Consider the following 56,562-nt stretch of genomic DNA (forward strand, 5'->3'; position numbering starts at 1 on the left):
TGTAGTGGCTTATAGTTTATATTTACAAAGGCTAGCAATTTTACTAGGCTAATTTTATGTCCTGCTGCTTTATTATCTTATGGTTTGCAGTGCTTTTCCACTGATTCTTTTGGTTTTTCTAGATATGCAATTATATTGTCAACAAAGAGTTTGCCTCTTCCTTTCCAGTTCTTACGAGCATGTTTTCTCCTGCTTGACTGCATTAGCTAACATTCCAATGCAATGTTAAATAACTGGAGAAGTAACAGGCATTCTTGCCTTCCTCCTGATTTGAAGGAAATGCCTCCCTGAAAGTGTTTGACACAATTGAATAAGAAGCTGGCTTTTGGACTGATACACACACACACACACACACACACACACACACACACACACACATATTTTACTGGGTTTAAAAAAAGTGTTTCCATGCTAATTTGTGTGTGTGAGTGTGCGCCAGACATTTGTATTTGAAAAATCACTTGTAGAAATGATTTGATGACATAGCTTGATCCAGGCCAAGAGTAGCCCCTGATACTAGCCTCACTGTCTTGATTTCTGTCTTCTCTGATCTTGGTCATTCATTTCTTCCACCTTGTTGATTCTTTGATGATTTTTAAAACTGCATTTTATACTTTCTCTAGCTTTATCTTTAGCAAGAGGGTTGGTCTGAATCCCCACCTCCTCTGTTACCAAAAGCAGCTCTATTTGATGACAATAAATGGGAGATAAAACTTAAAAGCAATAAAGAGGAAAAAGAGGAACTTCCCTGGCAGTCCAGAAGTTATGGCTCCTCGCTCCCTCTGCAGGTTCTGACCCTGGTCGGGGAACTCAGATTCCACACACCGCATGGCACTGTCATCAAAAAAACCGAATATGGGTGATGTCATACATTTCAGCTTATTTGTGACCCTAAAATAATGTCACAATCTACCTAATGGGCCATATCCCAGAGTTTGAAAAAAATAGAGGTAAAACAGAGGAAGCAGTTTTTGAAGTCACCCTTTTCCAATGTGTGAAAAGTTTCCAGGTGCGTCTGAACTATCATTTAGAAAAGGTACTTCTCCACAAACAGGAGCATAAACTTTTTCTGACTAAAAATGTAACAAGATAGTAAAATTTATTTCCGTAACACGCCCCCCAAAGTAGCGTAACGTCATAGTCACACCTTACATTTAGGTATCATGTTAAGCTCTCCTCGGTATTCCTTACGGCCCACAAGGTGTACTTCTCTTCTCAGGAAACGCTAAGCTTTGCCTTAATACTTACTTGGTGACTAAGCACATTTTTCCAGAGCAGTCACTCTCCTCACATACACAAGGGAAAAAATAAACGAAAGAAATAAACAAAAAAACCCAAAAGCACGACGCGCTTCCACCGTTCGGACACAGAAAACGCTTGATGCTCCTTCATCGTCCTGCCAAACCTCAGATCTCTTGACTGAACCACACGTTTGTTGGGGGGCCCACTCTGTTCTCAACTTTCTCAACTGGATTCCTCACATGTACATTCAGGTCATTCAAAAGCATGCCTCATAGGTTCAACAATGGTACTTAAGAGTTTGAACCAACTGCTTTTGCTAAAGTGTAGGGGTCGGACGCAACTGAGCGACTTCGCTTTCACTTTCACGCGTTAGAGAAGGAAATGGCAACCCACTCCAGTGTTCTTGCCTGGAGAGTCCCGGGGATGGGGGAGCCTGGTGGGCTGCCGTCTCTGGGGTCGCACAGAGTCGGACACGACTGAAGCGACTTAGCAGCTGCAGCAGCAGACGGTTTTGAATATCTGGGAAGTGGGTTGACTAATGTATTTGGAACAGGACCTGCCATTTAATAGGAAATGGCAGGGCTGAGACAACCCCTGAAGATGACAACCGTAGGGGTGACGGGGCGATGGACTCATTTCACACCAGGCCCGAGGTGCTGTATGATGGGTTTCCAAGGTTCGAAAATACGTGTCCATCATGAGAAATCTTTTCCGGAAACGCAACAGACCAAGGTGATGTACACAGGCGTTCCCACCTACTGCAAACAGCTACTCCCTCTCCTTACAAGGACACCAGTCACCGGATTAGGGCCCAAGCTAACCCAAAAGGACCTCACGCTAACCTGTAAAGATCCTATTCCCAAAGAAGGCCTCATCTACAGGTCCCAGGTGGACACTAAGTTTGGAGGGACACTATTCAACCCAGTACGGGGGGTTTTAAATAAAAAGGATCATAAGCAGCTGGAAAGAAAGCAAAAGTGAAGTCGCTCACTTGTGTCTGATTGTTTGCGACCCCACTGACTGTAGCCCACCAGGCTCCTCTGTCCATGGGAATTTTCCAGGCAAGAGTACTGGAATGGGTTGCCATTCCCTTCTCCAGGGGATCTTCCCGACCCAGGAATCGAACACGGGGTTTCCTGCATTGCAGGCAGACACTTTACCCTCTGAGCCACCAGGGTAAGGCTGGGGGAACATTTAAAAACACAGATTCTTAGTTCTGACCTGCCTGGGACTCTGAGTCAAGTCAACTGAAATGAGGAAGAGGCCCAGAGTCTGCATTTAGCATCTTGGTAACTCTGCAGGCACTAGCAGGTCAGATAACCAGGAAGTGGGGTGAGTGGGAAGGGGGGAATTAAAGGCCAGGCAAGGTGACCTGCGTCTGAGCACAGAGCCTGGCTCTCAGCTACACCAAAGGACCCAAGATGTGAGATGCGAAGGAAGATACAAGAAAGCCCAGGGCTGTGGGGTTCTCCCTGTGTTTGTCTCTGGTCTGGGGAAGAGCTCTGCAAGCTTTTTTATTTGTAATCATTAGTGAGGATGGATTAAATTGACAACGTTCAGTGCAAGACTCGTTTCATGTTTTGTTTTGCATTGTTTTGTCTAAACCAAATGAGCTGTGACTCTGAGCCTCTCCACCATGGCTGGTGAGACAGTCAGTCTTAGTCACTATGGGCCAACCCAGCTCCATCCCTGAGAGCCAGAACCTCAGCAAAAGAAACCTTCACTCTTCAGTCCCTCAGGACTGCCTCTGAGATGCTCACCATCCGGCCCCATGAGATCCACTCCCAGCATCACTCCCCGGCCCCAGTGTGGCCGGAGGAAAGCTGGCTGCACTTTCCAAAGCCTGAGCCGAGCCTTCGGATCCCCAGAACCCACAGGTCACCCCCATCGGAGGCCTGCCACCTCCCAGGGCTGCGTGAGAACAGGACACACGGCTCTGCGTTTGGTCCCCGGGAAGCCAACTGGGTCACTCTCCCCAAATGTCCCTTCCCCCTTGACCCACTGCAGGTCCCTCCTCCTGTTGGACCATCAGAACCCCAGTGAGCCCAGCTTGCTGAGCCCCTCATGGGGTGAGGAAGGCCAGCCCTACAGGACACAGAGGCTGGCTGCCATCAGGGGAGCGCAGAGGAGGAGAAAGGACAGAAACACAGTGACTTTCTCCAAGAGCTTATCCCGCCATGCAGGCTCTTGTAGGTCTGAACTGCATCCTGTGTTTGTATTTGAACATATACACGTTCTCTGTGCTGAATGACCTAAGGTGATTCAGATGCTTTAAATTAAAAAGAAACTGTTTCCCTTCTCTAAGCAACAAGGTGGGGGTCCAGGGTTTGGCACTATCACACCCACAGCCGAGTTGCTTCACCCCCTGAACCTCAATCTCTTTTATAAAGGAGGGATGACATGTCCCTTGCCTTCCTCACTTCCACAGAGCTTAGGAACCCAAGATATGAAATTGCTGTTGCTGTTGTTTAGTTAGCTAAGCTGTGGTTGTTAGCAAGCTAAGTCGTGCCGGACTTGCGATCCCAGGGGCTGCAGCCCACCAGGCTCCTCGGCAAATCAAAGGCACTTCCTATCGACACAGAGCCCTTAAGGTCCTAAGGCATCTCCCCAAGGTAAGGATGCTGCGACCACAAGTAAACACAGGGACCTTTGGACCAAGCATCCTTCTCCCCGCCCTTCCTGAAACTGACTGGTTTCTGGAGTCACACGCTGGGCGGTGTTCAGGCGCTGTTTGGGAGGGCTCCTCTGTCTCTGACTTGAAGCCCTCGTCGGAGGGGCTGTAAATACATTGTCATCTGGCTGGCCTCCTCTCTAACTGGAGTGGAAAGACGTCCCTGAGAGGCCCAAATAGCCCTGGTTTACATCTGTCCTGACCTAGCAATGAATAACCCCCCCTCCCCTTCCAGTCTGATCAAAGATTTATACACTCACTTAGCTGCTTTAGGTAAAGGGGATTAAGCTAAATACCTATGACGCAAATCAGGGTGCCACATAATTATCAAACCCTTTAACATCCTTTTAAAGGAACACACCCCGGACAGGCAACTGGACTCTGGCTAATTCCTGAAATCTGTCGCCATCTCGTGGTCAGAAGCTGCTGTTCCAACCGTTTTGACGGGCTCCTTGGACCTTCTCAGAAGGGATAAAGGAGTTATGGACACAAAATACACAGGAGTCAGGTAACATACACTTCTGCGTTTATTGATTAAACAAAACACCATTTTCAGGAGATGCTGACAGAGCAGGAATTAAGTCCCTCAGATTCCAAATAAAAGATCGAATATGCAGTTTCAAGCTTACAACGTCCTTTCAATGTAAGTTCTACCTTAAACTGATACATTGATTAATTCAACAGAGGGGATATGGTAAATGAAACGGAGCTTAAATAAATCCACTTTGTCATTGCTTAGTCGCTCAGTCGTGTCCGACTCTTTGCAACCTCATGGACTGTAGCCCACCACGGTTCCTCTGTCCATGGGATTTCTCAGGCAAGAATACTGGAGTGGGTTGCCATTTCCTTCTCCATGGGATCTTCCAGGCCCAGGAATCGAACCGTGTCTCCTACAACGGTAGGCGGATTCTTGATCATGGAGCCACCAGGGAAGCCCAAGAAGTGTCCAACTCTTGTCTGGAAGAGAGGAGGACTGCTCAGTGTAAGAAAGGAACTGCCTGGAAATGGTCTGGGTGGTGTTCAAAGACGCTGCCTGAGAAAGTGACTTTGAGCTGCAACTGGACAAATGACTAGATGAGGGGAGGGGTGAGAGCCGGAGCAGGGACCCGGGAACAAGGGTGCAGGTGATCAAAGTGGATCATGGAGCTGAGAGGAGGCCCACAGGGCTGAGCGTGGGCTCAGGGAAGGCAGTGGTGCCCGACGCTGCTGCAGAAGCTGGTGAGTGAAATCCTGCCGTGTCCCCAAGTGTGTTAAGGCTTTTCCACCCTTTCTCTAGGAGCAACGGGAAGCCATTCCCATGCTCTATGCAGGGAGCCGACAGAGTCGTAGTTGAGTTTCAAAAAGACTATTCTGGTGACAAGAAGGCTGCAGAGGGACTGTAGTGAATTTGAGAAGGCGCTCCGGCAGGTCCAGGTGGGCATTAGTGGCAGGGAATTCCCCCATACTGTAGCGGTGGTGGTTTAGTTGCCAAGTCGTGTCTGACTCTTGCAACCCCACGGACTGTAGCTTACCAGGCTCCTTTGTCCATGGGATTTCCCAAGCAAGAATACTGGAGTGGGTTGCCATTTCCTTCTCTACATACTGGGCACTATTCTAATTGCTTAGTGTGCGTTCATTCATTTAATCCTAACAGAAACCCTATGAGACAGGTACTATTATTACACCCATTGTACAGGTGAAAAATGAGGCACGCAGAGGTCTAATTGCAGAGACCACTCTCTTGGCTACTACACTTCACTGCCCACAGATAGTAAAAAAAAAAAAAAAAATGGAGAAAGGTAGAGAAGGTTTCAAGAGCTATTTCAGAAGCAAAATCAACCAGACTTTGATGGGCTCAGTGGCCTGAACGATGGGTCAGGAGTGACACCTGGTTTGTCAGCTTCACAAGAGTCGACAGGGAAGCTGTAAGACGCCAGTGTCCGAGGCGCTTGAAGATGCGGGGTGGGACCAGTGTTCAAGACAATCAAGAGGAGACGCCAGGGAGATTGCTGTCTCAGGAGCCGGGAATGTGGCTCCACTGGGGAGAGGCGGAGGCTGAAGTCACAAACAGGACTGCCCGGGGAGACGGGAAGGAAAATCGGGTGAGAACGTAGCCCCATGGAGCTCGGATGGGTCACTGCATGATAAGCCTGCAAACGAGAGGAAGGCTTAAAACCAGTGGAGCCAGAATCTAGTACCATGAAAAACCAAAGGAGGACGTCCCTGGTGGTCCAGTGGCTAAGACCCTGTGCTCCCAATACAGGGGGCCCAGGTTCGCTCCCTGGTTGGGGAGCTAGACCGCACGTGCTGCAACTGGAGATCCCACATGCCGCAACTAAGACCTAGTGTGGCCAAATAAATACACAAATGTTTTTAAAGATCCAAAGGAGAAGCCTTCAAGGAACAGAGAAGGGACAAGCAACCAACCACACGAACGCTGTTGGGAAGTCAAGCAAAGCCGAGGACTGGAAACTGTCCCTCAGATTTGGCGCCAGGGTCAGACATGTCCTTAGAGAAGTCCAGTGTGGCGTGGTGAGGGGAGAGAGCCGGAGGGGCCTTTCCTTTTTCCTTTCGAGGCAGAGTGTTTATTGAACATGCTTGGATGTTGAAGAGGATGACCCAGCTGACAGAGCCATCGAGGGTACAGAATAACTGACGGTGTTACTTTGCTGTAAAGGTGGAAGGGCATCCGGAGCGCTGGAGGAGAAATTCAGTTCTCACCAGCAGAGGGGTCTGTCCTCGAATGTGGAGGGGAAGGCGGGGTCGGAAGAGATAGCACACAGGTGCGAAAGTTCCATGCAGGAAGGGGGAGGAGATACCCGCTGAGGCTTTCATTTGCTCAGGGACGTGAGACGCACCGTCCCCGCCCCGGGTGGGCTACACGATTAAGGATAGAGGGTTAGAATCTTGTATGGTTCACATGTTTTTGTCACCAAAGGACTTCTAACCCAAACGGTTTCCAAGCCTTCTTAGGTGTCATCTCAGATCTTGTAATTATGTAATTAAATATTACAACAAGCCATGAGTGTGAGAAAAGGGTTGCTGTTTCTATGAAAACCTAGTTGAATGTTTTGAAAAACTTGGAGGTCTCCCCTGGTGACTCAGATGCTAAAGAATCTGTCTGCAATGCAGGAGACTGGGTTCAATCCCTGAGCAGGAAGACATGGCAAGCCACTCCAGGATTCTTGCCTGGAAATCCCATGGACAGAGAAGCCTGGCGGGCCACCATCCATGGAGTGGCAGAGGAGTCAGACACGACTAAATGCCTGAACAGCAATAACAAGATACAAAAAGTCTTGTCCACCTGGGGGCAAGCCGGGCAACTGTAAAAGGTAGAAAAACACTCCAGTAAAAATCTTTGCAAGGTTCTGTCCCAGTTTTTAAAAGGATGAAACTACAGACCACTGGATTATAAGACTGGCTTTGGCAAAGAAACTGAGATTGAACTCTGAAGGATCTATATTCAGTGAAAAAAGCCTTGACCTTTCCTCAAAATACTGCAGGATGAATGTGAATGCTTTGTGACTCCCCGTTTCAACTGTTTTCAGTGAACTGACAACTCCTGGACCAAGCCGTCAATAGAAGGGTTCCTTCACTACAAAGGAGAGCAAGAAGTGAGGAAAGAAGAGAAGCAGGGTGAAGTTACAGGTTGCTTGCTGTGTATTAGTGAAAGTCGGTCAGTCGTGTCAGACTCTCTGCAACCCCATGGACTACAGTACATGGAATTCTCCAGGCCAGAATGCTGGAGTGGGTAGCTGTTCTGACTGGATCAAACCCAGGTCTAGCGCATCGTAGGTGGATTCTTTACCGTCTGAGCCACCAGGGAAGCCCACTGTACATTAAGGAGTATGCTTAACAGCTATTTTTAAAAAGGACTCCTCACAACAACCGTACACATTCTCATTCAAGTTCAGCAGAACAGGAACAGAAAGGTTAAGTCATTGCCAACTACCAAGTTATAGCATTTGGGTAGGAACTCAGTTCTGACCTGCATCCTCAGGGGCCTTTTCCACTGGTCATTTCCATCCACCTGGACTCACCCCCCAGATCTTCTCCCCCCACGTCCTCTATCAGCCTCCACCAAGGGTTCATCCTTGCCCTTCACCTCCCATATCTAATCAAACACCAGACCCCATCCAGTTGAACCCCATCAAGGTCTATTCCGCTTGTCCCACCATCACCTTGGAGAGATTTACGTCTTCCTTTGGCTTGGACTTCCAAAGGATCAGCTAGCCAGTTTCTGAGCAGCAACATTCTTTAATACATACCAGTTTAACACGTGTTCCTTCAAGTTCTTTCTTCATTTTGCCGCGAGCACGTTGCCTTCTTCCCAGGTGTGTTTCTGGTTCTTAGCAGTCCTTCTGGGTCCCTGGTGGCCACCCCCCCGCTTTTTTTTTTACCAGCCTCTTAAATATCGATGCCTCTTAGGGGCCACTCCTTGGGTCTCTGGTTCTGGCTTCTCTCCCGGTAGATCCTATTTTTGCCAACAGCTTCTCCTACTCCGACGACCAGAGATGACTCTCCTACCATTTTTACAACTGTCTATTATTTCTGTCCACCCTGTAGCCTGTAAGCACCTCAGATAGGTATGCCCCAACCTGGACTCTCATCTCCTTTGGACCAACCTCAAGCATACTTCTTCCGTACACATCCCAATGCTGTTGACCTCCAACGCTGAAACCATCTTTCACTTCTCTGTCACCTGCCTTCACGACCCAGCCTCAAGCTCTGTGGATGCTTCATCCTCAAACTTCCGGGCCGTCACTCCTCCCCAGCCCGCGCTGGCTGTCTAGCACCGTTCCCACTGTCTTCACGTGAAGACTCCTCCGTGCAGTCAGCACGAGCTTCCTGAGCCACTGCAGTTGATTCAGGTGCTGCAGCCACGCAAGACGGTAAAGCCGCTGACGCTGCATGAGGTCCTTGATGACCTCATCTCTCCTACTTCTCCAGCTCCAAAACATCACACCCCATAGCCACTCTCCATTCCAGGAACAGGCAACCACAATACCTGCTGTTCTGCAAACCAGGCACCTTCCCTCAGCCTTTCTTCTTCTCTCCAGAACCCTCTTCACATCCTCCCCCTGATAAACTCCCCCGCCCCCTAAGATTCTTTGGGAAGCTTCTGTTGTCCTCCCCTCTTCTGTCCTCCCATCCCCAAGGAAGTTCTTCATCAACAGTTATCACTTTTATAACCAAAGCACATTAATTGTATGCTCTGGCTTGTAGAGCTGCCGGGGTGGGGGAAGGGGCAGGCTGAAGACAAAGCCTTCTCACAGCTCCCCAAGAACACGCCTCTTTCATTCTCAGGGAACTCCCTCCTGTTAAGGGCCGCCTGACCTCCCAGACCTGAAGATCAGTCTTCCGCGTCCCTGACCCGGTCCCCTTCTCCATCCTGACTCCAGCCATCAGGCAGAACTATCCGTGGCCGGGCTGATGGCCTTCACAACACCCTAGGATGCGTCACAGTTCTCAGATTCCCCTTTTCTGTGGTTGCTTCCCCTCCAAAATCCTAGCCTCCAACCCAATTTTCTGTTTGGTTATACACATGCATCTTACGACCTCCCACCTCTGTGCCTTCCCACTTGCCCCACTTTTGGTGCTTTACTGATCTGGCTTCCCTTACGATCCGGCCAAGACCCCATGGCCAGCCTCCAGCAATCTCGAGTGACCGTGCCCTTGAGACACCCCTACCTTACAAAGCCTGACCCTGGCACAGGCCACTTTTTCCATTCTACATTCTTGGCAGCTGAGCACCGTGGAGGAAAAATCAAAACTTGGCACCCAGCCATAGCAATTCACGGTTTCCCATCTCAAACGGGTTTCAAAAGCATCCCTCCATGTTCTTACTTGGCTTTCATCAGTCCCCTCAGCCAGCCTTCCTGGTGGTTAACCCCAAAAAAACGGGAGACATGACCTACGATGAACCAATCTTCCAAACAATCTTGAGGATACGGGATGAAGCCTGAGAAGAAAAAAAGGGCTAAACGTTAAAAGTAAACTAGTTCTAACACTGTATGTCCTTAGGTTCCAAGTCCATTCTTTTCATCCACTAGGAATGTTACTGCTAACTTGTCCTAATTTTTGTAGATGCTTAGTTTGACAAATGAGGTGAAGGGTGAACCCACCGGTAAAAATGGCTGGTTTCCAATCCCTCACGTCCAAGCGACGCTTCATACTTCTTATACTTCATCAGTGAAACAAACACAACTTTTGTTTTCACTTTAATTTATTCTTTGTAAAGTGACATCATACAGACAAACCACAGAAGCTTTAGACATAGTGTTGACCAGTTTTAACAGCGAGTAACTGTTTCACAGCGAATAACATTTACACGGACTCCTCATCTCGTTATACAAAGGCATTATGAACACACACAGTTCTAATTCCTTATAAACCTATTTGTCAAGCAGCAAGATGTCAACATACCATAGCATAGCACAGACCATTTCCTTCAAGAAACCAGAGCAGCAGTATTTGGTGAATGGTTATGCATAGAACTTAAAGGGTAATAAACGCTGGTCATGAAGCAAGTGACACATGTACATTAATAAGTGAAAAATGTTAATTTTTATTAATATAAGATAAAATGTTACTCTTTACGCTTTAAGTTAAAACTATAGAATACTTTAAAAGCAGACAATACAAGGTGCTTTCATTTTAGACTCCATATCAAAATACTACTCCATTAATTGCTTAAGAATCCATAACCTCTGAGTACTGCTCATTGGCTTTTTAAAGTCAACCTGAAATAGAAAAGCACTTCAAGTTTACCAGTCAAAAGCTAACGTTACACTGGTTACATGTTACATTAAAACACAGCTTTTAAGAAAAACTGAATTTAAACATACTGCAGCATGGAACTCTAAAAAGTAAAAATGCACTACTTTCAAATCTTTCCACACATTTTGGTTTAAAATGCCCTATTTGGTGAAACCATTACTTACTATATTCCCAACTTTCAGTTAAAATGACAGGTTGAAGTTGTTTTTAAATCCGATAACATTAAAGAAATGGGTCAGCATGTAAACTGGCTATCCACCACAAAACATCACTACAGAGACCCACTGGATGAATGTAAATCTTAAAAACTTTATTTAACAGCGTCACACAAATATTTAGAGTCTTTTGGCCTTGAAATCGGAGCAATGCTACCAATAAATCTGATACACGCAATTTTCACAGAAGTTTCAGAGGCAAAAGAAGAAAAACGATTTGTAAGTGGTTGGCTGGACAGAAATGAAAGCACCCACCAGAGTCCCCTCGTTTTAGAATTCAGACAAGACTAATACTTGGTTTTTTTTTTTCATGCTCTGAACCCTCCAAGCTTCAAAATCAACCACAGACTACTAAGAAACTGAAAATGCACTTATGATGAGTTCAGTAAGTTCAGCTACAAAAACATTAAAACAGGAAAAGCAAAAACGCTGTATCACACAGGTAACTCTGTGGTAATGATTTCTTTTGCCTCTCTCAGTGGCCTTAGAAGTATGTACTATGGTGAGTCTATTAGGAAAAGAGGTGCACAGGGGGAAAAAATGTTTCAAACAAAGAAATTAGTTTGTAGAATTCTCATATTGGCAGCAGCAACTTCTTTTTACTTTCCTAAGAGTTAAAACATGGCAGAGTGTGAGCTATTAATATGCTTTGGGCATACTTCCCAAGCAAGCTAAGCAGAATATTTCTTAAAATTCTATTTTTAAAGACATCCATAAAAGCATAAATATTAATAAATAATACCAACATGTATATCTTTTCATGGATTAATTTGTGGATGACCCTTGCATATTTTGGAGAAGGCAATGGCAACCCACTCCACTACTCTTGCCTGGAAAATCCCATGGACGGAGGAGCCTGGTAGACTGCAGTCCATGGGGTCGAGAAGAGTCAGACACGACTGAGCGACTTCATTTTCACTTTTCACTTTCAGGCATTGGAGAAGGAAATGACAACCCACTCCAGTGTTCTTGCCTGGAGAATCCCAGGGATGGGGGAGCCTGGTGGGCTGCCGTCTATGGGGTCGCAGAGTCGGACACGACTGAAGTGACTTAGCAGCTTAGCAGCTTGCATATTTTAGGGGTTATGTTGGCATCAGTCTTAATACTGACACAATAGGAAGCTTTCCAGCTACTAAAAAAGTTGGTCAGCAACTATTATCTAACCTAAGACATTCACTACAAAGCAGAATCCTTAGCTCCAAGTATCAGCCTGCAAAAAATCCAATTCAAATATCCTCCCAGCACCAAGAAGCATGAGGTTTTCCCCTACCTGATGAGCACGTTAATGTGATATTTAGCTAGTATGAAAGCATTAAAATGAATGCCTGATCAATATACTCACACAGACAGAAAACTGTATCCAGTAAGGAAATAAAGACGGTGCCCCGCTCTCAGCTGCTGGGGACCGCTCCCCTTAGCAAATATTGAAAGTAAAGCTAAACTCTGTAAATTCCCTTTTAGTACATGCAAAGGGCCACAATGACAGCACAGGTGTTCATCAACTCGGGGCAGAGCAGATGAACTGTTAATAAAACTATCAGCATGGAGTATGAGGTATCAAACAAAATTACACAGTCAAAATTAGAGGTGATATTCTGTAATGACTAGTTCTTGAGAAACAAACATTTAAAATAAAAAGAACTTAAGATTAATAAAATAAGTTGGCTTTGCAATTCACTCTCATATAAAGCAGGCAACACTAAATGGGAAAGTTCTTTAATGCATAGCTCTCTTCCCCAGGAAACACTCAGTCCAAAGTTCAGTGAAGACAAACAAGGGAACAGGGCAAGAACCATTTTACAGTAAAGCAGGCATGCTCACCCGCTCTCTCAGTTCCCAGCGCCTCGGAGGCCTTGTCGCTGAATTGCTGTCTGTGAAGAAGTATCTCCTCAGCACCTGCCTTGAGCGTGAAGTCCTCCCATGCGCAAGGAGTAATGAAGCCTACCCTTTCTGAAGGAAGAGGACAGAGCCCAGATCCCCACACTTCTACTCTAGAATCATGAACAGGATGCTCCAAAATGTGTCTCAGAGGATAACTACTTTAACGATATGGTAAGAGTCAGGATTAAGTTCCCCAATAAATAGTTGCTATCCTAGGAATAAAAATAAATTTACAGACTATTTCTTTTTCCCTAAGATACCATCGACGGTAAGATGCACCATAAATATCACCAAGAAGAGACACAGCCAATTCAACTATGACACGATGCTTTTGTATTCTGCAGAATGTCTAGTCAAACACAGCTTTTAAACAGGTATTTATCGCATCAACCTTTGTGCACACATCCAGGAAGTGCATGATGAAATAAGCTGGTTAAGTGATGACTATAACGTCGTAGTCTGAGTCTAACTCTTCGGAATCATTCAGATGGGCGTCTGCGTTCCTCCAGACCACACCCCTCTGGGCATCGTCAAGAGCGCTGGTGATAGAGCACCGCTTTAAACGGCGCTCGGGCACTGCCCGCTGGTTAGCGTCAGCGGAGAGCTTTGGACGCAATGAGGTTTGACGCCTCAAGGACAGTCCTGCTCGACGCATGAATCGATCACACCAGCCTCTGGTGGCTTTGAACTTCGCTTCGTCTATTCCGAGGGCTTTGGCAATTTCTCCGGCCTTCAGCTGCATTGCTTGGCGTGTGACGGGCAATCCTTTTGCACGCGTCTCACTGACAAAATGTAGCACACCCTCGTCTACCTGCGGGTATCTTCCTTTCTTAGGTCCCGTAAAGCACTTTGTGGTGGCTTTACAGGAAAATATGGAATTTCGGTCGCTCCTCCAGCGACGGATATTTGCTTCGCTGATATGGAACGCACGCCCGGCTGCTCTGTTCCCGTGCTTTTCTGCATACACGATGACTTTTCGTTTCAAGGCTGAATCATAGTGTAATCTTTTTGAAGACATTTTTAAAAGCCAGTTAAACCTGACACATTTGATACCAACAACCAATACTGATGCTATGACAAGCCTGAGGTCCACATGTGCTCAGGCGAGGGTAATTACATCATGACTGTTGCCTGGTTGACTGTAACCACGAGATATATCCCAATTTCAGACAAGGCATGATGTGGGGGCGGGGAGGGGGGAGGGGAAACATGGCACAGAACTAACATTAATAAAATATGGTTTTTCAAGCCTGTAATATTTATCAGATTAATACCAGTGCAAGAAAAGAAGCCCAAGGGTCAAATAAAAAGTATATATGTTTAAGCATATAAGCAAAAATTATCTTAACGATGAAATCCGCAACCGTCCGATTTGGTTGAAATTCCCTTTATTTGCATATGGCTTACATGTAAATCTTTTTTTTGAACTGGACTTAGAATCCAAGAATGAATGTTCTTCACTCCTTTAGCAAACTGCAAAGCCCCATCATTACAGACAGAGACTCCCAGAACCCTTGGTCATTCGCTATCACAGGACCGGCTGGCTCAGTGGCCTTCATCGGTAGGGGCCCTCCTCTGGCGAGCGGACCTGATCCTGTGCGGAGACGGTGAAGCATCTTCTTCGGTCTCAGATCCTGAAGGCTCACGGTCTCCCTCCTGGGATCCGGTGTCTCCCACCAGTTCCCGAAGAAACTTGAATTTTGACAAAAAAAGATGCCAAACAAAATACCAACCTAAAGAGAGATAAAAAACATTCAGAAAAATTATTACGCCCAGCATTATCAACTGAGAGCATTTCAGTTAACTCTGTGTCAGGGGTACACCACAAAATAGGAGGCATAATCTACATGTGTAAGCGACTGCAATTTATGTAACAAACGGTTATCAAGCATTTACTATGGACAAGGCATAAAGACAAACTCTGGGATTACACGGGATGCCCATGACCAAGTGCACAAACTTCTGCACTAACATATTTTCACTTCTCCTGGATATAACAACTGACCCTTGAACAAGGCCATGGTTAGACCCTCACCTTTGAAAATCCATCTGCAACTTTACAGTAGGCCCACCATACCCATGGTTCCACACCCAAGGATTCAACCTCAGATCATGCACTTAACTGCAGTATGAATTCAGGGCAAGAAATTCACACATAAGCGGACCTACACAGTTCACACCCGTGTTGTTCGAGGGTTCACTGTACACCAAGGGGTAGAGCTGCTGGGTCATATGGTAACTTTCACGTAACTATCTGTGAAATTGCTAAAGTCCTGTCCAAAGCAGCTGTGCCATTTTACATTCCCATCAGAAATGTAAGAGGCTCTCAGTTTCTCCACATCCTCACCAAGACTTTCAATTTTCCACCTTTTTTATTATAGTCATCCTAGCAGGTATGAAATGGTGTATCATAGTGGCTTTTGTGATCGTATTTCACTAATGACTAAACTTGCTGAACATATCTTTCTTGTGTTTACTAGCCATTCGTAAATCTTCTTTGGAGGAATGTCTATTAAACCTCTCTGCCCACTTTATAATCAGCTTGTCTTTTTATTGAGTTGTAGGAATTCTAAATATATTCTTGATACCAGTTGTTTATCAGAAATAGGATCTGCAAACATTTTTTCCCCATTCTGTGGGCTGGTCTTTTCGTTGTCTTGATCATGTTCTTTGAAGTATGACAGTTTTTTAATTATGATGGAGCCTAAGTTAGTTTTTATTTGATGAAATCCATTTGTTTTGTTTTTCTTTGGTTGCTTATGCTTCTGGGTACCATATCTAGGGAACCACTAACTCAAGGTCATGAAGATTTATGCCTATGCATTATTCTAAGAGTTTTTAGTTTTAGCTCTTACACATAGGTCTTTGATTGATTTTATTTAACTTTGGTGTAAAAGATCCAAATTAATCCTTTTGCATGTGAATACTAAATTGTTGCAGAACTATTTGTTGAAAAGACTATTCATCCCTCTATTAAACTGTCTTGGCAATTTTGTCAAAATTCCAAAGATCATAAATGTTATAGTTTATTTCTGGGCTTGCCTTGTGGCTCAGCTGGTAAAAGAATCCACCTGCAATGCAGGAGACCTGGGTTCAATTCCTGAGTTGGGAAGATCCCCTGGAGAAGGGAACAGCTACCCACTCCAGTATTCTGGCTTAGAGAATTCCATGGACTGTATAGTCCATGGCGTCACAAAGATCTATTCCATTGATCTGCCTATCCTTATGCCATACCTACATCATGTTGATTATAGTAGCTTTGTGTTTCGTTTTAAAATCAAAAGTATAAGTTCACGAACTTTGTTCAAGACTATTTTGAGTCTTTTCCATTTCCATGTGCCATTTTAGAATTATCTTGTCAATTTTGGGGGAAAAAATTGCAAGAATTTTGACAGGGATTGTATTGAATCTATAGGTCAATCGGGGGAACCTATACTTTTTTATGATACTTTTCTGTCCATATCAAAATTTTTCCACAGTGGACATAGAAAAATGTTTTGACAATCAGAAAAATCAGGAGAAAAATATCAGAAACCAACAAGTAAATCATGCATACTCTGTAGACTGCAAGGAGATCCAACCAGTCCATCCTAAAGGAGATCAGTCCTGGGTGTTCATTGGAAGGACTGATGTTGAAGCTGAAACTCCAATACTTTGGCCACCTGATGCAAAGAGCTGACTCATTTAAGAAGACCCTGATGCTGGGAAAGATTGAGGGCAGGAGGAGTAGGGGACGACAGAAGATGAGATGGTTGGATGGCATTACCGACTCAATGGACATGGGTTTGGGTAGACTCCGGCAGTTGGTGATGGATAGGGAGGCCTGGCGTGCTGCAGTCCACGAGGTCGCAAAGTCGGACACGACTGAGCAACTGAACTGAACTGAACTCTGTAGACTTCTTGTTTTAAATACCCAAATACCATTAATTGGCTTAAATAAGCCCAGGGGATTTCAAGATACTAAGGAAAACCTCTCAGGTTAATTCTGAGAACTCAACCTAAAAGTTAAGTGCTAAATAGATGTTATGGAGGTGAATTTACCATCAGGAAAATTATAAGCAAGCTCAATCAATGATGATGATAGTCTTGACCTCATAAAGATCCAAGATTCTAACAGTGGCTATTAGGTATAAAATGAGCAGAAATTTAGAATGTAAAGGGAAGTAACTGGAACTCTTCTGACCGAAGAGGGAAGGGCTGTCATCAGTGGGGCTCCCACCATAAAATACTCTTGCCCTTGGGATGGTTCAGAGAAAGTCAAGTCCCCCAGCATAGGAGTCTGCAAGAAAGGAACTGAAGACCGCTTCAGCAGTCAGTCTCGGGAGATAGAAATAAAAGACCATTCAGTGAGATTACAAACTCTTTCTCAATTTTAATAAAACACATCCAAAACAAAAGACTTAAAAAAAAAAAATCACTGCCAGCAACCAAACAATGTAAAGGATTCAATCTGAAGTCAAAATTCAGAATGCGGCAGCCAATCAGAGAGACTCCAGGGGCTGGGGTAGCAAGTTACAGCCTCCACACACGACACTCCCCTCCCCACCACACCAGCTAAAGCATGTCACACCTCTTTTATTATTACCTTCACCCGCAGTTAAGCAAACCTGAAAAGCAGCTCATTTTTCCCTATTCTGCCTGGGTGGAGTGAGGGTTGCAAATGGAAGAGCATGTAGGTAGGGATACTGCTTCCCACGAAAAATCATGAGGCAGAGGATTCTCCCTAATACAGATGTGGAGCCCATCCTCTGGGTGGCCAAAGAAACATCCACTGTGCTGCCTTTCTCAATGGCTACTGTAATGACAGGGTGAGAAATCAAAGTTAAAAAGGGAATTGTAGCGGTGAACCTGAACAACCAAGAACTGCAGGGGTATTCGATAGATTCGGGGAAGTCCACAGGTTATTCTCCAAGTAAAGACTAAGTTCTCACACAGCTGTAATTCTGGGGAGACGGCAGGGGAGGGGGGTTCTATCTCCCGGCACTTAGAGCCGGGAAGAGCTGGTGCTTAGGCAACAGACCATTCATCAGCGTTAACTGTCTGAACAGAGGATGACACTCAAAATGCCAAGCAGTTTGAATGGAAACACAACCACACAACATTTATTTTAGAAAAAGAACCACTATTAAAACTCCCAACAGGTAAATTGGAAAAGTGTGACTTAACAAAGAAAAAGTTAAGAGAGGTACTACAGTGCCAGATAAAACTGCTAATAGTCACTGGCTATGTTCATTAGACCTGGAAATAAAAACAGCTTTTTCTGTGGGCTTCCCTGGTGGTTCAACAGTACAGAATTCACCTGCCAACAAGGAAGACACAATTTCGATCCCTGGGCCAGAAAGATTCCCCAGAGAAGGAAATGGCAACCCACTCCAGTACTCCTGGCTGGGAAAATTCCATGGACAGAGGAGTCCAGCGGGCTACAGTCCAGGGGTCACAAAGAATTGGACACAACTTGGCGACTAAACCACAACAAACTTCTTAACTTCTGGACAGGTACTGTGAGGAAATGTTCTTTACGGATCATTTATAGCCAAACTGTTGTTCACTACAGACTGTCTTTCTACATCACATTCCCTCCAGGTGAGGTAGGATTTGCTGAGGCTGGAAGTCCTATTCTCCCTTTTAAGGAGAAGAACGCATCTAAGTGGAAAACAATTTTGAAAGCATTTATTTATTGTCCAATGGAATGACCCTACACATGTGATGACCACACTGTGCATCACTCAAACTGGCTACTCACCATGGTCTGCTCGGGAGCCTTGAGATTCCCAGCGACTCACCCGGACCCTGCAAATCAGTCTCCAGAATTGTGCTTGCTCATCCTTTCTAAGTTCCCTAGATGATTCTGATGCACAGGTAGGTGCGGAAAAGAGAAGTCACGTGAAGAAGAAATATGAGTGCTACAGCAGATCAAGTACAGCAAGTGGCCAAGGAAAAGGAGAAAAGGATAAGCAATGGAGGCGCAGGAGAGAGGTGAAATATTCGTAACACACATGCACTCATAGTTCCTCTGCTGCTGCTGTTTAGTCACTAAGTCTCTGCGACCCCACAGACTGTAGCCCGCCAGCCTCCTCTGTCCATGAGATTTTTTAGGCAAGAATAAATGCCTACAGGGCCTCTTGTAGAAGTGTAGCTCATACAGTTCCTCCCACCCAAACCTGATATGCAGACACCAGAAACTCTGTACCTATTTTTATTCTATAGACCATGGGTCTCCTATCTTGTCCTGGGATTCTAAGAGAAAAATGGATGGAGGGAGGGAGGGATAACAAAAAGAAGGGGTAGGGAGAAGGACTGAACAAAATTATATGCACTTATAGTCAAAAATGTATACTAATTGTTAAACAAGTACTGCAGTTTTTCACAGTTTAAAAGGCAAGTCTGTGTGTCAGATAAACGGGCTGGCAACAGAGGTTGTGTATCCTGGGATAAGCACAGAAGTTCTCAACTTGCGTGTGCCAGTACCCAAGCATTAGTTCAGAGGATGCATTCCATGAAAACGCACTGTATATTGCCTTTCTATGCAAGATAAAGGGCTTCCCTGGTGGCTCAAATAGTAGAGAACCCACCTGCCAATGCAGGTGACCCAGGTTCGATTCCTGGGTTGGGAAGATCCCCTGGAGAAGGGAATGGCTACCCACTCCAGTATTCTTGCCTGGAGAATTTCTGGACACAGGAGCCTGGCAGGCTACATCCATGGAGTTGAAAAGAGTTGGACACGACTGAGCAGCTAACACAACAACAATGCAAGATACATGTGCTGGCAGCAGAAGGGTAGCAACGGCAGTTGAACCCGAATAATGAACCATCACCATCAACACGCCACAAACCCAGAGGACAGTTGTAATCACAGAGTTCTCAGTTCACCAAGTGCTTTTACATTCAACATTTCATTTAATACTCTCATTAGCCCTCTGAACTAGTGAGACTAGGAATCATTACCCCCATTTTCTAGATAAGAAAACAAAGGCTCAAAGTAACTCATCACCATGGAAGAGGGCAGGATCAGCAAATCAGAGGAATGAGCTCACCAGTTCAGTTCAGTGGCTCAGTCATGTCCGACTCTTTGCGACCCCATGCGCCAGGCCTCCCTGTCCATCACCACCTCCCGGAGTCCACCCAAACCCATGTCCATTGAGTCGGTGATGCCATCCAACCATCTCATCCTCTGTCGTCCCCTTCTCCTCCCACCCAATCTTTCCCAGCATCAGGGTCTTTTCAAATGAATCAGTTCTTCACATCAGGTGGCCAAAGTATTGGAGCTTCAGCATCAGTCCTTCCAATGAATATTCAGGACTGATTTCCTTTAGGATGGACTGGTTGGATCTCCTTGCAGTCCAAGGGACTCTCAAGAGTCTTCTCCAACACCACAGTTCAAAAGCATCGATTTTTTGGCATTCAACTTTCTTTATAGTCCAACTCTCACGTCCATACATGACTACTAGGAAAACCATAGTCTTGAGTAGATGGACCTTTGTTGGCAAAGTAATGTCTCTGCTTTTTAATATGCTGTCTAAGTTGGTCCCAAGGAGTAAGCATCTTTTAGTTTCATGGCTGCAATCACCATCTGAGTGATTCTGGAGCCCCCAAAAATAAAGCCTGTCATTGTTTCCCCATCTATTTGCCATGAAGTGATGGGACTGGATGCCATGATCTTAGTTTTCTGAATGTGAGTTTTAACCCTACTTTTTCACTCTCCTCTTTCACTTTCATCAAGAGGCTTTTTAGTTCTCCACTTTCTGCCATAAGGTTGGTGTCATCTGCATATATGAGGTTATTGATATTTCTCCAATCTTGATTCCAGTTTGTGCTTCATCCAGCCTGCTATTTCCCATGATGTACTCTGCATATAAGTTAAATAAGCAGGGTGACAATATACAGCCTTGATGTACTCCTTTTCCTATTTGGAACCAGTCTGTTGTTCCATGTCCAGTTCTCACTGTTGCTTCCTGACCTGCATACAGATTTCTCAAGAGGTAGGTCAGGTGGTCTGGTCCAGTTTGTTGTGGTTCACACAGTCAAAGATTTAAAGCAGAAGCAGATGTTTTTCTGGAATTCTTTTGCTTTTTTGATGATCCAACAGATGTTGGCAATTTCATCTCTGGTTCCTCTGCCTTTTCTAAATCCAGCTTGAACATCTGGAAGTTCACGGTTCACGTACTACTGAAGCCTTGCTTGGAGAATTTTGAGCATTATTTTACTAGCATGTGAGATGAGCGCAATTGTGTGGTAGTTTGAGCATTCTTTGGCATTGCCTTTCTTAGGATTGGAATGAAAACTGACGTTTTCCAGTCCTGTGGCCACTGCTGAGTTTTCCAAATTTGCTGGCATATTGAGTGCAGCACTTTCACAGCATCATCTTTTAGGATCTGAAATAGCTCAACTGGAATTCCATCACCTCCATTAGCTTTGTTCATAGTGATGCTTCTTAAGGCCCACTTAACTTCACATTCCAGGATGTCTGGCTATAGGTGAGTGATCATACCATCGTGATTATCTGGGTCCTGAAGATCTTTTCTGTATAGTTCTTCTGTGTATTCTTGCCACCTCTTCTTAATCTCTTCTCCTTCTATTAGGTCCATACCATTTCTGTCCTTTATTTAAGTGCCCATCTTTGCAAGAAATGTTCCTTTGGTATCTCTAATTTTCTTGAAGAGATCTCTAGTCTTTCCTATTCTATTGTTTTCCTCTATTTCTTTGTGCTGATCACTGAGGAAGACTTTCTTATCTCTCCTTGCTATTCTTTGGAACTCCACATTCAAATGGGTGTATCTTTCCTTCTCTCCTTTGCTTTCGCTTCTCTTCTTTTCTCAACTATTTGTAAGGCCTCCTCAGACAGCCATTTTGCTTTTTTGCATTTCTTCTTCTTAGGGATGGTCTTGATCCCTGTCTCCTGTACAATGTCACGAACCTCCATCCATAGTTCTTCAGGCATTCTATCAGATCTAATCCCTTGAAATTATTTCTCACTTCCACTGTATAATCGGAAGGGATTTGATTTAGGTCATACCTGAATGGTCTAATGGTTTTCCTTACTTTCTTTAAGTCTGAATTTGGCAATAATGAGTTCATGATCTGAGCCACAGTCAGCTCCTGGTCTTGTTTTTGTTGACTGTATAGAGCTTCTCCATCTTTGGCTGCAAAGAATATAATCAATCTGATTTCGGTGTTGACCATCTGGTGATGTCCATGTGTGCAGAATCTTCTCTTGTTGTTGGAAGAAGGTATTTGCTATGACCAGTGCATTCTCTTGGCAAAACTCTATTAGCCTTCGCCCTGCTTCATTTTGTATTCCAAGGCCAAATTTGCCTGTTACTCCAGGTGTTCCTTGACTTCCGACTTTTGCATTCCAGTCCCCTATAATGAAAAGGACATCTTTTGGGGTATTAGTTCTAGAAGGTCTTGTAGGTCTTCATAGATCCGTTCAACTTTAGCTTCTTCAGCATTACTGGTCAGGGCATAGACTTGGATTACCATGATATTGAATGGTTTGCCTTGGAAATGAGCAGAGATCATTCTGTCGTTTTTGAGATTGCATCCAAGTTCTGCATTTTGGACTCTCTTGTTGACCATGATGGCTACTCCATTTCTTCTAAGGGATTCTTGCCCACAGTAGTGGATATAATGGTTATCTGAGTTAAATTCACCCATTCCAGTCCCTTTTAGTTCGCTGATTCCTAAAACGCTGATGTTCACTCTTGCCTCTCCTGTTTGACCACTTCCAATTTGCCTTGATTCATGGACGTAACATTCCAGATTCCTATGCAAAATTGCTCTTTACAGTATCAGACTTTGTTTCCATCACCAGTCACATCCACAACTGGGTGTTGTTTTTACTTTGGTTCTGACTCTTCATTCTTTCTGGAGTTACTTCTCCACTGATCTCCAGTAGCATGTTGGGCACCTACCAATCTGGGAAGTTCATCTTTCAGTGTACTAACTTTTTGCCTTTTCATACTGTTCATGGGGTTCTCAAGGCAAAAATACTGAAGGGGTTTGCCATTCCTTCTCCAGTTCTCTTCTTCCTTAAGTGCATCAAATTTCTCATATTTTCATAGTGAAAGTATGGCTAAAACACAAAACACTAATTAGGAAATGAGAACATGACTTCCTACCCAAGATCTTTCTAGTTCAAAAAGCCTGGGTGCAGTAGAAAAAAATTCCTATCTTTGTGGATTCATTTCTCCAGTCTTAACTTAATCCCACCATCATGATGATATCTAAATGGTTAGCTGACTGGCTCAATACCAATCTCAATTGGTATAAAGCTCTTTTCCACGTTCCATCCTGTAACCTTTTTTCCCTTTTACACAGAAGGCAGCTAAGGCTCACTTCTAAGGTAGTATGTCCAAGGCCAAGACACAGGCAAAGTGAAAACAGAACCCTGCTCTTTCAACTCTTCCCACAAAGCTCCCTCTACTGCATGTCTCTTTTGTAAAGACACACGGGGGACCATCACTGATCCAACACAATGTCAAACCAAAATACCTCCACACCTCAATCCCTGTTATCCAGAAAATGAAGGACAGTTTTAAAATTCCCTTTAAAACCTCTTCTTTTTTTAAAATTTTCCTCTCCTTTCAGTTATCACAACACTCCCATAGATCCAAATATGAGCTCTCTTACATATGACTAAATTTTTCATCCATACTTATCCCTTTCTTAAACCTCAGGAAGGAATCTCTACCTCGTTGGCTGGAAGACACCTTTAAAAAGTATATCCGTCCGACATTTCCTTTTCCTGATGCTCATATTTCCATAAGGGGTACTGTATCCCCTCCCCACCCCGCAGGTGGAAAACAGGGTATTGCAGCATGATGGCCCTCCCCTACTGTGGCTTCTACACTAATAAACCCTCTCCTGTCTACTTCCTTTGTTACATTCCCAGCGCCATCTTCCATCCTTACTGTTAACTGGATTACCACTTCAATTTCTTAATTCAAAGGCATACTGCACCCATACTGCTTGGCTATGAATCCTAATTCAACAACTCACTTGAAATGTGAGCAAGTTAACCTCTATGTGTCTCAGTTTCGTCTATAAAATGCAGACAACACCACACACTTTCAAAGAGACAATACAGTAATAAAGAGAATGAATATGTGTCACATGCTAAGGAGAATGCCTGTATATTATAAATTACTCATCAAAGGTTAGCCATCGTCACCATCTCTTAGGCTGTAGTCTCTTCCCCACCTAGGGCAAACTCTACAGACAAGGGGTCATTACCACTGTCACTGACATTTTTAAGCAACCCTGACCCGGGGATCAAACCTGGGTCTTCTGCATTGCGGGCAGATTCTTTACTATCTAAGCCACCAGGGAAGCCCTTTTAAGCAACGTGAACATATAATTTTTACATCTTTCTACTATACTATCTCTTCAGTATTGCACTCTCTTGGGTGATTGCTTTAGGATTTCACATTCACTTCCATCTGTCACTGTATTAATAACAGTCCTCCTCCCACAACAAGTGTTCCTTAAGGAAGGAAAATGTATGGCTTATCTACTTTTTCTTCTGCTTCTTCTATGTTTTAGAATACAGAGTAGAAACCCCACACAAACTATTCAACTTCCATCCTCCAACCCCCACCCTCAATACACACCAAAAGTACCATAAACTTAAGGATTTAATGACTTTCACCAGTTGACCCATCTCAGAGCTCCTAAGATTCCTACAGAATAGCTGATAAACAGAACTGCTGAACAATGCTATCAACCACAGTGATAACACTGAATATCAAACAATGTTATCAACCAAGTTCTGACAGGTACAGAACATTCCACTCAATAACAGCAGAACAAACATTCTTTTCAGGCATATGTGGAACATTCATCAAAAGAGACCATGAATTAGTCTCATTAAGAGTGAAAGTAAAAGTCGTTCAGTTGTGTCTGACTCTTTGTGACCCCATGGACATATATACATGTCCACAGGATTCTCCAGGCCAGAATACTGGAGTGGGCTGCTGTTCCCTTCTCCAGGGGATCTTCCAACCCAGGGATCAAACCCAGGTCTCCCACATTGCTGGCAGATTCTTTACCATCTGAGCCACCAGGGAAGCCCATTAAGTGTAAACCTTCTTAAATTCTATGATACAAGATACATTTTCTCACTATAATAAAATGTAACTAGAAAATGATAAAATGATATATAGGGGGAAAAAAAGAAATGTCCTAAATAACTCACAATTCAAAGGAGAAATCACAAGTGAAACCAAAAAATATTTTGAACCAAATAAAGTTTTTTTCTAAAAAAAAATCAAAACTAATACTTAAAAAGAAATTTACATCATTAAATATCTATTTTTATCTTTTTAAATAAGAATAGTTTAAAATCAATAATCTAAGTTTCTACCATAAGAAACTAGAAGTACAAATTAAAATCAAAACAAATAGAAGAAAATAAACATAAGCCAATGAAATAAAATTTGGACAAGAAATAAAAAAATCAGCCTTTCAGCAGCTGAGGAGCTGGGCAGATGACTCAGAGAAGGATGTCAGATGTCACTGTCCTCCCAGCTTTTCGCTCTTCCCCTGAAGCCCCTCAATAAAATGGTTTGATCCCACCCAAAAAAGAAATAAAAAAATCAGTAAAACAAAAAGATCCTGATTCTTTCAAAGATCAATAAAATTCATAAACCTCTAGCCAGACTGACGATAAGCAAAAGAAAGAACACAATACCACGAAGAGAAGACATCATCACAGATCCTACAGATATTAAATGATGAGAGAATATTAATTCAGATTAAACAGACACAGTGCTTGAAAAACACAAACTCAAAAGCTCAATCAAGAAAAAACAGTATTTGTTGGAGAGCTGGTTTGGTGGTGCAGAATTCTCTCAGCTTTTGCTTGTCTGAGAAGCTTTTGATTTCTCCTTCATACTTGAATGAAATCCTTGCTGGGTACAATAATCTGGGCTGTAGGTTATTTTCTTTCATCATTTTAAGTATGTCTTGCCATTCCCTCCTGGCTTGAAGAGTTTCTATTGAAAGATCAGCTGTTATCCTTATGGGAATTCCCTTGTGTGTTATTTGTTGTTTTTCCCTTGCTGCTTTTAATATTTGTTCTTTGTGTTTGATCTTTGTTAATTTGATTAATATGTGTCTTGGGGTGTTTCGCCTTGGGTTTATCCTGTTTGGGATTCTCTGGGTTTCTTGGACTTGGGTGATTATTTCCTTCCCCAGTTTAGGGAAGTTTTCAACTATTATCTCCTCAAGTATTTTCTCATGGTCTTTCTTTTTGTCTTCTTCTTCTGGAACCCCTATGATTCGAATGTTGTAGCGTTTAATATTGTCCTGGAGGTCTCTGAGATTGTCCTCATTTCTTTTAATTCGTTTTTCTTTTATTCTCTCTGATTCATTTATTTCTACCATTCTATCTTCTAATTCACTAATCCTATCTTCTGCCTCTGTTATTCTACTATTTGTTGCCTCCAGAGTGTTTTTAATTTCATTTATTGCATTATTCATTATATATTGACTCTTTTTTATTTCTTCTAGGTCCTTGTTAAACCTTTCTTGCATCTTCTCAATCCTTGTCTCCAAGCTATTTATCTGTGATTCCATTTTAATTTCAAGATTTTGGATCAATTTCACTATCATTATTCGGAATTCTTTATCAGGTAGATTCCCTATCTCTTCCTCTTTTGTTTGGTTTGGTGGGCATTTATCCTATTCCTTTATCTGCTGGCTATTCCTCTGTCTCTTCATCTTGTTTAAATTGCTGAGTTTGGGGTGTCCTTTCTGTATTCTGGCAGTTTGTGGAGTTCTCTTTATTGTGGCTTTTCCTCGCTGTGTGTGGGTTTGTACAGGTGGCTTGTCAAGGTTTCCTGGTTAGGGAAGCTTGTGTCGGTGTTCTGATGAGTGGAGCTGTATTTCTTCTCTTTGTTCAGTCACGCTGTGGGGAGGGAGGGAGGGATGCTGCAAACAAATAACACTGGCGTGCGCTCGCAGTGCCTCAGCCACACTGGGTCTGCCCCCACTCACGGCGCGTTAGCCTCCCTGCCCACACTGCTCGGGCTCTAGGTTGTTCTGCCGGGAACAATCCGAGGCTGGCCCTGGGTTGCATGTACCTCCCAGGTCCAAGCCGCTCAGGTTCAGGCACTCGGGTAGTCCTCAGAGGCGCAGACTCAGTTGGGCCTGAGTTTTGTGCTCTTCCCAGGTCCGAGCAGCTCAAGTGATGAGGTGTTTGGCGAGCGCCAATGCTGCGACTTATCGCCTCCCCACCACTCGGTTATCTGGGTGTAAAAGTGTAAAACCAGCTCTCCAACAAATACTAAAGGATATTCTCTAGACAGGAAACACAAAAATGGTGTATAAATTCGAACCCCAAACAATAAAGTAAATGGCAACGGGATCATACTTATCAGTAATTACCTTAAACGTAAATGGGTTGAATGCCCCAACCAAAAGACAAAGACTGGCTGAATGGATACAAAAACAAGACCCCTACATATGTTGTCTACAGGAGACCCACCTCAAAACAGGGGACACATACAGACTGAAAGTGAAGGGCTGGAAAAAGATTTTCCATGCAAATAGGGACCAAAAGAAAGCAGGAGTAGCAATACTCATATCAGATAAAATAGACTTTAAAACAAAGGCTGTGAAAAGAGACAAAGAAGGTCACTACATAATGATCAAAGGATCAATCCAAGAAGAAGATATAACAATTATAAATATATATGCACCCAACACGGGAGCGCCGCAGTATGTAAGACAAATGCTAACAAGTATGAAAGGAGAAATTAACAATAACACAATAATAGTGGGAGACTTTAATACCCCACTCACACCTATGGATAGATCAACTAAACAGAAAATTAACAAGGAAACACAAACTTTAAACGATACAATAGACCAGTTAGACCTAATTGATATCTATAGGACATTTCATCCCAAAACAATGAATTTCACCTTTTTCTCAAGCGCACATGGAACCTTCTCCAGGATAGATCACATCCTGGGCCATAAAGCTAGCCTTGGTAAATTCAAAAAAATAGAAATCATTCCAAGCATCTTTTCTGACCACAATGCAGTAAGATTAGATCTCAATTACAGGAGAAAAACTATGAAAAATTCCAACATATGGAGGATGAACAACACCCTGCTGAATAACCAACAAATCACAGAAGAAATCAAAAAAGAAATCAAAATTTGCATAGAAACGAATGAAAATGAAAACACAACAACCCAAAACCTGTGGGACACAGTAAAAGCAGTCCTAAGGGGAAAGTTCATAGCAATACAGGCACACCTCAAGAAACAAGAAAAAAGTCAAATAAATAACCTAACTCTACACCTAAAGCAACTAGAAAAGGAAGAAATGAAGAACCCCAGGGTTAGTAGAAGGAAAGAAATCTTAAAAATTAGAGCAGAAATAAATGCAAAAGAAACAAAAGAGACCATAGCAAAAATCAACAAAGCCAAAAGCTGGTTCTTTGAAAGGATAAATAAAATTGATAAACCATTAGCCAGACTCATCAAGAAACAAAGGGAGAAAAATCAAATCAATAAAATTAGAAACGAAAATGGAGAGATCACAACAGACAACACAGAAATACAAAGGATCATAAGAGACTATTATCAACAATTATATGCCAATAAAATGGACAACGAGGAAGAAATGGACAAATTCTTAGAAAAGTACAACTTTCCAAAACTCGACCAGGAAGAAATAGAAAACCTTAACAGACCCATCACAAGCACGGAAATTGAAACTGTAATCAAAAATCTTCCAGCAAACAAAAGCCCAGGTCCAGACGGCTTCACAGCTGAATTCTACCAAAAATTTAGAGAAGAGCTAACACCTATCCTGCTCAAACTCTTCCAGAAAATTGCAGAGGAAGGTAAACTTCCAAACTCATTCTATGAGGCCACCATCACCCTAATACCAAAACCTGACAAAGATGCCACAAAAAAAGAAAACTACAGGCCAATATCACTGATGAATATAGATGCAAAAATCCTAAACAAAATTCTAGCAATCAGAATCCAACAACACATTAAAAAGATCATACACCATGACCAAGTGGGCTTTATCCCAGGGATGCAAGGATTCTTCAATATCCGCAAATCAATCAATGTAATACACCACATTAACAAATTGAAAAACAAAAACCATATGATTATCTCAATAGATGCAGAGAAAGCCTTTGACAAAATTCAACACCCATTTATGATAAAAACTCTCCAGAAAGCAGGAATAGAAGGAACATACCTCAACATAATAAAAGCTATATATGACAAACCCACAGCAAACATTATCCTCAATGGTGAAAAATTGAAAGCATTTCCTCTAAAGTCAGGAACAAGACAAGGGTGCCCACTTTCACCATTACTATTCAACATAGTTTTGGAAGTTTTGGCCACAGCAATCAGAGCAGAAAAAGAAATAAAAGGAATCCAAATTGGAAAAGAAGAAGTAAAACTCTCACTATTTGCAGATGACATGATCCTCTACATAGAAAACCCTAAAGACTCCACCAGAAAATTACTAGAACTAATCAATGATTATAGTAAAGTTGCAGGATATAAAATCAACACACAGAAATCCCTTGCATTCCTATACACTAATAATGAGAAAACAGAAAGAGAAATTAAGGAAACAATTCCATTCACCATTGCAACGAAAAGAATAAAATACTTAGGAATATATCTACCTAAAGAAACTAAAGACCTATATATAGAAAACTATAAAACACTGGTGAAAGAAATCAAAGAGGACACTAATAGATGGAGAAATATACCATGTTCATGGATTGGAAGAATCAATATAGTGAAAATGAGTATACTACCCAAAGTAATTTATAGATTCAATGCAATCCCTATCAAGCTACCAACAGTATTCTTCACAGAGCTAGAACAAATAATTTCACAATTTGTATGGAAATACAAAAAACCTCCAATAGCCAAAGTGATCTTGAGAAAGAAAAATGGAACTGGAGGAATCAACCTACCTGACTTCAGGCTCTACTACAAAGCCACAGTTATCAAGACAGTATGGTACTGGCACAAAGACAGAAATATAGATCAATGGAACAAAATAGAAAGCCCAGAGATAAATCCACGCACATATGGACACCTTATCTTTGACAAAGGAGGCAAGAATATACAATGGATTAAAGACAATCTCTTTATCAAGTGGTGCTGGGAAATCTGGTTAACCACTTGTAAAAGACTGAAACTAGAACACTTTCTAACACCATATACAAAAATAAACTCAAAATGGATTAAAGATCTCAACGTAAGACCAGAAACTATAAAACTCCTAGAGGAGAACATAGGCAAAACACTCTCTGACATACATCACAGCAGGATCCTCTATGACCCACCTCCCAGAATATTGGAAATAAAAGCAAAAATAAACAAATGGGACCTAATTAAACTTAAAAGCTTCTGCACATCAAAGGAAACTATTAGCAAGGTGAAAAGACAGCCTTCAGAATGGGAGAAAATAATAGCAAATGAAGCAACCGACAAACAACTAATCTCAAAAATAAACAAGCAACTCCTACAGCTCAACTCCAGAAAAATAAACGACCCAATCAAAAAATGGGCCAAAGATCTAAATAGACATTTCTCCAAAGAAGACATACAGATGGCTAACAAACACATGAAAAGATGCTCAATATCACTCATTATCAGAGAAATGCAAATCAAAACCACTATGAGATACCATTTCACACCAGTCAGAATGGCTGCGATCCAAAAGTCTACAAATAATAAATGCTGGAGAGGGTGTGGAGAAAAGGGAACCCTCTTACACTGTTGGTGGGAATGCAAACTAGTACAGCCACTATGGAGAACAGTGTGGAGATTCCTTTAAAAACTGGAAATAGAACTGCCTTATGATCCAGCAATTCCACTGCTGGGCATACACACTGAGGAAACCAGAAGGGAAAGAGACACGTGTACCCCAATGTTCATCGCAGCACTGTTTATAATAGCCAGGACATGGAAGCAACCTAGATGTCCATCAGCAGATGAATGGATAAGAAAGCTGTGGTACATATACACAATGGAGTATTACTCAGCCATTAAAAAGAATACATTTGAATCAGTTCTAATGAGGTGGATGAAACTGGAGCCTATTATACAGAGTGAAGTAAGCCAGAAGGAAAAACACCAATACAGTATACTAATGCATATATATGGAATTTAGAAAGATGGTAACGATAACCCTGTATACGAGACAGCAAAAGAGACACTGATGTATAGAACAGGCTTATGGACTCTGTGGGAGAGGAAGAGGGTGGGAAGATTTGGGAGAATGGCATTGAAACATGTGAAATGTCATGTATGAAACGAGATGCCAGTCCAGGTTCAATGCACGATGCTGGATGCTTGGGGCTGGTGCACTGGGACGACCCAGAGGGATGGTATGGGGAGGGAGGAGGGAGGAGGGTTCAGGATGGGGAACACATGAGAAATAAAGGAATAAAAAATTAAAAAAAAAAAAAAAAAGAAAAAACAGGTTAACTGGAATAGCCCAACATTAACCCAAATGAAAGATACTGAGTTTGTAATTAAAAACTTCCCCCCAAAGAAAAGTCCTGGCCTAAATTAATTCTACCAGACATTTAAGAAAGTATACTGGGGATTGTGCTTTATTAATTTTTGAATACTCATGACCTCCACCACAGCACCTGAACGTAAGAGTTCACTAAGTGTATGTTACTGAGTAAAACAAGGGTTATCCAGTTTGAGACAACCTGGGTTTGTACTACACTTAAGAGTGTGTTTCTAATAGGAATTTAATAATTTATACAGAGCAATCTTTCTTCACTTCTACTTCAAGTATACAAGGGCCCTCTACATGTCAGGCATTACTCTCCAAGATCCAGGAACAGAGCAATGAGCAAGCCAAAGAAGGCCCCTGTCCCCACTGAGCTTTACACTCTCATTGGAGGAAACAAACACAGAAAATATAGCCAGCCTCTGTACCACTGAGTGCCATGGCCAAAGAGTCAAACCACCACAGACAAAACTGACAACCAGACTGAAACTGAGATGGTCGGTGCAAAGGGAAATGGACAGATAACAAAGAGTAAGTATATGTATACAGTGGAGTATCACTCAGCCATAGGGGTTAAAAAATGAAATCTTGCCATTTGTAACAACCTGTATAGATCTAAAAGGTATTATGTTAGTGTCATAAGCCAGAGAAAGAAAAACACTCTATGATTTCACTTACAGGTGGAATCTAAAAAACAAAACAAATGAACAACCATAAATAAACATAAACAGAGTCATAGATACAGAGAACAAACATGGTTGCCAAAGGAGGAGGGGTGCGGCAGGGAGAAATAGGTGAGAGAGATTAAGAAGTACAAATTTATAGTTGCAAAGTAAATGAGTCATGGGTATGAACTGTACGGCATGGCATAAAGTCAATAACTATATAGTATCTTTGTACAGTGACAGATACAACTAGACTTTCATGGCTATCACTTTGAAATGTATATCAATATCAAATCCCGATATCCTGTAACAGGAATTAACAGTATGGTAGGTCAATTAGTACTTAAAAACAAACACATTCATAGAAAAAGAGATCAGATCTGTGGCTGATGGGAAGGAGAGGGATGGGATTGAATATAGGGATAAATTTCTAGTTATAAGAAGAGTACTAGGGACATAATGTACAACAAGACAAATATAATTAACACTGATGTATGTTCTATATGAAAGCTAAGTGAGTAAATCTGAGAGTTCTCATCACTAGAAAAAATTTTCTTCTATTTGTTTACTTCCATATCTACGAGATGATGGATATTCACCAAACTTACTATGATAATAATTTCATGATGTGTGTAAATCAATTAAGTTGCACTCCTTAGATCTCTACAATTGTTGTTAAGTCGCTCAGGTGTGTCCAACTATTTTGTGACCCCATGGTCTGTAGCCCACCAGTCTCTTCTGTCCACAGGATTCTCCAGGCAAGAATATCTGAGTGGGTTGCCATTCCCTTCTCCAGGGGATCTTCCCAACCCAAGGTTCAAACCTTCATCTCCTACATTGCAGGCAGATTCTTTACTACTGAGCCACCTGGGAAGCTCCAAATTTATACAGTGCTGTATGTCAATTATAGCTCAGTAACACTGGAAGGCAAAAAAAAAAAAAAAGAGAGAGAGAGACAAAACTGAAGTGACTTTCAGATGGAGTATTTGTAAGGAACGGGAAAATCCAAGAATGACACCCAAGTCCCTGGCTGCTGATAACATGTGAGCAGGGAGGAACAAACAGGTTGTAGAAATGAAGTTCTGTTTTAGATGTGTTTAGTTTGAGCTGGTTATTAGATCTCCAAGTCAGAGTACTGAAGCATGAACCTAGGGTGCGGGAGAGTCATGATAGCTGGAGATATCAATGCTAGTCATTACTTACAGTTACTATTTAAATCTTTAGAACAAGATAAGGGACAGAATGGAAGGAAGGTGAAAACAGAAATATACATTTATTTTTACTATAACACAATGTATTATAGGAGTGTAGAAAATAGCATGCATCTCATGGAGTAATGGCCAAGTCCTAGTCTGCAAAATTTTTATTTCAGAGATAAGAGCGATGGTAGGTAGACAGATACACGTACATATAAACTGATTGATACATGTAATTTACATACTTATGAATGTACTGGGAATAATGTAAAACATTTCCTATCATAGATTTAGTCAAAAAGAGTTAAATTCTAGAGGATGGGAAGACAGGAAAAGATAAAACAATTAACCACTATGGTAGGAAGAACACCATGAAGGTAGAGTGTACAGAAGCCACAAGAAATGCTTCTTGGGAAGAATGCTCACCTGTACAGAATGAGTCTGTGAGGATAAATAGAATTAGAACTCAAAAGTGACCATGGACTTGGTGATACAGAGGCCATTTGCTACTGACCTTGACAACAGCAGTTTCAGTGAATAGTAGGAGTGGAAAATATTTTTAGAAAGAATGAGAGGCAAGAAAGTACAACCAACAGATAGGAGAAGGAAGACCTCCCTAAGGAACCTGAAATTTGAAAATCAGAATTCACTATGTGAAAGAACCAGTCAGAGTTCTTTCAGGCTATGCATTTCTTGGGGCAGACCCAGGTCATTGATTTTTAATCCCTAATGTGACTGTATTTGGAGGCAAAGCCTTTAAAGGTTTATTTAAAGGTTAAATAAATTGATAAGGATGGGGCCCTAATCCAATATGACTGGTGCCCTTATTACATAAGATTAGGACATAGTCATGGGAAATAGACGGGGAAACAGCGGAAACAGTGTCAGACTTTATTTTTGGGGGGCTCCAAAATCACTGCAGATGTTGATTGCAGCCATGAAATTTAAAAGACGCTTACTCCTTGGAAGAAAAGTTATGACCAATCTAGACAGCATATTGAAAAGCAGAGACATTACTTTGTCAACAAAGGTCCGTTTAGTTAAGACTATGGATTTTCCAGCGGTCATGCATGGACGCCAAGAGTTGGACTGTGAAGAAAGCTGAGCGCCGAAGAATTGATGCTTTTGAACTGTGGTGTTGGAGAAGACTCTTGAGAGTCCCTTGGACTGCAAGGAGATCCAACCAGTCCATTCTGAAGGAGATCAGCCCTGGGTGTTCTTTGGAAGGAATGATGCTAAAGCTGAAACTCCAGTACTTTGGTCACCTCATGCGAAGAGCTGACTCATTGGAAAAGACTCTGATGCTGGGAGGGATTGGGGGCAGGAGGAGAAGGGGACGACAGAGGATGAGATGGCTGGATGGCATCACCGACTTGATGGACATGAGTTTGAGTGAACTCCGGGAGTTGGTGATGGACAGGGAGGCCTGGCGTGCTGCGATTCATGGGGTCACAAAGAGTCGGACACGACTGAGCGACTGAACTGAACTGAGGACATAGACACACGCACAGATGAAAGGTTAAGACACAGGGAGAAGATGGTCATCTGTAAGTCAAGTAGAGAGGATCAGAGGAAATTAACCCTGCTGACACCATGAAATTAACCCTGCTTGAACTTCTAGCCTCCAGACTGTAAGAAAATTAATTTCTGTGGTTTAATGTCTATATTGTTACAGCAGACTTAGTTTTCTCTCAAATCTGGTAGGATCCATCCCTCCCCCTCCCTAAGCCCCAGGCTCCCCCACTAGTCAAAACATGAAGCTACCCCAAAATTCACTCTCCCAACAAAAAAGTGCTCAGATTACTTCTTATAGCTATTAGTCTCGACCACTCCAATCAAAATACGGCATTCTTTTACTTGGCACACCTCACCTCTCATTCCACATTGTTTTTTGAAGTCAAAGGGCAGGGTACTTTTAGAAAAATGAGTAGAATTTAAGTCAAACGGCTACTAGAGACTGAGAGAACAAGTCTGAATATGTAGCAAATAGGAATTTTGAGGTCTCAAAGGCAAGTTTGGCAAATACTCTATAAAATGATGACAAGGGAGCGGCAGAGGATGAGATGACTGGATGGCATCACAGACTCAGTGGACATGAGTTTGAGCAGACTCCGGGAGATAGTGAAGGACAGACAGGTGTGCTGCAGTCCATTGGGTCCCAAAGAGCCGGACACGACTTAGCAACGGAAGAACAAGGAAGTGGTGTATGGTTCACGTGGTGCATGGCCATCTCCAGGTAGTTTGCATGTTCAAATCAGAAAGGAGAGTATGTTTATCTCCTTCCTCATAACCACACAAACCACAAAGATTTGGTTTTCCTTATTTCAAGGATCCTAAACATCTGCAAGTAGCCCCAAATCCTGACATCACAGGCAGGAAGTTGAGAAAGGCCTTCCAATTGCTTTATCATCAGAAAAGCTTGTAAGTTAGAAGTTAGCTCTAACCTTAGTAGCTCTAAGCCTTAGTAAAAGCAAGAAAACTAAAAATATACAAACAAGTATATACACACAAGTTTATCTATACACATGTATATGGTCATGTAAAAGAAAATTTAAAATACACATACAAGTATATAAATACAAATATACATATATGTACATGCCTAAATGTCTCCAAACACAGCTGACGCTGAGCACTTGGTGCATAATCAGGTAATGAATAAGCCCCGTATTTTGAATACTAACCAATTATTGCATCAACCTGAATCCATACTTCAATATGATAATTATGAAAAAGCAAACTCACTGACATCTGGTTGTAAACACTTTCCCAAATGTTCACAGTTGCTCAGTCCCTTTGCTAAGAGAGCTGTGGCTATCTGCTGTTGTTTGTTGTTGTTCAGTCGCCCAGTCCTGTCCCACTCTTTGCAACTGCATGGACTGCAGCATGCCTGGCCTCCCTGTCCCCCACCATTTCCCAGATTTTGCCCAAGTTCACGTTCATTGCATTGGTGATGCCATCCAATAGTATTTTGGTCATCTGATGCGACAGAGGACTCATTGGAAAAGTCCCTGATGCTGGGAAAGATTGAGGGCAGAAGGAGAAGAGGGTGTAGCTACCAGTTACAGTGTATTAGAAAGAAAAAAAAAAAAGATCTACAATTGCGCTAAAATTACCTTGAGAAAAAAAGTTTCACGTCGTCTCATTCCATGGAGGGGAAGGGGGAAAAAAAAAAATCACAGCAAACAAAATAGCACCATTACTACAGAACTAAGAGTTAGGTTACCTGACCCTGGAAGTTTAATATAGCCGGTGTTTTTTAATTTCTGCCTCGTCTCGACACTGCTGTTTGGAATTCAGCTTACGCCTAAACTTCAAGCACACAACCTCACGCGTGCTGCAAAGCCAGCTCTTGCTTCTGCCTCTGGTTCAAGGAAGGTAATGAAACCTTCCTCGCTTTATCATCGAGAGTCAGAACACGTAAAAAGACAGAAAGAGGACGAACCGATCACTGCACCTTCGCAAACAGGCCAAGGTGAGGATTTGGGCTGATCTGTGACAAGGGTGGCGATCGAGGCGCTGCGGCGGCCAGGCTTAATCCCGGGTCCACACGCCCAACGCTGGACCCGGCTCCCTCCTCTGCGGGACGCCAGCGGGCCCGCGGTGGGCAGGGGTACCCAGCTCCGGGCTCACTCCCGAGGGGCAAGTAGAGAACCGATGGATTTTCGTCACGTGCCTACCCAGGTCGTCTTTTTTCTTTTTTTCTCTTTTAAAAACGAGAGACAGAACCAGCCAGTCGGCAGGAGGAGCCGAGTCGGCGGGTGTTAACTACCCACTCACCGCACACCATCAGCAGCAGCACGATCAGCAGCGTGGCCACAAACACCAACAGGGTCAGCCCCACGTTGTGCCACATCTTGGGGGCGGCGGGGCGGCGGCGGGCGCGGGCGGGCAGGCGGGAGGGCGGCGCGGCGGGGGCTTCAGCGGCCGGGGCGGCATGAGCGGCGGACGCCCTCCGCCCCTACCCGCCGGCAGCGCCCCCGGGAGGCGGGACGGGGCGGGGCGGCGCGGCGCGGGGGCTGCCCCGCGGCCGGCGGCCGGCCCGCGCGGTCCCTCTCAGGGCAGCCGACCGATGGCGGGCGGGAGGCGGAGCGTGGGGGCGTCCCTACTCGCTCATCGCTCCGGGGACCCGGGGACGCGGCTCCGGGAGACCCCGGAGGCGGCCGGATGTGCTTCCATGGCGGACGCCGCGAGCCCCTGAGGCGGACAGAGGTCGAGCACAGGAGCGTACGGCGGCCGCCTGACCCTTGCGGTCGCCCGCCCGAGAGTCCCGAGGCTCCCCTCGCAGATGGCAGGTAACGTCTCCTCGCGGCGTCCGCAGCGCTTCTCCGCCCCAGGCCCCCTCCCCCTGCGGCAGCTCGTCACTCGGCGCCCCCACCGCTCGCCGCCTCTGCGACGCGGGGCCTGCTGGGAGATGGAGTGCAGAGCCCGCAGGAGCCTTGAGGAGGCCCGCCCTCACGGGGACTACAACTCCCAGAATGCACCGCCAACGCAGTTGCTTTCCTTCTCCCTCCCTCAGCCTACGGTTTTTTTCCTCAAGCCCAACCTCTGCCTACTGACTGCGGTTCTCGGAATCCGTGCAGTGGTCTACCCCTCCCGCGGTGTGCCAAAGCGCCGTGCTGATTTCAGACACAGAGAGTCGTTCTGTTGGAAGCCACCGTGACCGAAGAACCACGAAGAAGGAAGAAAGGGGACGCAGCTGCCTGAAAAACTGGTTGCTCGTGAACCTAACCCTATTGCTGGCGGCGAGAGTTGGATACTTGGGACTTTTGAGGAGAGACCTGCTTCCCTGCCAAAGAGAGGGGCCAGAGGCATGCAATCTCCCTTTCCCCCCGTAATAGATGTTGTTATATGTTTTCATAGATAATGTATTTCGGAAACGGCCCGCGAGGGACTTATGGACCTTAGCTTTGCCCTTAATTCGCCTGAGTTGTGAATTTTATTCAGCCGCCTTCTTGAGACCAAGTGACAGATGACCCACAAGTGAGGATTTTGCCGCACTGGCTCAAATACACCACGAAAGAGGACGATGTAATGATCTCAATTACTGTCCTCTGAAATTAAAACTCCTCAATTCCGCCAGATGACACTCATTCCTTGAAGAGGTGGCCCCAGAAGAAATGAGGATAAATGTGTATTGCACTTTTAGAAGGAGCCAGGTATAGCCTTCAGGATTTCCTATAAGTCGGTTGCTCCCTGACATACCTCTCCACTCTTCTACTGATTTCTTTCCCCTGGCCTCTTCCTAGCAGGCGAGGTAGAGGGTCCGCTGAGGAAGAGAACAGAAGCCATTTTTGGCCTAAGCCATTTTGTGATCATCACCGACTCAATGGCCATTTAGTAGTGTAGTGTTAGGCACTTAGTCATGTCCGACTCTGTGACCCCGCGAGTTTGAGCGAACTCGGGGATGGTGAAGGACAGTGAAGCCTGCAGTCATCGGGGTCCTAAAGAGTGGGACAGACTGAACACTAAACAAGTTTTTGTGATCTTCACCTGGCCATCGCCGGCCCCCGCCCATCGCCCCCCGCCCAGAACTGCAAGAAACAAAAGTCTATTATCAGGCAATAGAAGTAACAGTAGCAAAGATAACAAATCATTTGTAAACTCCCAGTTCTAATAGTTCCCATTAGCCTGAAGCGCTTTCTTGAGGTGTTTTGCAAAATTCAAACCCCCTTGAGGCACTCAACCACCAGATTGCCCTACGGGCGGATGTTGACTTTTTTTGACTCTAGTTTTCAGTCCAACTAAAGCTAGACTCTGTTGGCCTCCCAAGCCCCTTGACAAATATGCATATACCCTTAGCTTAAAACTTTCCCAGTTCTGTTCAGGAAGACACTGCTTTGGGGGAAATCCTCAGTGCTCTCCTTACTTGCTGCAAATAATAAATGCTTCCTAATGCCATTCTTTGGCTTGGTTGTGTCTTTTGACTCAACCCCCACCAAGAGGCCAACCCAGTGTGAAATAAAATTCGTATTTTATGGGAAGACAGGAAAAATGTGAACAACTTACCTCTGGCCTTCGGCCTCCTCTTTCCCCATTACTGTGCACTGAGTATTTGCATTATGCCGAACCTTCTGCATCAACAGAAATCAACCATAAAGAGCAACATTCTCCTAACATCAAAACAATTCCTTGAAAGATGACATTCCCTCCTGATCTTCTGAGGGGTCACGTGACCCACCATGATGGTGCTCAGATCTGGGTTGTGTAACCTGTCAATCATACAATTCACCTACAGCCTTCTGTCTCAAAAAACATATTTGTGCCTTGATGGGTGGAACAGCTCTTACAGCTTTCTCAGATATTCTTTGTGGATTATAATCCTCAAATTTGGCTAAAATGAAAATTTCCATTTCTTTCTTAGATCAACTGATTTTTTATTGATATCAGTTTTGGGGTAATACTCTGTCTCCAAAAACAAGCCAACAAAATCTGAGCAGCAGTTGCTTGATTGCTTGATAAATAGATCCTGGCCATCCCCAGCTGCTCCATTCTGTGGGCTGTATACCCTGAGCGGCTTTTCAGGTGACTCAGGGGTAAAGAACCCACCTGCCAGTGCAGGAGACGTAGGTTCGATCCCTGGGTTGGGAAAATCCCTGGAGAAGGGAATGGCAACCCACTCCGATAATCTTGCCTGGGAAATCCCATGGACAGAGGAGCCTGGCGGCTACAGTCCATAGGGTCACAAAGAATCAGATACGATTTAGCGAGCTACTAAACAACAAATTTCCCAAGCAGCAGTATTATGAGCAAATACTGCATATCGAAATACATTAAAATGACTTTGCATAAAATTTAATACAGGGTTTCTATGAAGAGAGAATGGATCTCATGCTATTATTTATATATTTACAAAAAAATCCATTGATCTCAAGAGTCTCCTCCAGCACAATTCAAAAGCATCAGTTCTTCAGCACTTAGCCTTCTTTATGGTTGTCAACTACAAATTGTTACCAAGAGCATTGCCAAAGACTGAACAACAAAGGCATTTGCCATCTGCCTCTAGTGGAGATTGAACTCGGTGCTGCTATAGCTGTTGACCTTCAACAACCCCTAAGGGAGTTCAGGGTGGAGTGAGGCAGTCTGCTCCAGGGAATCTGATGGGACAGGTCTTTAGATAGCTGGATGTTTTTAGGAACAGATTTTAGGATCTCAATCCTTGCATCTCCTCATATCTAGAGAAGCACTAAATCCCTTCATGGTGACATGAGACCCTCATGACTAACAAAAAACCTTTTGTCAGTGCTTCATGTTATCGAACTCCCCCTTCACTAAAATCTTATATATTGTCTTTCCCCCACTGCCGCTTTGGAGCAGTCTCTCAGAGCTATCTGAGATGCTGCCTCCCGGGCTGCAGTCCTCATTTTGCCCCAAATAAAACTTAACTCACAACTCTCAAGTTGTACATCTTTTTTAGTCAACATGGTCCAACTCTCACATCCATACATGACTACTGGAAAACCATAGCTTTGACTGCTGCTGCTGCTGCTAAGTCGCATCAGTCCAACTCTGTGCAACCCCACAGACGGCAGCCCAGTAGGCTCCTCTGTCCCTGGGATTCTCCAGGCAAGAATACTGGAGTGGGTTGCCATTTCCTTCTCCAATAGCTTTGACTAGATGGACCTTTGTTGGCAAAGTGATGTCTTTGTTTTTTAGTACGCTGCCTAGGTTTGTCATAGCTTTCCTTCCAAGGAGCAAGCATCTTTTAATTTCATGGCTGCAGTCACCATCCGCAGTGATTTCCGAGCCCAAGAAAATAAAGTCTGTCACTGCTTCCACTTTTTCCCCTTCTATTTGCCACGAAGTGATAGTACCGGATGCCATGATCTTAGTTTTATGAATTTGAGTTTTAAGCCAGCTAAGAGTCTCTTAATTAGAGTGAAAAAAGAGACTGAAAAAGCTTGCTCTTGAATAGGTTTCAGTAATTAATGATCTTAAGAGAATAATGGAGTCAGTGAGAAGTTGAGAGATTTGGGATACGGTTTGGAAGGAAAATCATCAGGGTTAGCTAATGGATTAGACATGGGGACAGGTAAGGAAAAGAAATCAAAAAATGGCTCCAAGGTTTGTAACCTGAGCTTCTAGGTAAATGCAGTGTTATTTCCTGAAATAGGGAAGACTGTGTAACCACCTCCCAGAATGCTATAAGAACTCCAGTCTTTATGTTTGGGTTTCCCAAGTGGCGCAGTGGTAAAGAATCTGCCTGCCATTGCAGGAGATACAAGAGACTTAAGTTCAATCCCTGGGTCAGGAAGATCCCTTGGAGGAGGAAATGGCAACCCACTCCAGTATTCTTGCCTGGGAAATCCCATGGACAGAGGAGCCTGGCAGGCTGCAGTCTATGGGGCTGCAAAGATTCAGACACAACTGAGCACTCACACAGTCTTTATATCAGGGAACCGTTGACTGAAATCGTCCACCTTGGCCAGACACAGTGATTACAACTTGCCGGAGTTGTCTCACAACAGGAGGTCTCGATAAAAGAATGACATGCTGCCAGCAGAAACCTAACCAGGACAATAAGAGAGGGACTGAAAGGAGGAGGGAGGAGATGATATGTCCTGCCAAGTTCCCAGAACCCTTTGCGCTGGAATCCATCTTGGCTAAGAGATGTGTGTGCCACAAGGAAGGTCACTGAGTCTAAATGATTGGCCAGAGACAACCCAGAAACTAACCCCATTACCGTAAAACCCGAGACTTCAAGCCACATACCTGGGGTCCTGGGGTCCCTTGCTCTGCTGCTCTCCTCCTGGGCACCCCTTCCCAGTAAAGTCTTTTGCTTCGCACTGTATCTCCTGAGACAATTTGTTTCTGAGTGTTAGACAAGAGCCCACCCTGGAAGGGGTCCCCCTGCCTGCACCACTTAAAAATGATCCTTAAATATCTGGGTGATGGATATTGTGACGGAGGCAAAGTCACACAACCAGGAACCATCTCATAACTCAACAGTTCATGGTCTTTCCCACTAAGCCATGCTGAGATATGTCTTGTCATTTGTTAGCACAGATTATTTTCCAGGGATAAACTTTGTAAGGGTTTTCAAGAACAAGGTCTTGACTTTACCCCTGAGCCAGTTATTTCTGGAGTCCTTCTACTTACTGTTCTCCTTCCGGCACAGGTGCTTTGCTGTCTCCTTTATGACTATCTCAGTCCTTACCCTGCAATGTCAGTGCAATTTCCTCCTCAATAAGACCTCCTTGAGTCCAGATCACTTGCCTACCTCCTCTCAGTCAATGCTTCTCAGCCCACACCTGCATACCGAAATTACCCAGGAAGCTTTCAAGTCAGATTTCTGGGTTTCATGGCAAGCATATTAAAGCTGAGGAGGGGGGTAGAGAGGGCCTCTAATTACTTAATAATGTCCCTCAAGTTTTGATGAACAATCAGACTTGAGAAATGCAAGTGTCAACTCCATTTAGCAAATAATTAGATCCCATTTTTTGCAATCTTCCCTCAGAGCTCAGTTGGTACATTGCAGGAGATCCAGGCTTGATTCTTGGGTCAGGAAGATCCCCTTGAGAAGCAAATGGCAACCCAATCCAGTGTTCTCAACTGGGAAAGCCTGTGGGCAGAGGAGCCTGGCGGGCTACAGTCCATGGGGTTGCAAAGAGTCGAACATGACTTAGGGACTAAACCACCACCGCATTTTGTGATATCCCTTGGATTGTTTGGGCTTCCCTTGTGGCTCAGCTGGTAAAGAATCCACCTGCAATTCAGGAGACCTGGGTTCAATCCCTGGGTTGGGAAGATCCCCTGGAGAAGGGAAAGGCTGCCCACTCCAGTATTCTGGCCTGGTGAATTTCATGGACTGTATAGTCCATGGGGTCACAAAGAGTCGGAGACGACTGAGCAACTTTCACTTTTGGATTGTTTTATTATTCAATGCATGCAAATACATACTATATGTACTCAGTTGGTACTATGTCTGGTCTCTCCATGCCCTTTGATCCCTTCTGTCCCTAGTCAGGGGAGGAGTGACTTGTCTAAAGGGTGCATTTTAGGAAAACAAGCTGGCTCTGCTGAATTCAGCTCCTCCCACTTTCCTCCTGGGTCTGAGCCACCTTCTGCGTGGTCTGTGTAGGCCTTCAGCATAGGGAAGGCCTAGTTCAGCCTTGTCTCCACTTCAGGTTTAATTAACAGGCCAGACTGGTTCTCACATCATTATATGTTCTCTGATCTAGTTCTTATTAATAATAAAGGTGGTATTTTGGCCTCCATGTCCCTTATTTCTTTTTCAAGTTTCTCAGGTGGGCAGCATTATTCAGTATCCCCCTCTCAGCAATCCCACACTGCTTTTAAGATAGTCAAGGGAAGGAGTCAGCAATCTGGCACTGACGTATCACCACATAGTAGGTGCCTGGCAGATACTGATTGACCTAAATGTTTGCTCTCTGGGACTTCCCTGGTGGTCCTGTGGCTAGGGCTCCATACTCCCAGTGCGAGGGGCCCCAGTTCCATCCCTGGTCGGGGAACTAGATCCCACATGTTGCAACAAAGAGTTTGAATGCCGCAACTAAAAATCCCGCACGCTGCAACTAAAGGTTCCGCACGCGGCTTCCCTTGTGGTCCAGTGGTTAAGAATCCGCCTGCTAATGCAGGCGACACAGGTTTGATCTCTGGTCCAGGAAATCCCACACGCCTAGGGACAACTGAGCCCGTGTGCCACAACTTCTGAGCCCACGTGCTGGAACCACTGAAGCCCATGCTCCATAACAAGAGAAGCGGCAATGAAAAGCCCGCGGATGGCAACAAAGAATAGCCCCTGATCACTGCAACTAGAGAAAGCCTGCCCAGCAATGAAGACCCAGCACAGCCAAAAATAAATAAATAAATCTTCAAAAAAAAAAATCCCGTATGCCACAACTAAGACTCGGTGCAGCCAAATAAATACATAAATAAAAATAAATATATGTAAAAAAAGACAACAAATGTTTGATCTCCAAAGCCTGGCAGTAGGCCTAGAACTTAGCTATTTGATCTCTAAACGTTGTGGGAAGAATTATACTAGCTGTGGGATGGATACAAGATAACCAAGACAAGATTCCTGCCTGCAAGCGAAACTCAAGTCTATGGCAAGTATTTGTCAGATACCCGCTTTGTGCCAGGCACTGTGCTTGCCAGGAACAATGCAAAAATAAATAAAACGTGCTCCCTAACATAAGAGAACCCAAACCGTCTCGGCATTTTTCAATGTCTGTGCTTCGTGAGGTCCGTTTAGTGAGTCATGAGCACTACATGAAGGAACAGAATCATGTGTATGTCCTGCAGGTGGCACGGACACGCACCACTCATGAGACTTGTTTCTGTTTTCTATGTATATGGGGCAGTGGGATGAGACTGTGTTACGTGTGTGAACTGAGTTGCAATACAAAATATATTCTCACCGTCGGTTATAGTTTGTAAAAGTTGAAGAGCTGTAGTCTAAAAGGGGAACCAGACACATGTATGTGACTTTATTAAATATTATTTTACATGTGTAACAGGAGTTTTATGATATGAGACTGAGGCTTAGAGAATCTAAGAAATTGGTAGCAGGTTATAGATAGAGCTGACCTTCAAACACAGGTCAGTCTGACTTAAGAGGAAAAGGTGTTTCCTTTGTACCACAAGGCTGAGAGTGACACTGGGAAAGTTCTTGGGAAAGGGAACGATTAAGGGAAAAGGGTTAAGCAAAGTGCTGAAGTCATGAAAATGCATTTTGTGTGTGGGGGAGGGGGGAGGGGAGAGTTAGGGTCCTTAAGGTTCCATGGAAAAGACAATTCCTGGGACTTCCCTGGTGGGCCAGTGGTTAAGACTCTGCCTTCTGCAGGGGATTCAGGTTCAATCCCTGGTCAGGAATCTAAGGTCGCATATGCCACAGGCTGCAGTGCTTGCCGTGGAGGAGACGCTGGAACCCTTCACCCTTCACGAGGGAGCCACAAGCGCTCAGTCCGGGAGTTGGAGGAAATAGAGGAGGAGACCTACCGGGAGGAGGGGTGAATTCATTTGCTAGGGCTGCCCTGACACAGCATTACAGATCGTACAGCTCAAAACTACAGAAATGTATTCGCTTCAACTTGTGGAGGCTAAAATCAAGGTCCTGAAAGGGCCGTACGCCCCCTCCCAGGAGGATCTGGCAGAGACTCCTCTCTAACTTCTGGTGGTGGCTGGTAGTCCTTACAGCTGCAGATCTCTGATCTCTGCCTCCGTTTTCACAGGGCTGTCCTCTATGCGTCTGCATTTCTATGTCTTCCTGTGGCCTTCTTATAAGGACATCAGTCTCTGGATCCAGGATCTGCCCTGACCTAGTAAGACTTCATCTTAATGTAACTAATTACATTTGCAAAGGCCCTATTTCCACATAAGGTTTCGTTCTGAGATTCTAGGTGCGTGTGAATTGGGGGAGAAGGGAAGGACAACCCCCCAACATGGTGTGATCTACCTGCCAATCAAGACAATGTACCTGGCACCTTCCACCAGCCATGAAAACATTAAAGCAAAAAAAAAAAAAAAACTTGGCAGCTGCTTTATTTCTACCTTGCAAATATGATTCAGAGTGTCTCTATTGGCCGACGCTGATCCAGAACCATTCGGGAAAGGAAATTCTGGGAAATTCCAGTCTTGCTAAGTTGATATAGTACAGAGCTACCACATACAGCATCATTGAAGTGTTTTGTTTTTGAGCAGGGAAATGACTTGATGGAAATATTGTTTTAAAAAATACTGATTTGGCACCAGAGAGGAAAGTGGGAGGAAGAAAGATCAGAGATATTAAAAAATCATCGGCACAGTCTAGCGTGGTCGTGGTGGTTTAGCCGCTAAGTTGTACCTGACTCTTGAGACCCCACGGGCTAGAGCTCACCAGGCTCCTCTGTTCATAGGATTTTCCAGGCAAGATTACTGAAGTGGGTGGCCATTTCTTCCTCCAGGGGATATTCTCGACCCAGGCATCAAACCTGTGTCTCCTGCATTGCCGGCAGATTCTTTAGTGACTGAGCCTCTAGGATGGTGGTCCCTCAAGTTTCTTTGTGCTTTTGGTAATGATAGACTGGTGCCGACCCTCTGCCTGAATACACCTGAAAAATCTGAATAAAAAGTACAAGACTATGTCTCAAAAAAAAAAAAAAAAAAAAACTGAGAAGATGACAAGGAATAATTGCTCCGAGATAGGGGAGCAGATGGAAATGGAAATCCAGAAAGCCAGGCATTTAGGGCTCTTTTACCCGAAAGAGATTGGAGGGTCTTAAACAGGATGCTGAGACGTGCCTTGCGAGCTCTGGGGGCCCCGGGCTCTGGGCACTGGGAGACTGGCCATAGGGGGCTGAGCCACCAAAAGTCTGCATCACAAGAGTGAGGAGAACCAGAAATAAACCTGCAGGCTGGGTCAGCTCTGTCTCATCTGGCTGACCCAGAAAAGCTCAGATCCTGAAATTGGATTAAAGGAATCCTGGATTACTACAATCCCAAGGCCTGGCAGAAGCAAATTAAGAGGCTCAACATCCGAGTCCTCACGTAATTTCTACAATTAACTTTTCAAACACAATATCCAGCACATTCTCAAATTTTTGTTTTTTTTAGTTGCTTGCCATTCTTAGTTTTAAAAAGAATGTTATTGAGCACACACTTTATTTATGTATTCTTTTAGCTGCACAACACAGGGCTTATGGGATCTCAGTTCCCTGACCAAGGACGGAAATTGCATCCCTTGCAGTGGAAGCTGGGAGTCTTAACCACTGGACCGCCAGGGAAGCCCCTGTTGATTATTCTTGAACACTAATAGGTGGGGGGGTGGGGGCGGGGGGGAGGAGCAAAAAAAAAAAAAAAAGAGGAAGGGGAGAAGGGAGAAGGCAATGGACAGAGACCCATGAGTTCTGTGTCCTGCTGAGGACCTGGAAGGAACCAATAACTTCTGAATCATTAGCCCTAGTGACTGAGCAGAAGTCAGGGCCCTGCACAGAAATCATTGACTTGGGGAGTGTGGCAAGGTCTGCTTGGTCATGTGGATAAAGATGTTCAGCGGGAAGATGCCAGAGGGTGTCTGGAGGTCGTTCAAGAGGCCAGTCAGGACTCAAGCAGCCATCTGCAATGGGCAAAGTGGAAGCTGAAGGAGTGATGAACGTTTAAGAAGAGAGGACGAAGAGTTCAGAGAAATATTTTTAAAAGATTGGGCTTGATCTTGAAATAATGCCTCTTCATTATTGAAAACAAACAAAAAAAGATTTATTTATTTGGCTGTGCCAGGTCTTATCTGTGGCATGTGGGATCTAGTTCCCTGACCAGGGATGGAACCCAGGTCCCCAGTATTGGGAGCATGGAGTCTTAGCCACTGAACCATCAGGGAAGTTCTTCTTTATGACTTTTTCGCCCATTTTGAGTGTGATACACATTTACTGAGAAATTGCCTTCCTGACAAACTCAGTCTTTAAAACTCCTTGACTGTATTGCTTCTGTGAAAGCTTGGATTGCCCAAGGGTGATTTATCAACCTCTCTCAGGCTCTGCCTAGATCATGTATTCACATTGATTATCTATGCATCATGAGGTACTCTCACAATTTTTTTTTCTCTCCTACTAAATCGTGTTTTTTCAAACCAAAGGTTTTGACATCTGTGTTCCCTGCATGTTAGTCTCTCAGAATTGGCTTCCAAATGCATAAATTAATGAAGGGGAAAAAAATGGGCTTAAAAAAGAAGAAGAAACTTAAAAAAAGATTAGGCCTAGCAGTGGCATGGAAGGTATGTTGGAAAGACCTTAGGTCTTATAGGGGGTTCTGAGCATGTCACACTAAATGATGCCACTTGGGCATATTGATATTTTGAGTTAAAGTCCCTAGAGAACCAGCATATGTAAAAAGGTCACTCTGACCTTCCTTTTTCTTCCTGAAAGCAGGAGATAAAATTCTCATGTGATAGGTGCCCTCCCTGAACCAGGAGGGGAAAAAAGCCATCTTATCACCAGAGACAGGGAGTGACAGGCAAGAGAAACCTGTGCAAACAAACCTTGTCAAAATAACCCCTTTCTTCCCAGCCACTTCTCCAGGATTAACTGCCCTAGTTCAGACCCCATGTTTTGTCACATGTTAGAAACTGCTCTTTGTTCAACCTGGTGTGTGAGTGTGGCCCTTAACTGCTTCTTTGGGTTTCTGTTATTTTCATGAAGGCTCCTATGTACATACAAAAACTACTAAATAAGACCTGTATGCTTTTCTCCTGTTCATCTGTCTTATGTCTAATCCTTAGGCTCAGCCAGAGACCTAAGAGAACAGAGGAGAGATTTCGCTTACAAGTGTGAAGACAACCCAGAGGAGGCTGCAGGGACACAGATGTGGACTAATGAAGTCCATGGGGAAGGGCCAGGGGAGGGAAGACTGAGGGGTCAGGGAGGGTTCCTGGGGCAAGATCACAGGGTCAGGGAGGGTTCCTGGGGCAAGATCACAGGGTCAGGGAGGGTTCCTGGGGCAAGCTTCGTGTCTAGCAAGAGTGAGAAGCCAGGGAGAGGAAACAGTTCTACTGTTCCTTTTGGGCCATATTTAGGAAAATATCTTTTTTTTTTTTTTGACTGCACCCTGAAACATGTGAGCTCTTAGTTCCCTGACCAAGGATCAAATCCACACCCCTGCAGTGGAAGCACGGAGTCTTAGCCACTGGGCAGCCAGGGAAGTCCCTGGAAAAATATCTTTATTCCATGTATACTGTTCTCTCTTCTCACTGTGATCGCGTGAAAACCCCCATAAATACAGTGTAAGTCCTAGAAGTGGTTTAGTTCAATTATACTTAGGCACTGCACACACACCCATTTCCCTGTGGCCACTTAAAGAAAGAAAAGAAAGCGAAGTGGCTCAGTCGACCCTTTGCGATCCCATGGACTGTAGTCTACCAGGCTTCTCTGTCCATGGGATTTTCCAGGCAAGAGTACTGGAGTGGGGTGCCATTTTCTTCTCCAGGGGATCTTCCTGATCCAGGGATCAAATCCAGGTCTCCTGCATTGCAGGCAGACGCTTTACCCTCTGAGCCACCAGGGAAGCTCCTTAAGCAGCTAGCTATAGCAGAAGACTGTTATCCCCACAGATAGCAACAGCTGGTCATAAGCAAGAAGGCACATGCAACCAATCCTCATTTCCTTTCTTGATCTGTTTATTCCTGTGACAGGTAGAATATTTACTTCTAGACCACATGCATAAAAGTTTATGTGGTAGCTGTTTAGGTTGATTTGTTAGGTTTTTTTTTTTTTTTTTTTTTTTAAAAAGACAGGCCAAACAATTTAGACCTATAAAAGATAGCTATGCTATTACTGAAAACACTTTTTTAAAAAACATTTTTAAAAACGTATGTATTTTTAAACTGAGGGATAATTGCTTCACAGAATTGTGTTGGTTTCTGCCAAATATTTTACCTGGCGTAATATAATAGCTCAAGCTACTGCTTTAAAGTCACTGTTTTAAAAGTACTTTGGAAGGAATGATCCTAAAGCTGAAACTCCAGTACTTTGGCCACCTTATGCGAAGAGCTGACTCATTGGAAAAGACTCTGATGCTGGGAGGGATTGGGGGCAGGAGGAGAAGGGGACGACAGAGGATGAGATGGCTGGATGGCATCACTGACTCGATGGACGTGAGTCTGAGTGAATTCCGGGAGTTGGTGATGGACAGGGAGGCCTGGCGTGCTGTGATTCATGGGGTCGCAAAGAGTCGGACATGACTGAGCAACTAATCTGATTTGATCAGTATAGAACTTTTCTGCATTATCAGGAAAATGTAAAGGGAAAGGGAAAGGGGAAGTCGCTTAGTCATGTCCAACTCTTCGTGACCCCATTGACTGCAGCCTACCAGGCTCCTCTGTCCGTGGGATTTTCCAGGCAAGAATACTGGAGTAGGGTGCCATTGCCTTCTCCGAGGAAAATGTAAAGTTAGGCTCAAATGTTCAAATGTTACTTAATTAAAGTCTAGGCTAACAGTAGCTAATAACACTCCTATTGTGCTTGTCTGCTGTGTTAACTCAGTCCTCACCTCAATTCTATTAGGTTGAAACTATTATTATTCCCATTTTATAGATGAAGAAGACGAGGCCCAAGAGGTTAAGTAGCCAGACCAAAGTTATATAACTAGTAAAACAAGAACCAGGATGCAGATTGAGTCAGCCCCAAGTCCACGTTCTTAACCACTATGCTTATTCTCCCTGCTTAAGTGAGAGCTAAGTGGTTACCGAGAAAAAAAAACAAAAAACTTCTACCTGCCTCCATAAAATTCCAAGAATCAGTTGTGTAGTTATGTTGCAGATTGGGAGAAAAATAAAATATCTGGGATCTATAACATAAATCGCTCTGGAAGACACAGCATATCTTTTCTGCCATCCAGTTTGCTGTAAATCCCACCTGCCAACAGTCCCTCCCTCACAATCAGAAAGACAAATGCATGCTGGAGAAGCCTAAATGCAATAGAGTCTTATGACATTTTGCTGACGAATAGCGATGAAGAATAAAAAGACAGAAAAAAAACTGAAAAGGTCCTTGAGTTCACATTTCTTAAGCTTCATGTCACCATCTGTTTATGAATATGAAAAGAATTTTTTTCCAGATGGATTGCAATAGAAAAAGAAATATTAGAGTGCATTTCACAAAGTAAATTTATTATCTTATTTATGAAAATTTTATATATAGATGGGATCATAGTCTAAAATATATTTCTTACTGCAAACAAAAACCCTGATATCTATGCATCTGGTCTAAATCCCCTTTCCTGGGAGATGAGGACCAAGAGACTGAAATAGGATCAACAACCCAAAGAGGACCACACCAAGACACATTGTAATTTAAATGACAAAAATTAAATATTAATTAAATATTACAAATTTCTGATTTTCACTAAGTTTATTTTGATGTAGTAAATGTGTAAATTACATACACATGGATCTGCTGGAGACAAATACCCCTGGTAGCTGGATAGCTTGTCAGAGGCGTTTGTTCACAGGAAAAACTTCTTTAGTACAGACTGTAGTATACCTCCAGAGCCTGTGTTTAAACAGCACAAGTCAAAAAAGATCATATTGGGGACAAAAAATAAAAGGTCACATTGGCAGAAGTCATCCGTGTTTATCAGCGGTGCATTCAATTTGCCCAGCAGAGGGCGCTAAAATGTAATTTAAGCACAATGACCCTTAGCAAAAGTTTACTTGATACAGTCTTGATGGTGAGGTTCTCATAGCAAATATATCTAAAAAGGTCTAGTCTTGTAGAATATGGGCATAGGAGGTTTTAAGAACCAATGTAAAAATTTTAATATCAAATTGCAAGGCTAATTTCCGCCATGTTGCCTTGTTGTTGTTCAGTCGCTAAGTTGTGTCCAAAACTCTTCACCACCCCATGGACTGCAACCCACCAGGCTCCTCTGTCCATGGATTTCCCAGGTAATAATACTGGAGTGGGTTGCCATTTCCTCCTCTAGGGGATCTTCCTGACCCAGGAATCGAACCTGTGTCTCCTTGTCAAAATAGAAATGAAAAGGGAATTCCCTGGCAGTCCAGAGGTTAGAACTTTGCATTTTCAGTGCCAGGGACCTGGCTTCAATCCCTAGTAAGGGAACTAAGATCCTACAAGCCTCGCAGCATGGCAAAAAACAAAATAGAAATGAAAACCTTGGTGCTCAGCAATCCCTCTTTGCTTAGCCCCGTCAAGCCAGAGAAATAGGTTTCTCAAAAGTTGTAAAATGAAGTCCTTCCAAGTCCTGGAAAGAAGAGCTTCCTTTCTTACTGTCACAGACCTGAAAGGACTCTCATGGATTCGCCCTAAAGCACAGGGTCTGCCCACCTCTGGCGGTCACAGCTGTCATAGCTCACCAAGAACAATCCAGGATGGTAGTCAGTTTGTAATCACAGCGGCATAAAGCTAGTTATCTCAGTCACCCAGGCTCTCCCGCCAGCATGGAGCTAGCAAGTTGCCTGACCTCAGCAAAGCCCAAGGTTTCTGTAGGTCAGAAGCCGGCTGATGAGGTAAGTGGCAGCAAGGGTCATAGGGACCGTGGCCACGAATAATCAAAGACAATCTGGGCTTTTTAAAAGAGACCAGCACAGAGATCCTAGGCAGTTAATCTGGATGGTCAGTAAGCGCCTACTATGGTCACCCCAACCTGGACCCTGGCTGGAGTGCATTTCCATCTGCCTGTGGTACGAGGTGCAGGGTTGTTCTCTGTGCGTTTCTATCAAATCAACAGGGGGAAACAGCAGCCCCAGATACACGTCATTAGAACCTGGTATTATCTTGTCATATCCATTGTCTTCACTCCCCATGCACCTAATCTTTATCCCAAACCTAATATCCTGCTCTTCATTCAAGGGCCTTGCAGCTCCCACGCTCTCAAAAGCTTTTCAACTCCCCCCGCGCCCCCCACCCTCCACAAATTAGAATTCCTTCTCTCCGTTCTGCATCCCTTTTCATGGGTAGCTCTTTGTGAGCACACACCACAGTCCACTTTGCCTTGCCTCTGCTTGTGTATCCGTCTGCCTGCCTCCACACTTGCCTCTGGATTGTGACATTTAGAAGGCAGTGATCCAATTTTGTTAATCTGCTGATTCCACCCAGCTCCTACCCTGCTCTGTGTACACAGAAGGTGCTCAATACATGTCTGTTGATCCACTACATGGACATTTTACGATGGTCAATTTCCCTTGTCAACTTAAGAAAGATTTCAAATACACATAAAGGTACCAAGAATAATAAAACCACCCTCAGAGTGGCATTGGTTTCTCCCGAGGCATTTAGAATCCCAGGCAGTATAGCCTAGAGGTTAGCAACATGGACTTTGGAATCAGAATAAGGTGGTTTGGGATCTCAGCTCTGTTTCTTATTAACTATGGGTTGGGAAGATCCCTTGGAAGAGGATACGGCAACCCACACCCATGTTCTTGCCTGGAGAATCCCCACGGAGAGAGGAGCCTGGCTGGCTATCATCCCTAGGGTCGCAAAGAGTCTGATGACTGAAGCGACTTAGCACACGTGTCCCCAGTCAAATTTCTTCATCTCTCTAATCCTCAGCTTTCCATCTATAAATTGGGGCTTTAGCAGCAGCAGCAGCAGGAGCTGGATTGCTTTAAGGATTAAATGAGATAATACATGCAAAGCACTGGCCACAGTGCCTGGCACACAAGAATGCTATAAAAGGCAGCCATTGTTAGTGCTGTAAGCGTGACCACAAGCTCCTGTGACCCCAGACACGGTCATCCTAAATGTCAAAAACTATATTGGTGGGACTTCCCTGGAGGTCTAGTAGTTAAGACTTCACCTTCCAACTAAGGGAGGGGGTGGTCAGGGAACTAAGCTTCCACATGCCTCCTGGCCAAAAAACCGAAAACATAATACAGAAGCAATATTGTAATAAATACAGTAAAGAGATTTTAAACATGGTCCACATTCAAAAAACCTAAAAAAACAAAAAGTTTACTATTTAAAAACTGATGAGGTGGAGAAAGAGCCTACAGACCAAAAGAAAATTCAGAGACGTATCAATCAGTTACAGCACGTGCTGTGCTAAGTCCCTTCAGTTGTGTCTCTTACATCTCCTGCATCGGCAGGCAGGTTCTTATCACTAGAGCCATCTGGAAAGCCCTAGTTACAGAATAGGGGATCTCATATAGATTCTGACGGACTCTAATGGAACACTGGCTGTGTTGGGATTAAAAAATTACTGTCAGTTTTTTAGGATGAGACAGTGGTATCGCAGCTATGGTTTTTAAACAGAAGAGTACTTATGTTTTAGAGGTGTATCCTGATACCGTCACAGATTAAAATTTATAACACCTGCTTCAAAATAAGCTGCGGTGGAAGAAGGAAGCAAATGATGAAATAAAATTGGCTGTTAATCATAGAAGCTGAGTAGTGGGAACATGGCAGTTCCATTTATTTGAAATTTTGGAGTTTTCCATAAATAGTCCCTTGGACAGCAAGGAGATCAAACCCATCAATCCTAAAGGAAATCAACCCTAAATATTCATTGGATGGACTGATGCTGAAGCTGAAGCCCTGATACTTTGGCCACCAGATGGGAAGAATCAACTCACTGGAAAAGGCCCTGATGCTGGGAAAGATTGAGAGCAGGAGGAGAAGGGGGCGACGGAGGATGAGATGGTTGGATGGCATCACCGACTCAATGGACATCAGTTTGAGCAAACTCTGGGAGACAGTGAAGGACAGGGAAGCCTGGCGAGCTAAAGTCCACAGGGTCACAAAGAGTCAGACACAATTTATCGACTAAACAACAACAAAAAATCAAACTATGCAGTACTTGCTAGAGTCTGGATGTGAGGCAAGGCTTGGGGCACCAGGGTGTGTCCAAACTTGCACAGAGAAAGAGGCCATCCTCCAAATATTGGTCCCGAATGGCCACCGTGTGTTACAGTGCTGGCGCAGCATAGGCTGTGAAATGGCAATGACCACACTTTTTCACAATATTGTTTCTGTAAAAGAGATCATTAATTTAGTTTTTGTTCAGGGACTACATTTCCATTAGCTAATAACAATATACTTTCCAACGACCTTTGAATCTAATGAGATTCTCATTAGAGTATCACAGAAGCTTTAGGTAGCCTGTGGTTAAAAAAAGGGGGAGGCAAGTCTGTCTTAAATATTGAACCAATGTCTATAATGTTATACAAACTATAAAGACAGTCTGAATTAACATTTTAAGTCAAATTCTGACATAGGTTGAAGTATTCATAGAACTAAATTAATTACAAATTACCTTTAACAGAACTGCTTACAGATTGGGTGACAGAATATATCAAGATTATTGTCATTACTATTCTATCTGGGATTCCCAGGTTTTTCAGTGGTGAAGAATCCACCTGCCAATGCAGGAGACCCAGGTTTGACCCCTGGGTCAGGAAGATCCCCTGGAGGAGGAAACGGCAACCACTCCAGTATTCTTGCTTGGAGACCAATGGACTATGGAGCCTGGCAGGCTACAGTCCACGGGGTCGAAAAGAATCAGATGTGACTGAGTGCTGAGCACAGCATATTTTATCTAGTTTAATGAAAGAACCAAAATGCTTCATTCGAAAACTTCGTTATGATCCATCTCCTTCTGAGTTCCGGCCTATTTCCTTGAAAAGGATCAATCACATTAAAGTCTCTGTTAATTATTTTTTCCTTTTCAGTACTTACATAAATATAGTCAAATAGCTATAAGAGTACAAAGTAATGGCCCCAGTAGGGCTTCTTGGACTGACCAGTGGACATCGTCTGAGAATGTCCTGCCAGGGCCATGATCCCTAGGGACCTAGGTCCTCAAAGGTAGGATGTGGTTTTCCTATCTCAGAGCACTTTCATCTGCTGTTTTCTTCACCTAGAGGGATTCCCCCTAGATTTTCTCATGGCTTCGTAACTGCTAGTTCTGCCAGTCACTGAGCTCTCAACTCAGATACAAGCTTCCCTGGTGGCTCAGATGGTAAAAGTGTCTGCCTGCAATGTGGGAGACCCGGGTTCGACCCCTGGGTCAGGAAGATCCCCTGGAGAAGGAAATGGCAACCCACTCCAGTACTCTTGCCTGGAAAATCCTGTGGACGGAGGAGCCTGGTGGGCTACAGTCCATGGGGTCTCAAAGAGTCGGACACGACTGAGTGACTTCACTTTCACCACATCACTCACATTTCTTCACAACACTGCTTTAAAATTATTTTGTTTATTGTCTTATTCCTTCTCATTAAATAGAAACTTCATAAAAGAAAAGGAGCTATAATCTTCAAGGCTTTATCTAGAACATCTAGAGTCAACAGGGATTGGCACACATTTTTATTAAGGACCAAAGAGTAGATACTTGAGGATTTATTGACCACAGAGTTCAGTCACAACTACTCAACTCTGTCATTATGGCATGCAAGCTACCATAGACAATATGTAAGTGTATGGACAAGGCTGTGTTCTAATAAAACTTTATTTACAAAGAACAGTCAGCTGGCCAGATTTGGCCTATGGCTGTAGTTTGCCAAACTTTGCTCTAGAATATTGTATTGGAATGTAGTACTCAGTGTTGGTCACTCAGTCATGTCCGACACTTTGCCACTGTCCATGAAATTCTCCAGGCAAGAATACTGGAGTGGGTTGCCATTTCCTTCTCCAGGGGATCATCTGAACCCATGTATCAAACCCGGGTCTCCTGAATTGCAAGCAGATTCTTTACTGTCTGAGCCACTAGGGAAGCTCCACAGTATTCAGTAAATATTTTTAAATGAATGAACGTACATTTTTTTTTCACCTAGACTGATACAAAGAAATGATTCAGTTCAGTTGCTCGGTTGTGTCTGACTCTTTGCAACCCCATGGACTGCAGCACACCAGGCTTCCTTGTCCATCATCAACTCCCAGAGCTTGCTCAGACTCACAGTCCATCGAGTCAGTGATGCCATCCAACCATCATCTACTTGTTACTCCACAACAACCAAACA

General features: G+C 43.8%; 1 protein-coding gene across 1 annotated transcript; it reads right to left on the reverse strand.

The window, feature by feature from the left end:
* Positions 1-10,100: 10,100 nt before the first annotated feature.
* Positions 10,101-37,187, reverse strand: SMIM13 (small integral membrane protein 13). Its single transcript, XM_086370324.1, has 2 exons — positions 36,936-37,187; positions 10,101-14,501 (listed from the first exon to the last, which is right to left on the reverse strand). Exons 1-2 carry the CDS (start codon positions 37,009-37,011, stop codon positions 14,314-14,316), a joined length of 264 nt encoding a protein of 87 aa, XP_086226450.1. The 5' UTR covers positions 37,012-37,187; the 3' UTR covers positions 10,101-14,313.
* Between the last annotated feature and the right edge of the window lie 19,375 nt (positions 37,188-56,562).

Source organism: Bos grunniens, chromosome 23 (genome assembly GCF_055505025.1).
Source record: "Bos grunniens cultivar Pamir isolate PY7600 chromosome 23, Bosgru_T2T1.0, whole genome shotgun sequence".
Taxonomy (NCBI): Eukaryota; Metazoa; Chordata; class Mammalia; order Artiodactyla; family Bovidae; genus Bos; species Bos grunniens.

Excerpts from the sequence above, each read along its gene's own strand:
- SMIM13 (XM_086370324.1), bottom strand. The coding sequence starts at position 37,011 with ATGTGGCACAACGTGGGGCTGACCCTGTTGGTGTTTGTGGCCACGCTG. Across the intron at positions 14,502-36,935 it reads GCTGCTGCTGATGGTGTGCG|GTTGGTATTTTGTTTGGCAT; the intron begins GTGAGTGGGTAG and ends ATCTCTCTTTAG.